Raw genomic sequence first — 72,089 nt, forward strand, 5'->3', positions numbered from 1 at the left:
TGCACCTCGACTCTTATAACTGCCATCTGGTTTCTGTACAAATTGTAAATAGTCTTACGCTCCCTGTATTTTACCCCTGCTACCTTCAGAATTTGAAAGAGAGTATTCTAGTTAACATTGACAAAAGCTTTCTCTAAGTCTACAAATGCTAGAAACGTAGGTTTGCCTTTTCTTAATCTTTCTTCTGAGATAAGTCGTAAGGTTAGTATTGCCTCACGTGTTCCAACATTTCTGCGGAATCCAAACTGATCTTCCCCGAGGTCCGCTTCTACCAGTTTTTCCATTCGTCTGTAAAGAATTCGCGTTAGTATTTTGCAGCTGTGACTTATTTTACTGATAGTTCGGTAATTTTCACATCTGTCAGCACCTGCTTTCTTTGGGACTGGAATTATTATATTCTTCTTGAAGTCTGAGGGTATTTCGCATGTCTGATACATCTTGCTCACTAGATGGTAGAGTTTTGTCAGGGCTGGCTCTCCCAAAGCTACCAGTATTTCTGATGGAGTGTTGTCTACTCCCGGGGCCTTGTTTCGACTCAGGTCTTTCAGTGCTCTGCCAAACTCTTCACGCAGTATCTTATCTCCCATTTCGTCTTCATCTATATTCTCTTCCATTTCCATAATATTGTCCTCAAGTACATCGCCCTTGTATAAACCCTCTATATACTCCTTGCACCTTTCCGCCTTCCCTTCTTTGCTTAGAACTGGGTTGCCATCTGAGCTCTTGATATTCATACAAGTGGTTCTCTTCTCTCCAAAGGTCTCTTTAATTTTCCTGTAGGCAGTATCTATCTTACCCCTAGTGAGACAAGCCTCTACATCCTTACATTTGTCCTCTAGCCATCCCTGCTTAGCCATTTTGCACTTCCTGTCGATCTCATTTTTGAGACGTTTGTATTCCTTTTTGCCTGTTTCATTTACTGCATTTGTATATTTTCTTCTTTCATCAGTTAAATTCAATATTTCTTTTGTTACCCAAGGATTTCTATTAGCCCTCGTCTTTTTACCTACTTGATCCTCTGCTGTCTTCACTACTTCATCCCTCAGAGCTACCCATTCTTCTTCTACTGTATTTCTTTCCCCCATGCCTGTCAATTGTTCCCTTATGCTCTCCCTGAAACTCTCTACAACCTCTGGTTCTTTCAGTTTATCCAGGTCCCATCTCCTTAAATTATCACCTTTTTGTAGTTTCTTCAGTTTTAATCTACAGTTCATAACTAATAGATTGTGGTCAGAGTCCACATCTGCCCCTGGAAATATCTTACAATTTAAAACCTGATTCCTAAATCTCTGTCTTAGCATTATATAATCTATCTGATACCTTTTAGTATCTCCAGGATTCTTCCATGTATACAACCTTCTTTTATGCTTCTTGAACCAAGTATTAGCTATGATTAAGTTATGCTCTGTGCAAAATTCTACCAGGCGGCTTCCTCTTTGATTCCCCCCCCCCCCAATCCATATTCACTTACTATGTTTCCTTCTCTCCCTTTTCCTACTGACGAATTCCAGTCACCCATGACCCATCTTTCACAGTCTGCTACAATACAACGACTAATGCGAGAATAGAACGACACGTTGTATAGAATTGTTGCGGACGACAATACCTCAGGCGTGGGTGTTACCAAACCCTCCGACGAAAAATTCCAAAAGTACCTTTACTTTCTGACTTCCCCTCGTACAGTGCACTTAGGGTAAGGACACTTTACAAAAATCTATAAGGTGGTTGCCGATACGGTGGGGCTCAACCAACTTTTCGAAATTCGTTTTTCACGGTTGTGACGTAACAGATTTCCACAGGTATCACCTGTTTTGAGATTTGATGACATTAGAACTCGCAACATCAGAATTGCAGATACAAGTGGCAAGCTTCAGGCATTAAGAGAGATTTTTTTATTTCTTTGTGAGTGCATCCATAAACAATTACAGTTCTAATGACTACTAACTAACTATTGATGAAAGACTAGCAACTTTCCGTGGCAACTGCACATTTCGAGTATATATGTCATCGAAACTAGCAGTGTACAGAATAAAAATGTGGGTACGTGCAAACGCTAAAAATGTATATGCATGTAATATACAAATATATACAACCACAAAACACAAATAGAGAGAAGAAAATCAGGGGCAACGTTTTGTGTTCGATATTGCTGGACCATATTTTCGCTCTGGAAGGGGAATCACTACAGATAACGTTTTTACTTCCATACCGGTAGCTGAAAAGTTATTGGATCGCAACTTAAGTTGGAACTCTAAGAGGAAGCAAAAGAGAAATAACACAGGAAAATCTTTATTATCAGGATTCACAAAAATGATGACCATTGTCTGATACATTGCAAAGAAAGACAAGTGTGTTATTCTGCTTTCAACCCAACACGATGATGACTGATGAACTACAAAAAGAAAACAAGAGACCTACCATAATTGCTCACTATCGTGAGACTAAAGGGAAAGTAGATGTGAGGGATTTGATGACAAGACAATGCAGCTGTGTACGTAAAACAAATCGTGGGTAGCTAATGTTCATAGAAATGGTGGACATCGTGGATCACAGTTCATACATTATGTGGTCAAAAAAATATCCAGGCTGCCAGAAAGATTTCATAAGAAAGAGGAACTTGTTCTGAAGCTAACAAAACCGCACGTGGAAGAACTACCAAGAAATCCAACTGGACTACATACACAATTGTAAGATCTATTGAAGTTATTGGAATTGAAGTAAAGGCGACTAATCCTACTGAAGGTACCAAAGTGGAGGCTTCAGAATTACTGACAGGAAAAAAATGTGCATTGTGTCCGAGGGATGAAGAACGGAAAATTAGATTCATGTGTACAAAGTGCAAAAAACCAGTGTGCCTGTAAGTAGGCTGTTTCTGTTTTCTTATTGGCAACGTTACGTAGCGCTCTGTATGAAAATCACTGGCTGTGCTGTGTGCAGTCTGTGGCTAGTTTGCATTGTTGTCTGCCATTGTAGTGTTGGGCAGCTGGATGTGAACAGCGCGTAGCGTTGCGCAGTTGGAGGTGAGCCGACAGTAGTGGTGGATGTGGGGAGAGAGATGGCGGAGTTTTGAAATTTGTAAGACTGGATGTCAATTATGACTATTAAGGTAAATACATTGTTTGTTCTCTATTAAAATCTTTCATTTGCTAACTATGCCTATCAGTAGTTAGTGCCTTCTGTAGTTTGAATCTTTTATTTAGCTGGCAGTAGTGGCGCTCGCTGTATTGCAGTAGTTCGAGTAACGAAGATTTTTGGTGAGGTAAGTGATTTGTGAAAGGTATAGGTTAATGTTAGTCAGGGCCATTCTTTTGTAAGGGTTATTGAAAGTCAGATTGCGTTGCGCTAAAAATATTGTGTGTCAGTTTAAGCACAGTCATGTATAATTTTTCTAGGGGGAAGTTTCATGCCAAAGCCATAAAAGAGACACGATTGTGGCTAAACATTCTCAATATTTGGAGAAGTCATCTAAAAAGACTAAATTTGTTTGTTATTTAAAATTTTGATTTTATATTTTGTCAGCAAAGTGACTATACACTTAGAATCCCAAATTCTGTATGTTTGGACAGTAAAACACGTATGATTGCTTCAGATCTGTAATAAACCGTCAGTTTACATTAATAATTGACATTCTGAATTATTTTGTGACTGTATGACATGTAATATTAATTTTTTTACAGTGCTGACCTGGGATAATTACAAAAGTCATTGGATATCTCTTAATATGGTGTCGGATCTCCTTTTGCCTGGTATAGTGCAGCAACTCGACATGGCATGGGCCGCACAAGTCGTTGGAACTTCCCTGCAGAAATATTAAGCCAGACTGCCTTTATAGGGGTCCATAATAGCAGAAGTGTCTGTGGTACAGGATTTTGTGCACGAACTGTCCTCTCGATTACGTTCCATAGATGTTCGATGGCATTGATGTCGGGTGATCTAGGCGACCAAGTTATTCACTCTCATTGCCCAGAATGTTCTTCAAACCAGTCGCGAACAACTGTGGCCCGGCGACATGGCGCAAAATCATCCATAAAAATTCCATCGTTGTTTGGGAACATGCAGTCCACCAATGGGTGCCAATGGTCTCCAAGTAGCCGAACATAACCATTTCCAGTTAGTGATGGGTTCAATTGGACCAGAAGACCTAGTTCATTCCATGTAGACACAACCCACAGAATTATAGAGACACAACCAGCTTGCACAGTGCCTTGTTGACAACTTCGGTTCATCGCTTTATGGGGTCTGCGCCACATTCCAACCCCTCCATCAGCTCTTAGCAACTGAAATCAGGATTCATCTGACCAACCAACTGTTTTCCAGACATCAGGGAACAACCGATATGGTCACGAGCCGAGGAGAGGCGCTGCAGACGATATGGTGTGTCACCAAAGGCAGCCGCGTCGGTCATCTGCTGCCATAGCCCCCATTAAAGCCAAATTTCGCCGCATTGTCACGACGAGTACGTTCGTCGTACGTCCCACATTGCTTTCTGCGGTTATTTCGTGCAGTGTTTCTTATCTGTCAGCAGTGACAACTCTACGGAAACACCGCTACGCTCGGTTGTTAACTGAAGGCCGTCGGCCACTAAGTTGTCCGTGGTAAGAGGTAATGCCTGGAATTTGGCACACTCTTCTACGTCTAAATTTACATCCATACTCCGCAAACCACCTGACGGTGTGTGGCGGAGGGTACCTTGAGTACCTCTATCGGTTCTCCCTTCTATTCCAGTCTCGTATTGTTCGTGGAAAGAAGGATTGTCGGTATGCCTCTGTGTGAACTCTAATCTCTCTGCTTTTATCCTCATGGTCTCTTCGCGAGATATACGTAGGAGGGAGCAATATACTGTTTGACTTTCCGGTGAAGGTATGTTCTCGAAACTTCAACAAAAGCCCGCACCGAGCTACTGAGCGTCTCTCCTGCAGAGTCTTCCACTGGAGTTTATCTATCATCTCCGTAACGCTTTCGCGATTACTAAATGATCCTGTAACGAAGCGCGCTGCTCTCCGTTGGATCTTCTCTATCTCTTCTATCAACCCTATCTGGTACGGATCCCACACTGCTGAGCAGTATTCAAGCATTGGGCGAACAAGTGTACTGTAAGCTACTTCCTTTGTTTTCGGATTGCATTTCCTTAGAATTCTTCCAGTGAATCTCAGTCTGGCATCTGCTTTACCGACGATCAACAATTATGATTATTCCATTTTAAATTACTCCTAATGCCTACTCCCAGGTAATTTATGGAATTAACTGCTTCAAGTTGCTGACCTGCTATATTGTAGCTAAATGATAAAGGATCTTTCTTTCTATGTATTAGCAGCACATTACATTCTTCTACATTGAGATTCCATTGCCACTGAGGATCTCGGAATATTGAATTCACTAACGATTTCTGAAATGGAATGTTCCATGCGTTTATCCCTATCTACCACTCCGCGCTCAAAGTCTGTTAATATTCGTCTTGAGGCCATAATGACGCCGGAAGCCTTTTCACGTAAATCACCTAAGTAAAAATGACAGCTCCCGCAATGCACTGCCCTTTTATACCATCTACATCTACATCGACACTCCACTCTGCAGATCACACTTACGTGCCTGGCAGAGGGTTCATCGAACCACCTTCGCAATAATTCTCTATTATTCCAACCTCGTACAGCGCGCGGAAAATTCGAACACCTATATCTTTCGGTGCGAGCTCTGATTTCCCTTATTTTACTATGATGATCGTTTCTCCCTATGTAGGTCGGCGTCAACAAATTTTTATCACATTCGGAGGAGAAAGTTGGTGATTGAAATCCCGTGAGAAGGTTCTGCCGCAACGAAAACCGCCTTTGTCCTAATGATGCCAATCCCAAATCCTATATCATTTGAGTAACATCTACATCTACATCTACATACATACTCCGCAATCCGCCATACGGTGCGTGGCGGAGGGTACCTCGTACCACAACTAGCATCTTCTCTCCCCTGTTCCACTCCCAAACAGAACGAGGGAAAAATGACTGCCCATATGTCTCTGTACGGCCCCTAATCTCTCTTATCTTATCTTTGTGGTCTTTCCGCGAAATGTAAGTTGGCGGCAGTAAAATTGTTCTGCAGTCAGCCTCAAATGCTGGTTCTCTAAATTTTCCCAGCAGCGATTCACGAAAAGAACGCCTCCTTTCCTCTAGAGACTCCCACCCGAGTTCCTGAAGCATTTCCGTAACACTCGCGTGATGAACAAACCTACCAGTAACAAATCTAGCAGCCCGCCTCTGAATTGCTTCTCCCTCAATCCGACCTGATAGGGATCCCAAACGCTCAGGTAGTAGTCAAGAATAGGTCGTATTAGTGTTTTATAAGCGGTCTCCTTTACAGATGAACCACATCTTCCCAAAATTCTACCAATGAACCGAAGACGACTATCCGCCTTCCCCACAACTGCCATTACATGCTTGTCCCACTTAATATCGCTCTGCAGTGTTACGCCCAAATATTTAATCGACGTGACTGTGTCAAGCGCTACACTACTAATGGAGTATTCAAATATTACAGGTTCTTTTTCCTATTCATCTGCATCAATTTACATTTATCTATAGAGTTAGCTGCCATTCTTTACACCAATCACAAATCCTGTCCAAGTCATCTTGTATCCTCCTACAGTCACTCAACGACGACACGTTCCCGTACACCGCAGCATTATCAGCAAACAGCCGCACATTGCTATACACCCTATCCAAAAGATCATTTATGTAGATAGAAAACAACTCTCTGCCGTCTTCCGCGATAATACAAAACGTGCCGCTCGTCTTCGGACTTCCTCGATGTATTCTGTCAGTCTTATCTGATAAGGATCCCACAGGGCGCAGCAGTATTCTAAAAGAGTACGGCAAGCGTAGTGTAGGCAGTCTTTTAGTAGATCTGTTACATTTTCTATCAGTAAAACGCAGTCTTGGTTAGCCTTCCCCACAACATTTTCTGTGTGTTCCTTCCAATTTATGTTGTTCGTAATGGCATACCTTGTGTATGCAATACTCCCGGCATAACTTTTGTCACCTCCGTTTATATTACCCCCACTTGGTAACCGGAAGGTATAACGGGTGATCAAAAAGTCAGAGTAAATTTGAAAACTTAATAAACCACGGAATAATGTAGATAGAGAGGTAAAAATTGACACACATGCTTGGAATGACATGGGGTTTTATTAGAACCAAAATGCAGGATGGCGCTCCACCCCCTATTGCTAGACGCGTGAAAGATCTCTTGCGTGCGTCGTTTGGCGATGATCGTGTGCTCAGCCGCCACTTTCGTCTTGCTTGGCCTCCCAGGTCCCCAGACCTCAGTCCGTGCGATTATTGGCTTTGGGGTTACCTGAAGTCGCAAGTGTATCGTGATCGACCGACATCTCTAGGGGTGCTGAAAGACAACATCCGACGCCAATGCCTCACCATAACTCCGGACATGCTTTACAGTGCTGTTCACAATATTATTCCTCGACTACAACTGTTGTTGAGGAATGATGGTGGACATATTGAGCATTTCCTGTAAAGAACATCATCTTTGCTTTGTCTTACTTTGTTATGCTAATTATTGCTATTCTGATCAGATGAAGCGCCATCTGTCGGACATTTTTTGAACTTTTGTATTTTTTGGGATCTAATAAAACCCCATGTCATTCCAAGCATGTGTGTCAATTTGTAAGAAGAGTAGGTTGTTTGAGATTTGCTGATGACATGGTCCTTCTAGCCACAGGGGAAAAAGAATTACAGGATTTGGTGGACACCATTGCAAGTAACGGAAAAAAATATGGAATGACAATTAACACAAATAAAATAAAAGTACTGGCACTAGGAGGAAATAAGGAAATAAAAATTATGCTGAATGGAGAAATACAAGAACAGGTGCAAAATTTTAAGTATCTTGGAAGCAGGATAGACTCCGACTGGAAGTGCACCACAGAAATTAAAACATAGCAATGGCAAAAGAGGCGTTTTATAAGAAAAGGAGAATTTTCTGCAGCGGTCTGGACAGAGAACTCAGAAAGAGACTCATAAAATGTCTTCTATGGAGTGTCCTTCTATATGGCGCTGAAACATGGTCTATGAGGAAAAAAGACGAGAATGGCTGGAGGCTTTTGAGCTCTGGACATGGCGGAAGATGGAAAGAATAAGTTGGATGGACAGAGTAAAACATGAAGAGGTACTGAGAAGAGTGGGAGAGAAAAGACAGTTACTAGATGTAATAAAGAGAAGAAAAAGAAATTGGATTGGACATATATTAAGAAAGAATGACGGACTGATAAAAAAAGTTTTAGAAGGTTATGTAGAAGGGAAAAGGAAGCGAGGAAGGAAGAGATTCCAGATACTGGATGACATGATAGACGGTACAACATACAGCAGCCTTAAGAAGGAAGCAATGGATCGCAGAAAATGGAGACGCAAAGGACCTGCTAATATAGCAGATAACTGGTGATGATCTACATTATTCCGTGATTTATTTAGTTTTCAAATTTATACTGACTTTATGATCACTCGGAACCTCGGTAGCTCCAGTATTTTGAAAAAGCGCCACGTGTGGAGAAATTTAAGCGGTTTAGGGGCTGCCAGCTGCTAGCTGCCAAACTGCGACTACGTCAGCAGCCGCGCGCGGCAGGGCCTGTCCGCGCTAGGAGCGCCAGATGGCGCACCGCGCCGCGGCGCCGATGACGCGCACGTGGACGGCGCGCGGGCGCTTTCGCCCTGGCGGCGTCGGCCGGCGTCGCCTGCCAACGCGGTAAAAGTGCTTTTACTTTCCTCGGCTCTTTCTCCTCCCGCCGCGCGGGCCGTTTGATATAAAAGCTGGGGCCGGGCCCCAAGGCCACATCGCCCTCTTCGGCTCGCACCAGCACCTCTCCGCTCCCGCACCGCTCAGCAGCAGCCATGGTGTCCACCGCCCGCAAAGCCGCAGTCGCCGCTCTCGTAAGTGTTTCACGTTCCCTCACAGGTCGCCATATTTTTATACTTTTTTCTTGTGTATTTTTGTTTTGGACAGTTATCTGGGTACGATATTGCAGTGCCAGTATTATTCCAAATTATGATGCAGTGTTCCTTTCGACATAGAACCCAGTACGTTGTCCTTGATGGTGAGTCTTCATCGGAGGTGAGGTTATCATCTGGAGTGCCCCAGAGATGTTGTTGTTGTTGTGGTCTTCAGTCCTGTGACTGGTTTGATGCAGCTCTCCATGCTACTCTATCCTGTGCAAGCTTCTTCATCTCCCAGTACCTACTGCAGCCTACATCCTTCTGAATCTGCTTAGTGTATTGATCTCTTGGTCTCCCTCTACGATTTTTACCCTCCACGCTGCCCTCCAATGCTAAATTTGTGATCCCTTGATGCCTCAGAACATGCCCTACCAACCGATCCCTTCTTCTAGTCAAGTTGTGCCACAAGTTCATCTTCTCCCCAGTTCTATTCAATACCTTCTCATTAGTTATGTGATCTACCCATCTAATCTTCAGCATTCTGCTGCAGCAGCACATTTCGAAAGCTTCTACTCTCTTCTTGTCTAAACTATTTATCGTCCACGTTTCACTTCCGTACATGGCTACACTCCATACAAATACTTTCAGAAACGACTTCCTGACATTTAAATCTATACTCGATGTGAACTAATTTCTCTTCCTCAGAAACGCTTTCCTTGCCATTGCCAATCTACATTTTATATCCTCTCTACTTCGACCATCATCAGTTATTTTGCTCCCCAAATAGCAAAACTCCTTTACTACTTTAAGTGTCTCATTTCCTAATCTAATTCCCTCAGCATCACCCGAGTTAATTCGACTACATTCCATTATCCTCGTTTTGCTTTTGTTGATGTTCATCTTATATCCTCCTTTCAAGACACTGTCCATTCCGTTCAACTGCTCTTCCAAGTCCTTTGCTGTCTCTGACAGAATTACAATGTCATCGGCGAACCTCAAAGTTTTTACTTCTTCTCCATGAATTTTAATACCTACTCCGAATTTTTCTTTTGTTTCCTTCACTGCTTGCTCAATATACAGATTGAATAACATCGGGGAGAGGCTACAACCCTGTCTCACTCCTTTCCCAACCACTGCTTCCCTTTCATGTCCCTCGACTCTTATAACTGCCATCTGGTTTCTGTACAAATTGTAAATAGCCTTTCGCTCCCTGTATTTTACCCCTGCCACCTTCAGAATTTGAAAGAGAGTATTCCAATCAACATTGTCAAAAGTTTTCTCTAAGTCTACAAATGCTAGAAACGTAGGTTTGCCTTTCCTTAATCTTTCTTCTAAGATAAGTCGTAGGGTCAGTATTGCCTCACGTGTTCCAACATTTCTACGGAATCCAAACTGATCTTCCTCGAGGTCGGCTTCTATCAGTTTTTCCATTCGTCTGTAAAGAATTCGCGTTAGTATTTTGCAGCTGTGACTTATTAAACTGGTGTCTCTACATAAATGATGTTTTGGATAGGGTGGATAGCAATGTGCGGCTGTTTGCTGATGATGCTGTGGTCTACGGGAAGGTGTCGTCGTTGAGTGACTGTAGGAGCATGCAAGATGACTTGGACAGGATTTGTGATTGGTGTAAAGAATGGCAGCTAACTATAAATATAGATAAATGTAAATTAATGCAGATGAATAAGAAAGAGAATCCCGTAATGTTTGAATACTCCATTAGTAGTGTAGCGCTTGACACAGTCACGTCGATTAAATATTTGGGCGTAGCATTGCATAGCGATATGAAGTGGGACAAGCATGTAATGGCAGTAATGGCGGATACTCGTCTTCGGTTCATTGGTAGAATTTTGGGAAGATGTGGTTCACCTATAGATGCCTTTCCTGTCACCACCCGCTCTCCCTGAGATTCACTAAATGTAATCCATTAACAAAGGAAGTCCCTTACGAAACTCTCGCTTGAGCGAAACCTGAAAATTGCTCCACAATATGAGATCCGTATCAGATAGGACTGGTAGACGAATTAGAGAAAATCCAAAGAAGAGCAGCGCGTTTCGTTATAAGTTTACTTAGCAAGCTCGGGAGCGTCACGGCGATAGTCAGGGAACTCCAATGGCAGGGAGGCTCTCTGCATCACGGCGTACTTTATTTTTAAAGTTCCGAGCGCGTACATTCCTGAAGAGTAAACCAATATATTACTTCCCCGTAGGTATATCTCGCGAAAAGACATGAAGATAAAATGAGGAAGATTCAGAACTACATAGAGGCTTACCTGCTCCCTTGAATCGTTCGCGGCTGGGACAGGAAAGATGATGATGATAATAATGTTTGATTTGTGGGGCGCTCAACGCCCGTACAAAGCCCAATTTTCACACAATCCAATTTTTTCACATTCCAATCCAACCACTGTCACGAATGATGATGATGAGAACAACACAAACACCCAGTCCCCAGGCAGAGCAATTCCCCAACCCGGCCGGGAATCGAACCCGAGACACCGTGATCCCGAGGCAGAAACTCTAGCCAGGTAGGAAAGAGGAAAAGCGACAGTGGTATACGAAGTACTCCCAGCCATACACCATAAGGCGACTTTCGGAATGTAGATATAGCTGTAAATATGCAAGTGATTAGCATTTCACCTTAACCACATAGGACAGGTGGGAGTAGCACCATATACATTCTGTGCATATGGAAAGATCACGCAACGGGTTTCTCAGTCAGAAAATCGCTTTTGAATATTGGTTCTTGTGACAAAGTTGTGTTTCGTCCCTGGTGGGACTCTCCCAGTGCGGCAATGTAATTGCTGCTGTTCACATAAAGCAGTTTCATTAACAGTGCACACCATCTCTTCTGAGTAGCTATACTGTTCACTCAGATTATGACTTGTCAAATGACAGCGTAGATGTCATTCCGCCATGCAAACAGTGTACAGCGCCAGGTTTGCCAACATTGGAACTACACTCCTGGAAATGGAAAAAAGAACACATTGACACCGGTGTGTCAGACCCACCATACTTGCTCCGGACACTGCGAGAGGGCTGTACAAGCAATGATCACATGCACGGCACAGCGGACACACCAGGAACCGCGGTGTTGGCCGTCGAATGGCGCTAGCTGCGCAGCATTTGTGCACCACCGCCGTCAGTGTCAGCCAGTTTGCCGTGGCATACGGAGCTCCATCGCAGTCTTTAACACTGGTAGCATGCCGCGACAGTGTGGACGTGAACCGTATGTGCAGTTGACGGACTTTGAGCGAGGGCGTATAGTGGGCATGCGGGAGGCCGGGTGGACGTACCGCCGAATTGCTCAACACGTGGGGCGTGAGGTCTCCACAGTACATCGATGTTGTCGCTAGTGGTCGGCGGAAGGTGCACGTGCCCGTCGACCTGGGACCGGACCGCAGCGACGCACGGATGCACGCCAAGACCGTAGGATCCTACGCAGTGCCGTAGGGGACCGCACCGCCACTTCCCAGCAAATTAGGGACACTGTTGCTCCTGGGGTATCGGCGAGGACCATTCGCAACCGTCTCCATGAAGCTGGGCTACGGTCCCGCACACCGTTAGGCCGTCTTCCGCTCACGCCCCAACATCGTGCAGCCCCCCTCCAGTGGTGTCGCGACAGGCGTGAATGGAGGGACGAATGGAGACGTGTCGTCTTCAGCGATGAGAATCGCTTCTGCCTTGGTGCCAATGATGGTCGTATGCGTGTTTGGCGCCGTGCAGGTGAGCGCCACAATCAGGACTGCATACGACCGAGGCACACAGGGCCAACACCCGGCATTATGGTGTGGGGAGCGATCTCCTACACTGGCCGTACACCACTGGTGATCGTCGAGGGGACACTGAATAGTGCACGGTACATCCAAACCGTCATCGAACCCATCGTTCTACCATTCCTAGACCGGCAAGGGAACCTGCTGTTCCAACAGGACAATGCACGTCCGCATGTATCCCGTGCCACCCAACGTGCTCTAGAAGGTGTACGTCAACTACCCTGGCCAGCAAGATCTCCGGATCTGTCCCCCATTGAGCATGTTTGGGACTGGATGAAGCGTCGTCTCACACGGTCTGCACGTCCAGCACGAACGCTGGTCCAACTGAGGCGCCAGGTGGAAATGGCATGGCAAGCCGTTCCACAGGACTACATCCAGCATCTCTACGATCGTCTCCATGGGAGAATAGCAGCCTGCATTGCTGCGAAAGGTGGATATACACTGTACTAGTGCCGACATTGTGCATGCTCTGTTGCCTGTGTCTATGTGCCTGTGGTTCTGTCAGTGTGATCATGTGATGTATCTGACCCCAGGAATGTGTCAATAAAGTTTCCCCTTCCTGGGACAATGAATTCACGGTGTTCTTATTTCAATTTCCAGGAGTGTAATTTGTTTTCCAGCGTAAATCTGTTCCGCATTAACGCATGAGCAAATCTAGCAAGATTCGCTCCCATACGACAATTATAGCGGGCTGTGGACCCCAGTGAGCAGCAGTACTGTAATTGTAACCACCCAGTAGCTCCAGGGTTTCTGAAGAGGAGTGCACATAAACTACAAGACATACAGAAAATAGTCACAAACAAGTGGATAGAACGTCTCCGCAAGTTTTTAACCAACAAGTGATAAATACGGACACGATTTGTGATGTGACAAAGATCAGCAGTACAGGCAGAAGAGCATGTGTGTACAATTCACTGACGCCGCTGCTGCCGGGAAGTAGCAACGAGAGAAGCCCGCTTTGGAAATCTGTTCACTGGGTTGCCTACCTGCAGGCGCGAACTTTGAAAATACCTGTTCTTCCTCGCCTATCCCAACTGGTGCACTCTAACTACACCACGTCGAGAATTGCGAATCGAAACATGGACACATGCTCTATCCACTGATATTTCTCATTTTTCTCTGGCTAGTACTTCTCGCGCAGTCGTTTTCCGAAACCTCGGAGGTACTTTTCGTTGTGGGTAAGCCTTGCCCCTACCCTTCCGTCAACCACCATGGCACTCGAGGGAAGCAGTCACGTAATATTAGAGGACAGCCTTCCTGCAGACAGACGCAACTCGAACAGATCCGTCCGGCCACCAGACGGCGTCCCAGGCGCCGACAGAGGTTCCTGGCACCGTGGATCCATTCTCCTCTGTGGGCCACATGACAATATTGTAGTGCCTATTGCACCCTAGCGCCCGAACTGTGCTTAGACTGGCGCTCGAGCCACGACGAGGAGTCACTCCGAGTGAGGTTCTTGAGCCAGGCGCCGTATGCTGCCGCATTACATCAATCGGGAACTCACTTTGGCGCCACCGCTATGTTTCATGCCAGTCATCAGCTAGTGATCACTTATCTTCGTTTCTACCCTGGACCTGACTGTGTTTAATCGTACTGGAACTTTGAAACTGAAATATCCATCTGGGATTTTAACTCATGCTGTCTAAAATTGTCCAGATCTTTAGTTTGGAATGTCCCGTCAAGACTTGGACTGTAGCTAGCACGGTGCGTTGTGCATTTACTATTTAGAGATACACCGAATCGCCAAAGAAACTTGTATAGGCATGCGTATTCAAATAAACAGGCAAAATACGGCGCTGCGGTCAGCAATGCCTACATAAGACAACAAGAGTCTGGCGAAGTTGTTAGATACGTTACTGCTGCTACAATGGCAGGTTATCAAGACTTAAGTGACTTTGTACTTGGTGTTATAGTCAGCGCACAAGAAGATGGGACACAGCATCTCCGAGGTAGAAGTGAAATGGGGATTTTCCCGTACGACTATTTCACGAGTGTACCGTGAATATCAGGTATCAGGTAAAACATCAGATCTCCGACTTCGATACGGCCAGAATAAGATCATGATAGAACAGGACCAACGACGACTGAAGAGAATCGTTCAGTGTGACAGACGTGCAACCCTTCCGCAAAATGCTGCAGATTTCAATGCTGGGCAATCAACAAGTGTCAGCGTGCGAAGCATTCGACGAAACATCATCGGCCCGCTCGGGTAGCCTTGATGACTGCGCGACACAAAGATTTACGCCTCACCTAGACACGTCAACACCGACATTGGACTGTTGATAGCGGGAAACGTGTTGCCTGGTCGGACGAGTCTCGTTTCAAAATGTATCGTGCAGATGGACGTGTACGGATATGGAGAGAAACTCATGAATCTGTAGATCCACCGTGTCAGCAGGGGACCGTTCAAGCTGCTGGAGGCTTTATAATGGAGTGGGGCGTGTGCAGTTGGAGTGTTATGGGAGCCCTGATACTTCTAGATACGACTCTGACTGGTGACACGTACGTAAGCATCATGTCTGATGACCTGCATCCATTCATGTCCATTGTGCATTCCGACGTACTGGGGCATTTTCCAGCAGGAAAATGCGACGCCCAGAATTGCTACAGAGTGGCTCCAGGAACACCCTTCTGAGTTTAAACACTTCCGCTGGCCACCAAACTCTCCAGACATGAACATAATTGAGCATGTCTGGGATGCCTTGCAACTTTCTGTTAGAAGAGATCTCTACCCCGCCGTACTCTTACGGATTCATAGACAGTCCCGCAGGATTCGTGGTGGTCAGTTCCATCCACCACTACTTCAGGCATTAGTCGAGTCCATGCCAAGTCGTGTTGCGGCACTTCTGCGTGCTCCCGGGGCCCTACACGATATTAGGCTGGGGTACCAGTTACTTAGGATCTTCAGTGTACTTCATGCTGTGGGTAAGCCTTGCCCCTACCCATCCGGCAACCACCGTAACACTCGAGGGAAGCAGCCACATTACTATTAGGGGCCAACCTCCCTGCAGACAGACGCAAGACAATCACGATTCGTCCGCCCACCAGACAGCATCCCAGTCGCCGATAGAGGTTCCTGGCACTATGGACCTCTTCTCGTCTGTGGACCACGTGACAGAAGTAGTGCCTATTGTTTTCTGGCGCCCGAACTGTATTTAGGCTGGCGCTCGAGCCACGACGAGCAGTTCGCTCCGAGTGTGCTTTTTGGGCCACGGGCAGAATGCTGTCGCATTACATCAATCAGGAACTCACTTTGGGGCCGCTGCAATGAGGGCGCCGTGTTCCATGTCAGTGATCAGCTAGTGTACTTGTAAGATTTCTTGTCTTCGTTTAATCGTATTGGAACTTTGAAACTGAAATATCCTTCTGGGATTTTAACTCGTGCAGTGTCTAATAGTACAAAACTATAATTCGCACTGTCCCGTCAAGACTTGAACTGTAACTAGCACGGTGCATTGTGCATTTACTGTTTGGTGATATTTTCTTGCAGTGTTTCTTTTCTTTCAAAAGGCCTTCTGCATTCAGGCGATATTGATGTTCATTCGTTCTCCAAAGAAGCGATTGTTATCATTCAGACCTTTGGCCTTGCTAATAATTTTGCTATTATTTCAATACTTCGGAAGAGACTTTCTTTTGAATCCATAAACAGGATTCAATTGTCATCGTCAAGACCAGAAAACCAGGCATATGGATAATCTACATCTACATCCATCTACATCCATACTCCGCAAGCCACCTGACGGTGTGTGGCGGAGGATACTTTGAGTATCTCTATCGGTTCTCCCTTCTATCACAGTCTCGTATTCTTCGTGGAAAGAAAGATTGTCGGTATGCCTCTGTGTGGGCTCTAATCTCCCTGATTTTATCCTCATGGCCTCTTCGCGAGATATACGTAGGAGGGGGCAATATACTGCTTGACTCCTCGGTGAAGGTATGTTCTCGAAACTTCAACAGAAGCCCGTACCGAGCTACTGAGAGTCTCTCTTGCAGAGTCTTCCACTGGGGTTTACCTGTCATGTCCGTAACGCTTTCGAGATTACTAAATGATCCTGTAAGGAGGCGCGCTGCTCTCCATTGGATCTTCTCTATTCTATCAACCCTATCTGGTTCGGATCCCACACCGGTGAGCAGTATTCAAGCAGTGGGCGAACAAGTGTGCTGTAGCCTACTTCCTTTGTTTTCGGATTGCATTTCCTTAGGATTCTTCCAATGAATCTCAGTGTGGCATCCGCTTTACCGACGATTAATTTTATATGGTCATTCGATTTTAAATCACTCCTAATGCGTACTCCCAGACAATTTATGGAATTAACTGCTTCCAGTTGCTGACCTGCTATATTGTAGCTAAATGATAAAGGATCTTTCTTTCTATGTATTCGCAGCACATTATACTTGTCTACATTGAGATTCGATTGCCATTACCTGCACAATGCGTCTATTCGTTGCAGATCCTCCTGCATTTCAGTACAATTTTCCATTGTTACAACCTCTCGATATACCACAGCATCATCCGCAAAAAGCCTCAGTGAACTTCCGGTGTTATCGACAAGGTATTTATGTATATTGTGAATAGCAACGGTCCTACGACACTCCCCTGCGGCACACCTGAAATCACTCTTACTTCGGGAGACTTCTCTCCATTGAGAATGACATGCTGCGTTCTGTGGTCTACGAACTCTTCAGTCCAATCGCACAATTGGACTGATAGTCCATATGCTCTTACTTTGTTCATTAAACGACTGTGGGGAACTATATGTACGCAGATGTAAATGTTGACGCCTTCATTACACGTGGTCCCAGGTGTCTCTGCCACTGCTTTGGGTAACATTTGTAATTACCATGCGATGATCTTGCGCGCGCGCGCGCGCGCGCGTGTGTGTGTGTATGTCTTTTGAGACTGTATGCTCCTATGATCATGAAAGAAATGGAATTTCCGAAGTTTCCAAACGTCGCCATCAGTGATTTGACCTACATGCAACACATCACCACATTTCCCATGTGGTGATCCTTTATGCATGTTCGAGACGGGTGTTACGAGTAATCAACGAAAACCCACGGGGGGAAAAAGGGGGCAAAATTAGTTGGTTACTGTCGAGTTGCAATTTACAATTTCTTTATTGATTACCTCAGCCATTAAAAATCATTTCTTTATCATTTGACCAGGAACAGATCCAAACAAACTAGTAGGCGTGAGTGCCTTTTCAAAACAATTTACTTTACAGTTAACGGCCAAGCCATTTTACTCAAAACCGACTTTGATAAAACATTTGATAACAAATCAAAATTTTCCAAGTAATGAAATTAAAAACTTTACTTCGCCGTTAATAGCCAAGCCATTTTACTTAAAACAGACTTTGATAAAGCATTTAATAAGAAAATTAAAACTTTCCAAGTAATGAAACTAAAAAACTACCAATTTGCATACAATTTCGCTACCGAACATGTAGGGAGCCAACCTCTTTTAAACTTTGGCACAACAATATATTAAATTACAAGGCTCGCTAGCAGGCAGAACTAGCATTTTCAAAGGATGCCAAGTACATTAAAACAATCAAAGTAAAGATACAGTCATTCACTTTATACAATAACTAACAATTTTAAAGCCACGTAGTTTTAAAAACCCACCAATGAAAGGTAAACTTAACCTTTTTAAACAGTGGTCAAAAACAGAGTAAAATACAACCATTTAACATTTTACAATAAGTAACAACTTTAATACCATGTCCTGCCACCAAAATGTCCTGGGATAGAAATAATTAACCGACCGGGTGTAAGGGCGGCCACAATTGCCTCCCGAAGGATGCTCAGGCTAGAAGCGGGCTAACAGACCCACAACGCCTCACATTCAGCAATCACGTCGACCTCACGCGAGGCTAGGGGAGGAGAAGGAATCTAATCAGGAACCATAATCCCTGCCCAAAAATACACTTCCTCCCAGGCAGTGCTAATAAGAAGCCAAAAGATCACTATCTACACTCCTGGAAATGGAAAAAAGAACACATTGACACCGGTGTCAGACCCACCATACTTGCTCCGGACACTGCGAGAGGGCTGTACAAGCAATGATCACACGCACGGCACAGCGGACACACCAGGAACCGCGGTGTTGGCCGTCGAATGGCGCTAGCTGCGCAGCATTTGTGCACCGCCGCCGTCAGTGTCAGCCAGTTTGCCGTGGCATACGGAGCTCCATCGCAGCCTTTAACACTGGTAGCATGCCGCGACAGCGTGGACGTGAACCGTATGTGCAGTTGACGGACTTTGAGCGAGGGCGTACAGTGGGCATGCGGGAGGCCGGGTGGACGTACCGCCGAATTGCTCAACACGTGGGGCGTGAGGTCTCCACAGTACATCGATGTTGTCGCCAGTGGTCGGCGGAAGGTGCACGTGCCCGTCAACCTGGGACCGGACCGCAGCGACGCACGGATGCACGCCAAGACCGTAGGATCCTACGCAGTGCCGTAGGGGACCGCACCACCACTTCCCAGCAAATTAGGGACACTGTTGCTCCTGGGGTATCGGCGAGGACCATTCGCAACCGTCTCCATGAAGCTGGGCTACGGTCCCGCACACCGTTAGGCCGTCTTCCGCTCACGCCCCAACATCGTGCAGCCCGCCTCCAGTGGTGTCGCGACAGGCGTGAATGGAGGGACGAATGGAGACGTGTCGTCTTCAGCGATGAGAGTCGCTTCTGCCTTGGTGCCAATGATGGTCGTATGCGTGTTTGGCGCCGTGCAGGTGAGCGCCACAATCAGGACTGCATACGACCGAGGCACACAGGGCCAACACCCGGCATCATGGTGTGGGGAGCGATCTCCTACACTGGCCGTACACCACTGGTGATCGTCGAGGGGACACTGAATAGTGCACGGTACATCCAAACCGTCATCGAACCCATCGTTCTACCATTCCTAGACCGGCAAGGGAACTTGCTGTTCCAACAGGACAATGCACGTCCGCATGTATCCCGTGCCACCCAACGTGCTCTAGAAGGTGTAAGTCAACTACCCTGGCCAGCACGATCTCCGGATCTGTCCCCCATTGAGCATGTTTGGGACTGGATGAAGCGTCGTCTCACGCGGTCTGCACGTCCAGCACGAACGCTGGTCCAACTGAGGCGCCAGGTGGAAATGGCATGGCAAGCCGTTCCACAGGACTACATCCAGCATCTCTACGATCGTCTCCATGGGAGAATAGCAGCCTGCATTGCTGCGAAAGGTGGATATACACTGTACTAGTGCCGACATTGTGCATGCTCTGTTGCCTGTGTCTATGTGCCTGTGGTTCTGTCAGTGTGATCATGTGATGTATCTGACCCCAGGAATGTGTCAATAAAGTTTCCCCTTCCTGGGACAATGAATTCACGGTGTTCTTATTTCAATTTCCAGGAGTGTATAATTACACCGGCGACAGAGACAGAAAATCTGAACGCAGGAGGCCACAAGGCAGAAGAAATGTAATCTTAAACAATAATCACTGCCAAAAAATACACTTCCTACCGGGTAGTACTAATAAGAAGCGGAAAAGATCATTTTCTATAAATACACCGGCGACAGGGACAGGAAAGCCGAACGCAGGAGGCCACAAGGCGGAAAAGACGCTGGTTGCACAAACCAAAATTCTTCATTTAACATCTAAGCCTTTAACCAACTTAAATTGCAGTTTATCAGAGAAACAGCAGGTGAACTCCGATGCAAAGGTTCCTCACATCCGACAGTGTCCACGTCGCCAGCGTACCCAACTGGGCAGTCACGCAGCCACGCACTCTGTCACCGGATCCCTCGTCTTCTCTGCACCCACGGTGGCGAAATACCACTCCTCCGGTTAGGCGAGTTACTAGTCCCTCATTCTTAGTAGTCCATCATTCCCGCCTCCAGACGGAAAATTTAAAGACATCCGTTGCCGCTCCCACCAAGTAGTGACTCGGAACCACAGCCGTGGCCCCCCGGGCGCTCACAACAAGAGCTTACAGCCTTGTCCCCTCAACCCGTCCCATTCGTCTCCCAACGCCAGGACAGACCACGAGGCTTCTCCGAACAACAGCCAACTCTCCACCGCCACGCCACGCCGCCATCTCCTCGTACGACATTCTCTAATTCCTGATTTTAAAAACCGACCGACTGACTCGTCACCGCTAGGCAACCACCCGGCCATCCCCCCAAAGATCTTATTCCCTTACACAAGGCTAACAGGAAGCAACGACTCGAAGATCGATAAGACCAGACACGCCGCCAGAATCGTACGCAGCATAACGATAAATATGAAAGAATCAATTAACGATGAAATGGAAGGATTCAGAACAATGTTTACAGCGCGATATACAGGGTGTTACAAAAAGGTACGGCCAAACTTTCAGGAAACATTCCTCACACACAAATAAAGAAAAGATATTATGTGGACATGTGTCTGGAAACGCTTAATTTCCATGTTAGAGCTCATTTTAGTTTCGTCAGTATGTACTGCAATTCCTCGATTCACCGCCAGTTGGCCCAATTGAAGGAAGGTAATGTGGACTTCGGTGCTTGTGTTGACATGCGACTCATTGCTCTACAGTACTAGCATCAAGCACATCAGTACGTAGCATCAACAGGTTAGTGTTCATCACGAACGTGGTTTTGCAGTCAGTGCAATGTTTACAAATGCGGAGTTGGCAGATGCCCATTTGATGTATTGATTAGCACGGGGCAATAGCCGTGTCGCCGTACGTTTGTATCGAGACAGATTTCCAGAACGAAAGTGTCCCGACAGGAAGACGTTCGAAGTAATTGATCGGCGTCTTAGGGAGCACGGAACATTCCAGCCTATGACTCGCGACTGGGGAAGACCTAGAATGACGAGGACACCTGCAATGGACGAGGCAATTCTTCGTGCAGTTGACGATAACCCTAATGTCAGCATCAGAGAAGTTACTGCTGTACAAGGTAACGTTGACCACGTCACATTATGGAGAGTGCTATGGGAGAACCAGTTGTTTCCGTACCGTGTACAGCGTGTGCAGGCACTATAAGCAGCTGATTGGCCTCCACGGGTACACTTCTGCGAATGGTTCATTCAACAATGTGTCAATCCTCATTTCAGTGCAAATGTTCTCTTTACGGATGAGGCTTCATTCCACCGTGATCAAATTGTAAATTTTCACAATCAACATGTGTGGGCTGACGAGAATCCGCACGCAATTGTGCAATCACGTCATCAACACAGATTTTCTGTGAACGTTTGGGCAGGCATTGTTGGTGATATCTTGATTGGGCCCCATGTTCTTCCACCTACGCTCAATGGAGCACGTTATCACGATTTCATACGGTATACTCTGCCTGTGCTGCTAGAACATGTGCCTTTACAAGTACGACACAACATGTGGTTCATGCACGATGGAGCTCCTGCACATTTCAGTCGAAGTGTTCGTACGCTTCTCAACAACACATTCAGTGACCGATGGATTGGTAGAGGCGGACCAATTCCGTGGCCTCCACGCTCTCCTGACCTCAACCCTTTCGACTTTCATTCATGGGGGCTTTTGAAAGCTCTTGTCTACGCAACCCCGGTACCAAATGTAGAGACTCTTCGTGCTCGTCTTGTGGACGGCTGTGATACAATACGCCATTCTCCAGGGCTGCATCAGCGCATCAGGGATTCCATGCGACGGAAGGTGGATGCACGTACCCTCGCTAACGGGGGACATTTTGAACATTTCCTGTAACAAAGTGTTTGAAGTCACGCTGGTACGTTCTGTTGCTGTGTGTTTCCATTCCATGATTAATATGATTTGAAGAGAAGTAATAAAATGAGCTCTAACATGGAAAGTAAGCGTTTCCGGACACATGTCCACATAACATATTTTCTTTCTTTGTGTGTGAGGAATGTTTCCTGAATGTTTAGCCGTACCTTTTTGTAAAACCCTGTATGTTGAGAGCCGACACACGGTTCAAAGTGTGCTTGTGTGTGTGTGTGTGTGTGTGTTCCATGCTTCCATAGTGCTGTGATTCTGTGACAAGTGGGGACTCCCCCTTTTGCAGATGTCGCTGTCCGTGCTGCTGGCCACGTGCGACGCGCAGCTGCAGTTCCGCGACTCCAAGCCGAAGAGGGGCATCGCCTCCCTGGGCTACGGACTACCAGGTCAGTAGAGATGCCACGGTCTACCTCTACAGTTTGACGCCCTCACTTTTTCACATCACCTAAATTGCCGATTCTTTGATGCATCGGGATGTGCACTAACAACTGATTCCTTATTTTAGCCTTCTATTTCGTGACTTCCTTTTTCCCCAGCTTTATTCAGTACCTCCTCGTTGCATAGAAGCCATTTCTTCAGAATTATTGACATCCTTGGGAGAGTTAACCGGTTTGCTAGATATATAAGACAGACGAAATACCCTCAGACTTGAGGAAGAGTTTAACAGTTCCAGTGCTAAAGAAGACAATGTGTGAATACTATTGTGGCATTAGTTTTATGATTCATGGTTGTAAAATACTGACGCGTGTTACACAGAAAAATGGAGAAACTGATAGAGGCCGATCTAGGGGAACATCATTTTGTATTCTGGAGAAATGTAGGACAACGTGAGACAATATTGAACCTACGACTTTTCTCAGAAGATGGGTTCTCGCCCCTGGTAGCTGAGTGGTCAGTGCGACGGAATGTCATGTCTAACGGCCCGGGTTCGATTCCCGGCTGGGTCGGAGATTTTATCCGCTCAGGGACTGGGTATTGTGTTGTCCTTATCATCATCATTTCCTCCCCATCGATACGCAAGTCGCCGAAGTGGTGTCAACTCGAAGGACCCGACGGGAGGCCCTAGCTACACGACATTTGAATTTCCATCTTAGAAGATAGATTGCAGAAAGGCAAACTTACAATTACGGCATTTGTAGATCTAGAGAGTTTTTCCACAATATGGACTGAAGTCCAACCCTTGAAATTTTAAAGGTAACAGGGATACAACACAGGGACCAAAAGGTATTTACTTCTTGTAAAGAAACCGGACTGCAATTATAAGAGCCGATTGTCTAGGAAGGGAAGCAGTGACTGAGAAGGGATCGAGTCAGGGTTGTAGTCTATCCCGGATCTTATTCAGTCTGCGGATCGAGCCAGCTGTGGACGAAGCCATAGAGAAATTTCAAAAGGAAATTAAAGTTCAGAAAGAAGAAATAAAAACTTTCAGGTTTTTCGATGACATATTTTTGTCAGGGACGGCTAACGATTTCGAAGACAGTTGAACAGAATGGATAGTGTCTTGAAATAGGGTTATAAAATGAACAGCGATAAAAGTAAAACGAAGACAGTGGAATGACGTCTCATTAAGTCAGACGATGGTGAGGGAATTACATTACGAAATGATACTTTAAAAATAATAGGTGAGTTTTGTTCTTAGGGCAGCAAGATTACTGACGTTGGTCGTAATAGGGAAGAAGTAAAATGTAGACCGGCAACAGCAAGAAAAATATTTCTGAAAAAGAGACACTGGTGAACACCTAATATAAATTTAAGTGTTAGGAAGTCGTTTCTGAAGATATTGTCTGGAGTGTAGTCTTGCATGGAAATAAAACATGGACAATATACATTTCAATAAGAAGAGAATAGAAGACTTGGAAACGTGATATTATAGAGGAGTGCTAAAGATTAGATGGATAGATCGAGCGGCAACTGAGTAGGTACTGAATCCAGTTGGGTAGAAAACAAATTTATGGCATAGCTTGACTAAAAGAAGGACCAGTTGATAAGACCTACCCTGAGGCATCAAGCAACTGTCAGTTTGGTAAAGGACGTGTGTGTGTGCGTGTCTGTGAGGATGGGTGGTGAAAATTGTAAAGATCAAGGCTTCAACACAGTAAGCTAGTCGAAATGGATGTGTATGTTGCGTTAGTTTTGCGGAGATGAAGAGGCTTGCATAGAACAGAGTAGCATGGAAAGCTCTATCAAATCCGTCGTCGGATTAAAGACCACATCAATTCAATTCCCTCCTTAGTTATTCGACCTACCATTCTAATTGTGTGTATTATTCTGGGGCGCCACATTTCAGAAGCTTCATTCTTGTCTGTGCTGTTAATTCTACAAGACTGCAGCCCTAACAAATCCTTTCAGAAAAGACTTCCTAGAGACACTAAAATTATATTGGATGTTAAAAGATCTCTCTTTCTCAGAGAAGCTTTTCTTGCTATAGCCAATCTGCAGTTTACATCGTCTATACTTTGTCTGTCGTCAGTTATTTTACTGTCCAAGTAGCAAAACACAATTAATACTTACAATGTCTCACTTACTAATCTCATTCCCGCAGCATCGCTTCACTTAAGAGGTCCTGGACTTCATGAGGGCCCTCAAATTGGACATTTTTTATTTAGAAAATTTCTGTTTCTAAAGATACACAACTAATGTATATTATCTCTCATTTTCGGACATAAATGCCTTTGTAAAGCAAACGCGGGGACTGAATGCCTAGCTGCCATACTACTGTCAAATGCAAAGCCTTGCCTATAATGTCTCGTTATTTAATTCTGCCGCCGCTATTTCCATACCAATTCGTTTGTATAATAGCCTTGAAAAACATATCGACTGTACTATGTGAGCAGGGATTAGTTGTGCTCGATCTTTCTGCCGATACAAGTAGATTACTTGAGTTTGCCTGTATTTTTCGCGTAAATTAGTGTTGAAAACTTGTTGTTGCGACTAAGTATTTTGACAACTTTACATCGTAAAATGCCAGGCACGAAGAAGTTTCATTGCAGTCGTAAATTTTCCGGTAGTCAACACGAGCGCGTTGTTGGAAATCGTAAAATTACGAAATTGTTACGCCGCAGCGAAGTGAGATTAGGCCTAAAAGTTCTGCTGAAAGCATAGAAAAGGAGGCGTAATAACAAAGAAAAGAAGGAAAACTAAAGAAGATGAAAAGGACACTTACAATCAGCAAGATAATGGAGCTGGAATGTTTTGACACGTTTTCATTGAGAAAAAAATTACATGGAAATCTAACTTTCAGTTTTCCATAATCAACAGTATTGCATCATTACCTCATCCAATAATAAGGCTAAAAAATTGCATGAATAATAATATTTAGACAATGACACACATTACTCAAGAATGTATTAAATATTTTAAGCTGGAGCATGTCATATGTTCTTAAATAGTTAGGAGAAAACATTGACGTCTAAAAAAATGTTTTTTAAAAAATATACAAACAACAAATTGGTAAATTTTCCTAGTTTACTACTTCGACAAGTTAATAATCAAAAGAATAAAATTTGCTTTGACTTCTTATTTTAAATAGCGTGAAAGTACATGTACCTAAAATAACAATGACACGTAGTTCAGTGCGCACGATAAAAATCAATATTTACTCCACAGGGGAGTGTAGTAGGACCGTTGGTATTCACAATATAGATAAATGACCTTGTGGATAACATCGGAAGTTCACTGAGGCTTTTTGCAGATGATGCTGTGGTATATCGAGAGGTTGTAACAATGGAAAATTGTACTGAAATGCAGGAGGATCAGCAGCGAATTGACGCATGGTGCAGGGAATGGCCATTGAATCTCAATGTAGACAAGTGTAATGTGCTGCGAATACAAAGAAAGAAAGATCCTTTATCATTTAGCTACAATGTAGCAGGTCAGCAACTGGAAGCAGTTAATTCCCTAAATTATATGGGAGTACACATTAGGAGTAATTTAAAATGGAATGATCATATAAAGTTGATCGTCGGTAAAGCAGATGTCAGACTGAGATTCATTGCATGAACCCTAAGGAAATGCAATCCGAGAACAAAGGAAGTAGGTTACAGTACACTTGTTCGCGCCCACTGCTTGAGTACTGCTCAGCAGTGTGGGATCCGTACCAGATAGGGTTGATAGAAGAGACAGAGAAGATCCAACGGAGAGCAGCGCGTCTCGTTACAGGACGAAAGCGTTACGGAGATGACAGGTAAACCCCAGTGGAAGACTCTGCAGGAGAGACGCTCAGTAGCTCGGTACGGGCTTTTGTTGAAGTTTCGAGAACATACCTTCACCGAGGAGTCAAGCAGAATGTTGTTCCCTCCCACGTATATCTCGCGAAGAGACCATGAGGATAAAATCAGAGAGATTAGAGCCCCCACAGAGGCATACCGACTATCCTTCTTTCCACGAACAATACGAGACTGGAATAGAAGGGAGAACCGATAGAGGTACTCAAGGTACCCTCCGCCACACACCGTCAGGTGGCTTGCGGAGTATGGATGTAGATGTAGATGCAGCCGTGTTGTGATTATGTGGTGCTACTTTCCCAGATTTGGTCCCAAAATACCTTTCAACAACGATTGCTGATTATGTTTTAGTGTATTCTATGACACAGTGAGCTTTTCCTATTGTGGGTGCCACCATTTTGAACACTAACGCCAGTTGCGAGTTATCATTGTTTCATTGTAGCCAATCTGAAATGTAGCAGTTAACATTTCAGTCTATACGTATATAGGGTGCTCGGAAATTCCCATTACAAACTTCTGGGGATTGTAGAGGGGAGTGAGTACATAATATTGCGAATAGGAACCCATGTCCGGAAATGTACGGTTTCAATTCAGATGTGTAACGCCTCCATGTCTGCTAACGGAAAGAGAAAAGTCTCAGAGTTTTTCGACCTGGTATACAGTACAGTAGACAGAATATCGTGTACTAAGTTAGATAGACATTTGATGTCACTCAATGTCTGCCTTCCTCCTGTAGAGACAGAAGAAGATTTGCTGGCACGAGTACTGTCCCCTTGACTAGAAACTGATGAGACACCAGGTGGGATGGAAAGTGTATACCAGAACATCGTGTATACCAGAACATCCTTCGTAGGTGTGTCTGTAACAATGTTAGAGGTCGCCACGTCTAGTCATTGTAGTAATGGATCAGTACTGTTCTGTACATACAGTACACTGGGTCCTTTTTTGTTCTGGAATAATGTAAACATGTAATGTTTAAATGTTAATACAAACAAATGTATTTATGTGAAAATGGATGTTTCGTTACCTAATAATTGTATTGCGTCTGGCTTAATTCAGTTTCTCAAGTGAAATGGATGAGTTAAATATCTGATCTGGAACTGTCAAAGCGGAAACGGTACCGAACCGTGGTGCTACTCAATTCTTTAGAAAATCAAAAATTACGATCTCACCACAGTTAAATAAAAGAAATAGGAAGCCCAGGGTCACTAGTGATGGACAAGCTTGTGATTGTTTTACAATTTTAATTTGACTCAAAATAGATTTTATTATAAACTTCAATTCGGACCTTTGCCCTCTTACTGATGCAATGTACAAATCTTCACTTTAATTGACTTACATAAACACGAATAAGAATCATATTTTGCGTCCGCAACCAAAATCGTAGATAGTAGGCACGGTGAAATGATGAATCATAAACAATCGTTCTTGTTTAACCGTATCTCAAAAGTCTAGCAACACTATACACTTCCAACCCAAAGTTACACAGCCACAAAATACCACCACTTCATTAAAAAAACAAAGATCTTAGTGCTTAATAAAACTAAACTGCCCACATAAAGGTCCAGAGTGAAACACGCTTGTACTAAAAATGCAAAGTGGGTCAACCAAGGTCGCAAAACTGGCACACAGGAAAAATAACAAGTTGCGCGTTCATTAAAGATACACAAATGATTAACATAAGTGTTAAATAAGAATGGCTAGTAATAACTCAACCAGTAAAATGACTTACAGAAACGCTAATATTAACAAAGTGGCCTCGCTTAACTAACGGACATAATGACACAGAATGATCCCCAAATTGCACTCAACTTTAGAGAACAGCGTTAAGCCCCACAGCAGTATATGGAAGCAAGAACGCTACGGGCGGCAGGCAATACGAGCGTCCACTCCCCACGGCTTGTGCACAGGCTCACTAGCAGGCGGTATATACAGGGTGTTTCAAAAATGACCGGTATATTTGAAACGGAAATAAAAACTAAACGAGCAGCGATAGAAATACACCGTTTGTTGCAATATGCTTGGGACAACAGTACATTTTCAGGCAGACAAACTTTCGAAATTACAGTAGTTACAATTTTCAACAACAGATGGCGCTGCGGTCTGGGAAACTCTATAGTACGATATTTTCCACATATCCACCATGCGTAGCAATAATATGGCGTAGTCTCTGAATGAAGTTACCCGAAACCTTTGACAACGTGTCTGGCGGAATGGCTTCACATGCAGATGAGATGTACTGCTTCAGCTGTTCAATTGTTTCTGGATTCTGGCGGTACACCTGGTCTTTCAAGTGTCCCCACAGAAAGAAGTCACAGGGGTTCATGTCTGGCGAATAGGGAGGCCAATCCACGCCGCCTCCTGTATGTTTCGGATAGCCCAAAGCAATCACACGATCGTCGAAATATTCATTCAGTAAATTAAAGACGTCGGCTGTGCGATGTGGCCGGGCACCATCTTGCATAAACCACGAGGTGTTCGCAGTGTCGTCTAAGGCAGTTTGTACCGCCACAAATTCACGAAGAATGTCCAGATAGCGTGATGCAGTAATCGTTTCGGATCTGAAAAATCGGCCAATGATTCCTTTGGAACAAATGGCGGCCCAGACCAGTACTTTTTGAGGATGCAGGGACGATGGGACTGCAACATGGGGCTTTTCGGTTCCCCATATGCGCCAGTTCTGTTTATTGACGAAGCCGTCCAGGTAAAAATAAGCTTCGTCAGTAAACCAAATGCTGCCCACATGCATATCGCCGTCATCAATCCTGTGCACTATATCGTTAGCGAATGTCTCTCGTGCAGCAATGGTAGCGTCGCTGAGGGGTTGCCGCGTTTGAATTTTGTATGGATAGAGGTGTAAACTCTGGCGCATGAGACGATACGTGGACGTTGGCGTCATTTGGACCGCAGCTGCAACACGGCGAACGGAAACCCGAGGCCGCTGTTGGATCACCTGCAGCACTAGCTGCGCGTTGCCCTCTGTGGTTGCCGTACGCGGTCGCCCTACCTTTCCAGCACGTTCATCCGTCACGTTCCCAGTCCGTTGAAATTTTTCAAACAGATCCTTTATTGTATCGCTTTTCGGTCCTTTGGTTACATTAAACCTCCGTTGAAAACTTCGTCTTGTTGCAACAACACTGTGTTCTAGGCGGTGGAATTCCAACACCAGAAAAATCCTCTGTTCTAAGGAATAAACCATGTTGTCTACAGCACACTTGCACGTTGTGAACAGCACACGCTTACAGCAGAAAGACGACGTACAGAATGGCGCACCCACAGACTGCGTTGTCTTCTATATCTTTCACATCACTTGCAGCGCCATCTGTTGTTGAAAATTGTAACTACTGTAATTTCGAAAGTTTGTCCGCCTGAAAATGTACTGTTGTCCCAAGCATATTGCAACAAACGGTGTATTTCTATTGCTGCTCGTTTAGTTTTTATTGCCGTTTCAAATATACCGGTCATTTTTGAAACACGCTGTATAATAAGCATGACCCCAAATTCTTATGGAGCAATACTCTAACATTACCCGTCTCCCAGTAAAGTAGCAGGAAATTTACGAGATCACTTCCAGTTGCCTTAAGGCACTTTCAACATTAAATAAACATACCAAATCCTGCCGTGACGAATGATTAAACCATTAACTCTACGGCTGCCAGGCGCGTACATAACCGCAACCAGTCCCAAAGCGGTCAATATGTCCTAAAACAAGTTAAAATTTGCATGAAAACCACTTAAAACACACACTCCACAGATGATGAGAAACGAAATGAGGAACATCAGCCTCCTTAAAATAGCTACTGTGGAACCAAGTTCAGAACCATCTCCGGCAGCTACCCGTGCCACAATAAGTTTCAACAATCTTCTTAGTTAAACACAGAATAAAAGTCATACGTAACTTGGAGCTTGCAAATGACGAGCTGGGAGACGACGAACCCACCATAGTTCTGCACGTCAAGGCGCCTGATGATCAGCACCGTACATCCGACGCGACAAAAGACAAGGGCGGCGAGCACGGCGAGGCCCATGCACCACACAAGTTGGCTCGTAGAACGCCGAACGGAGACTGCCTCGTCACACGTTTACCCGGAAAACTGCTGGTGGGAGGGGGGGGGGGGCAGATAACAGGACAGACGAATATCGATATCAGCGATGCAAGTAGAACACCCTACCGCCAGTCGCCATGGCTCAGGTACCTTTCCAGACATGAGTTCCTATTCAAAATATTATGTACTCACTCCGCTCTACTCGTCCTAGAAATCCGTAATGGAAATTTCCGAACACACTGTATTTCTTAAGCAAAGTGATTGCTGTAGTCGCACGAATACTTTTTTTTTTGCGCTATTCATTTTGTGTCACCCTGTATATACCGGGTGATCAAAAAGTCAGTATAAATTTGGAAACTGAATAAATCACGGAATAATGTAGATAGAGAGGTACAAATTGGCGCACATGCTTGGAATGACATGGGGTTTTATTGGAACAAAAAAAAAAGAAAATACAAAATTTCAAAAACTGTCCGACAGATGGCGCTTCATCTGATCAGAATAGCAATAATTAGCATAACAAAGTAAGACAAAGCAAAGATGATGTTCTTTACAGGAACTGCTCAATATGTCCACCATCATTCCTCAACAATAGCTGTAGTCGAGGAATAATGTTGTGAACAGCACTGTAAAGCATGTCCGGAGTTACGGCGAGGCATTGGCGTCGGATGTTGTCTTTCGGCATCCCTAGAGATGTCAGTCGATCACGATACACTTGCGACTTCAGGTAACCCCAAAGCCAATAATCGCACGGACTGAGGTCTGGGGACCTGGGAGGCCAAGTATGACGAAAGTGGTGGCTGAGCACACGATCTTCACCAAACGATGCGCGCAAGAGATCTTTTACGCGTCTAGCAATATGGGGTGGAGCGCCATCCTGCATTTTGGTTCTAATAAAACCCCATGTCATTCCAAGCATGTGTGTCAATTTTTACCTCCCTATGTACATTATTCCATGGTTTATTAAGTTTTCAAATTTATACTGACTTTTTGATCACCTGGTATGTTCTTTGTCCAAAAGACGTGGATCACACGTCAATCCTCGGTCTCGGCCGAGCACTGACTGTACTCATCACATTAACTGCGATCTGTCTGAGCCCATCCTCGTCAAGTGAAGGAGGCAGTACAGCGAGGCGCGAGTATAAGCTTAATGTAGAGTTGTCTCTCTGCAGGCGTGGCTGTACCAGCAGCGGGCTCCCTGGTGGCGCCGTACAACTACTTCTTCAGGAGCCAGCCGGCGCACTACGCCGCGGCAGCGCCGCTTTCCCTGGCCGGCCACTACGCGGCAGCACCTGCGGCGTCGGCCTACGCCGCCCCCGCGCCCGCCTACGCCGCCCCCGCAGCCGCCTACGCCGCCCCCGCAGCCGCCTACGCCGCCCCCCACGCCGCATACGCCGCCGCGCCGGCCGCCTACTCCGCCGCCCCCGCAGCCTACGCCGCCTCCCCAGTCGGACCCTACGCGGCGGCCCCAGCTGCCTTCGCCTCCCCTGCGGCAGCGGCCTACGCTAAGCCGGCTGCCACGGGATACGGCTACCTGGGCTGAAGACTGGCTGCCGACTGCTCCAGCCGCCGTAGCGGAGTATCTTCCTCTCCGAGTTCCTCGTGTCGTCTCAGCTTAATCTGTCTTCTTTTTTTATAACTGCAATATTTATTGTACCTCAGTCATCACACCGTCCCAGAAGGGCTCTGGTTGCTTGTTGTACTTTAATAAAAACTTTATATATAATACCAAATACAATTTTTTAATTTTGTTACTAATACTGCAAACTCTACTGACCCTACGACTTATCTTAGAAAATACATTCCTGGAAATTGAAATAAGAACACCGTGAATTCATTGTCCCAGGAAGGGGAAACTTTATTGACACATTCCTGGGGTCAGATACATCACATGATCACACTGACAGAATCACAGGCACATAGACACAGGCAACAGAGCATGCACAATGTCGGCACTAGTACAGTGTATATCCACCTTTCGCAGCAATGCAGGCTGCTATTCTCCCATGGAGACGATCGTAGAGATGCTGGATGTAGTCCTGTGGAACGGCTTGCCATGCCATTTCCACCTCGCGCCTCAGTTGGACCAGCGTTTGTGCTGGACGTGCAGACCGAGTGAGACGACGCTTCATCCAGTCCCAAACATGCTCAATGGGGGACAGATCCGGAGATCTTGCTGGCCAGGGTAGTTGACTTACACCTTCTAGAGCACGTTGGGTGGCACGGGATACATGCAGACGTGCATTGTCCTGTTGGGACAGCAAGTTCCCTTGCCGGTCTAGGAATGGTAGAACGATGGGTTCGATGACGGTTTGGATGTACCGTGCACTATTCAGTGTCCCCTCGACGATCACCAGTGGTGTACGGCCAGTGTAGGGGATCGCTCCCCACACCATGATGCCGGGTGTTGGCCCTGTGTGCCTCGGTCGTATGCAGTCCTGATTGTGGCGCTCACCTGCACGGCGCCAAACACGCATACGACCATCATTGGCACCAAGGCAGAAGCGACTCTCATCGCTTAAGACGACACGTCTCCATTCGTCCCTCCATTCACGCCTGTCGCGACACCACTGGAGGCGGGCTGCACGATGTTGGGGCGTGAGCGGAAGACGGCCTAACGGTGTGCGGGACCGTAGCCCAGCTTCACGGAGACGGTTGCGAATGGTCCTCGCCGATACCCCAGGAGCAACAGTGTCCCTAATTTGCTGGGAAGTGGCGGTGCGGTCCCCTACGGCACTGCGTAGGATCCTACAGTCTTGGCGTGCATCCGTGCGTCGCTGCGGTCCGGTCCCAGGTCGACGGGCACGTGCACATTCCGCCGACCACTGGCGACAACATCGATGTACTGTGGAGACCTCACGCCCCACGTGTTGAGCATTTCGGCGGTACGTCCACCCGGCCTCCCGCATGCCCACTATACGCCCTCGCTCAAAGTCCGTCAACTGCACATACGGTTCACGTCCACGCTGTCGCGGCATGCTACCAGTGTTAAAGACTGCGATGGAGCTCCGTATGCCACGGCAAACTGGCTGACACTGACGGCGGCGGTGCACAAATGCTGCGCAGCTAGCGCCATTCGACGGCCAACACCGCGGTTCCTGGTGTGTCCGCTGTGCCGTGCGTGTGATCATTGCTTGTACAGCCCTCTCGCAGTGTCCGGAGCAAGTATGGTGGGTCTGACACACCGGTGTCAATGTGTTCTTTTTTCCATTTCCAGGAGTGTAGATTAACGAAAGGTAAACTTACGTTTCTAGCATTTCCAGTCAACGTTGTCAAAAGCTTTTGACAACGTTGACTGGAATGCTCTCTTTAAGCTTTTGACAACGTTGACTGTGTAAGTAGGCTGTTTAGGTTTTTATGTTCGTAACGTCACTTAGCGCTCTGTATGAAAATCAATGGCTGTGCTGTGTGCAGTCTGTGGCTGTTTGGCATTGTTGGAATATTCGCCATTGTAGTGTTAGGCAGTTGGATGTGACCAGCGCGTAGCGTTGCGCAGTTGGAGGTGAGCCGCCAGTAGTGGTGGATGTGGGGAGAGAGATAGCGGAGTTTTGAGAGCGGATGACCTGGATGTGTGTCCATCAGACACACTAAATTTGTAAGACTGGATGTCACGAACTGATATATGTATTATGACTTTTGAACACTATTAAGGTAAATACATTGTTTGTTCTCTATCAAAATCTTTCATTTGCTAACTATGCCTATCACTAGTTAGTGACTTCAGTAGTCAGAATCTTTTATTTAGCTGGCATTATATTGGTGCTCGCTGTATAGGTGTAGTTCGAGTACTGAAGATTTTTGTGAGGTAAGTGATTCGTGAAAGGTATAGGTTATTGTTAGTCAGGGATTTTTGAAAGTCAGATTGCGTTGCGCTAAAAATATTGTGTGTCAGTTTAGTGTTGATCAGAATAAGTAAACAGCGAAATGTCTGCGTACGTTCAGTTCTGCTCAGCTGTTTGAAAATCAAATAATGTAAGAGGTTTATCAGCACAGTCACTCATAAATTTTTCTAAGGGGACGTTTCAACTGGAATACTCTCAAATTCTGGAGGTGGCAGGGGTAAAATAAAGGGAGCGAAAGGCTATTTACAATTTGTACAGAAACCAGATGGCAATTTTTTAAGTTAAAATACAGAAAGTAAGTACGTTTGAACATTTTATTTCGGTTCTTCCAATGTGATGCATGTACCTTTGTGAACTTCTCATTTCTGAGAACGCATGCTGTTACAGCGTGATTACCTGTAAATACCACATTAATGTAATAAATGCTCAAAATGATGTCCGTAAACGTCAATGCATTTGGCAATACGTGTAACGACATTCCTCTCAACAGTGAGTAGTTCGCCTTCCGTAATGTTCGCACATGCATTGACAATGCGCTGACGCATTTTGTCAGGCGTTGTCGGTGGATCACGATAGCAAATATCCTTCAACTTTCCCACAGAAAGAAATCAGGGGACGTCAGATCCTGTGAACGTGTGGGCCATGATATGCTGCTTCAACGACCAATCCACCTGTCAAAAAATGGTTCAAATGGCTCTGAGTACTATGGGACTTAACAGCTGTGGTCATCAGTCCCCTAGAACTTAGAACTACTTTAACCTAACTAACCTAAGGACATCACACACATCCATGCCCGAGGCAGGATTCGAACCTGCGACCGTAGCGGTCACGCGGTTCCAGACTGAAGCGCCTAGAACCGCACGGCCACAGCGGCCGGCCCACCTGTCATGAAATATGCTATTCAATACCGCTTCAACCGCACGCGAGCTATGTGCCAGATATCCATCATGTTGGAAGTACATCGCCATTCTGTCATGCAGTGAAACATCTTAAGGTAACATCGGTAAAACATTACGTAGGAAATCAGCAAACATTGCACCATTATATTGCCATCGATAAAACGGGGGCCAATTATCCTTCCTCCCATAATGCCGCACCATACATTAACCCGCCAAGGTCGCTGATGTTCCACTTGTCGCAGCCATCGTGGATTTTCCATTGCCCAATAGTGCATATTATGCTGGTTTACGTTACCGCTGTTGGTGAATGACGCTTCGTCGCTAAACAGAACGCGTGCAAAAAATGTCATCGTCCCGTAATTTATCATGTGCCCAGTTGCACAACAGTACACGACGTTCAAAGTCGTCGCCATGCAATTCCTGGTGCATAGAAATATGGTACGGGTGCAATCGATGTTGATGAAGCATTCTCAACACCGACGTTTTTGAGATTCCCGATTCTCGCGCAATTTATCTGCTACTGATGTGCGGATTAGCCGAGACTGCAGCTAAAACCTACTTGGGCATCATCATTTGTTGCAGGTTGTGGTTGACGTTTCACATGTGGTTGAACACTTCCTGTTTCCTTACACAACGTAACTATCCGGCGAACGGTCCAGGATACCGAGCAGCATACATAGCACAGGCCCGTTGGGCATTTTGATCACAGTAGCCATACATCAACACGATATCGACCCTTTCCGCAATTGGTAAACGGTCCATTTTAACACGGGTAATGTATCACGAAGCAAATACCGTCCGCACTGGCGGAATGTTACGTGATACCACGTACTTATACGTATGTGACTATTAAAGCTCCATCTATCACAAAGCAAAAAAAGTGGTCCAACTAAAACATTCATATTTCTTTACGTACTACACGAATATGTAATAAAAATGGGGGTTCTTATTTAAAAAAAAACGCAGTTGATATCCGTCTGATCTATGGCAGCGCCATCTAGCAGGCCAACCATAGCGCCATCTGGTTTCCGGCTTCGAGCTAGACGAGTTTCGTTCTTTGTAGTTTTTTCGTTTGACGCTTATTTCGTGAGATATTTGGCCCGGTCACTATCAATGGACCACCCTGTATATTGACTGCCCTTTACCCGTGTCCTACTAATGAGCTGGTCGGCTGCTTTATATATGACAAAGCCTGTGAGATCATTCTACTTCATATCTCTTTAAATTGTTACACCACGTTTTTGTAATGGTAGACTGGTTCCTTCCACCTCCCCTCTCTTTGCCCCCTTCTCTCCCCTGAGTCCTTTTACATTTCCCTCCTCTGCCTCCTCTCATTCCGTCTCGCGTCTGCCCTTCTCCCCCTTTATTAGTCCTGTCCCTCCTTGGTTCCCCCCCCCCCCTTTTCGTTTTTTCCTCTCCTCCCTCCTTGTTTTTCCCCCTACTCCAGGTTCCCCCCCCCCCCCCCCATCTGCCTTGGATCGGGAGTGCCATCTTTGTGCCGCCTTTTTCTTGCAGTGTTTTACAGTGTGCTTTTCCAGTGCGTTCTCCGTGTTGTGTCTCTTGGGAAGTGTAGCGAACAGCCATCATACTGTTCCTGGGTGTGCTTTTTTTTTTATCACTTGCAAACAGAAACCAGACTGTCGCCATGTTTTTTAATTGTGTGTCTATTATGTTACTTGTCTGATTCCTGTGTATTTTATCAACATTGCCAACCCCTTTTGCTTTCTTACCTTTCCGCATTTTTACGCCATTTTCCACTTTAAATCACCATTTTATCGCCTGTTTTTCCTTGTTTCTTTCTTCTTCCTTTTTTAAACAAAAGTCTGTAGGCTGTGGAGCAGCGTAGTAAGCTGCTGCCAGCCCGCCCCCTTCGGTGGGGAATTGAAAATCAATAAAGAAAAAAAAAACTGGTTCCAGCTATGACTCATTGATATTGTAATCATAGGATACTTCGTTTTGTCGTTTTGTGAAAAGCTTGATTTTACCTTTCTGAGTACTAAAAGTAATCTGGCAAATTTTCACCACTTCGAAAACATTCCAATGCTTGGCAGAATGTTCGTGCAGCTTTTCTCAGGCAGATAACAACATGAGCTGAAGAAACTGCAAAAAGGTGGGAATTTAATGAGATGGGACCTGGATAAACTGAAAGAACCAGAGGTTTTACAGAGTTGCAGGGAGAGCATAAGGGAACAATTGACAGGAATGGGGGAAAGAAATACAGTAGAAGAAGAATGGGTAGCTTTGAGGGATGAAGTAGTGAAGGCAGCAGAGGATCAAGTAGGTAAAAAGACGAGGTCTAGTAGAAATACTTGGGTAACAGAAGAAATATTGAATTTAATTGATGAAAGGAGAAAATATAAAAATGCAGTAAATGAAGCAGGCAAAAAGGAATACAAACGTCTCAAAAATGAGATCGACAGGAAGTGCAAAATGGCTAAGCAGGGATGGCTAGAGGACAAATGTAAGGATGTAGAGGCTTATCTCACTAGGGGTAAGATAGATACTGCCTACAGGAAAATTAAAGAGACCTTTGGAGAGAAGAGAACCACTTGTATGAATATCAAGAGCTCAGATGCAAACCCAGTTCTAAGCAAGGAAGGGAAAGCAGAAAGGTGGAAGGAGTATATAGAGGGTCTATACACGGGCGATGTACTTGAGGACAATATTATGAAAATGGAAGAGGATGTAGATGAAGATGAAATGGGAGATACGATACTACGTGAAGAGTTTGACAGAGCACTGAAAGACCTGAGTCGAAACAAGGCCCCGGGAGTAGACAACATTCCATTAGAACTACTGACGGCCTTGGGAGAGCCAGTCCTGAGAAAACTCTACCATCTGGTGAGCAAGATGTATGAAACAGGCGAAATACCCTCAGACTTCAAGAAGAATATAATAATTCCAATCCCAAAGAAAGCAGGTGTTGACAGATGTGAAAATTACCGAACCATCAGTTTAATAAGTCACAGCTGCAAAATACTAACACGAATTCTTTACAGACGAATGGAAAAACTAATAGAAGCCAACCTCGGGGAAGATCAGTTTGGATTCCGTAGAAACACTGGAACACGTGAGGCAATACTGACCTTACGACTTATCTTAGAAGAAAGATTAAGGAAAGGCAAACCTACGTTTCTAGCTTTTGTAGGCTTAGAGAAAGCTTTTGACAATGTTGACTGGAATACTCTCTTTCAAATTCTAAAGGTGGCAGGGGTAAAATACAGGGAGCGAAAGGCTATTTACAATTTGTACAGAAACCAGATGGCAGTTATAAGAGTCGAGGGACATGAAAGGGAAGCAGTGGTTGGGAAGGGAGTAAGACAGGGTTTTAGCCTCTCCCCGATGTTATTCAATCTGTATATTGAGCAAGCAGTAAAGGAAACAAAAGAAAAATTCGGAGTAGGTATTAAAATCCATGGAGAAGAAATAAAAACTTTGAGGTTCGCCGATGACATTGTAATTCTGTCAGAGACAGCAAAGGACTTGGAAGAGCAGCTGAACGGAATGGACAGTGTCTTGAAAGGAGGATATAAGATGAACATCAACAAAAGCAAAACGAGGATAATGGAATGTAGTCGAATTAAGTCGGGTGATGCTGATGGAATTAGATTAGGAAATGAGACACTTAAAGTAGTAAAGGATTTTTGCTATTTGGGGAGCAAAATAACTGATGATGGTCGAAGTAGAGAGGATATAAAATGTAGACTGGCAATGGCAAGGAAAGCGTTTCTGAAGAAGAGAAATTTGTTAACATCGAGTATAGATTTAAGTGTCAGGAAGTCATTTCTGAAAGTATTTGTATGGAGTGTAGCCATGTATGGAAGTGAAACATGGACGATAAATAGTTTGGACAAGAAGAGAATAGAAGCTTTCGAAATGTGGTGCTACAGAAGAACGCTGAAGATTAGATGGGTAGATCACATAACTAATGAGGAAGTACTGAATAGGATTGGGGAGAAGAGAAGTTTGTTGCACAACTTGACCAGAAGACGGGATCGGTTGGTAGGACATGTTCTGAGGCATCAAGGGATCACCAATTTAGCATTGGAGGGCAGCGTGGAGGGTAAAAAAAGTAGAGGGAGACCAAGAGATGAAAACACTAAGCAGATTCAGAAGGATGTAGGTTGCAGTAGGTACTGGGAGATGAAGAAGCTTGCACAGGATAGAGTAGCATGGAGAGCTGCATCAAACCAGTCTCAGGACTGAAGACCACAACAAGAACAACTGTGAAACGTCGCAGGCCACTATTAATGTTGCTGGCCGGTGTGGCCGAGCGGTCCTAGGCGCTTGAGTCTGGAACCGCGCGCTACCGCTACGGTCTCAGTTTCGAATCCTGCCTCGGGCATGGATGTGTGTGATGTCCTTAGGTTAGTTAGGTTTAAGTAGTTCTAAGTTCTAGTGGACTGATGACCACAGCAGTTAAGTCCCATAGTGCTCACAGCCATTTTTTGAACTATTAATGTTATTTGCCAAGTCATTGCTACACAACACGCACAGGAAGACTCTCAACTTACCTCCCTGGAGTACAAATGAGGTTATACCTACATTTGTCGGTAACTTTCTGAGTAAATTAACAAGCTGCGTTCTCCGTATTAAGAAACCCACAGTCCAGTACAAATTACGCTTAACACTACCACTTGTTTCAGAAGTACTCTCCTTATGCCTTACGAAGTACAGTGTTATTCATAAGCACTGGGTGGTTATAATTAAAATGCAGCTGCTCATAGAGGTTCAATTTGGGTTGTAATTATTGTATGACAGTTAATATTGTAATAAGTTAATGCGAAACTGATTTACGCTGGAAAAAAGATTAGTTCCAATTTTGGCCACCAGTTACAGATCTGACTCGATGAATGCAAGAAAGACGTATAGAAATTTTTCCACGTCTAATGGACTAGGGACGGGGCGTGAACAGAAAAGGTCAAGAAGTCAGAGAGGCATAATGTTGATTTTGTTATTAACTGCCGCTTACTAAATTTGTTCAATACGATCACCGGAGATGTCGACGAGGTGTATATCGTCTCTGTCTTTGGTATTAAAGTGTTTTGATTTTAATTTAAGATGTGGTCGGTGTTGTTTGGAAAAAGGTAAGGGATATTTAAAATTCTGTAGGGGGTCGCTTATATTCTGCACGCTCGTAAATGCGGCTTTCGTGTACGCCAACGGCAAAGTTGCTAGCAGGCAAAAATGGGTATTAACTGTTGCGGAGAGAGAGAGGCGGTATAAGCACCTACATAGGCTCAAATGGTTCAAATAGATCTGAGCACTATGGGACTTAACATCTGAGGTCATCAGTCTCCTAGAACTTGGAACTACTTAAACATAACTAACCTAAGGACATCACACACATCCACGTCCGTGGCAGGATTCAAACCTGCGGCCGCAGCGGTCACGCGGTTCCAGACTGAAGCGCCTAGAACCGCTCGGCCACTACGGCCGGCCCACCTACGTAGGGAAAGGATCTGCACTCACGATAAATAATTTCATTTATAGCGCATTGGCTTCAGTGGTTGAGCATTTATTTAACAGAAATAAATTTAATAGCAAACTCAAAGATATCGTGAAGAAGACCTACGCCTTGTTGCCTGCTGCATTTAAATTTATTTAGTATGAATTTTTCAAATATTAATGTTTGAAAATTGTTATCAGTATTCAAAGTATTTATTATGTTAACTTGGGGGTGAAGCACTTTTGTAATATTTCAACTACATTCCACGTAATGGCCGTCTGTGCACCATTAAGACAAAAGAAAGCCAGATGGGCAATCTTCTGGAAAACTCACTTTAAATAATTATTTTTGCTGAAATATTTCCACAGGAAGGAAGAGGTTTTGAATGAACACAGGAAAAATTCGCTTTTTACCATATATTGTAACAAAAAATACGTTAGCAATACTTAGTGCGTCATTACAGCTCAGCGACTTAATTGAACAGCAGAGCCAGAAGTCTTATTACATCTTTGAACCAAGTACTTTTAACATTAATGAGATAGAACTTCCATGATTACAAAGAATGTCTTTGCATTGTATAGTTATTCTTCGATACTAAAATACGTATTTTATTAACATTTTAACACAAGATATTTGGTATTAACGACTTTTAGGTTTTATAATTATCTGTCAAATTACCTACGGTTTTTATCGACAGAAATAGACTCAGTTTTGTACTTTCTTTATACTTCACATTTACACGCCTAGTATAGGTTTAGTTTAATTTTTATAGGGTTTTCCAGGAGAAGTCACGGATGCTGCATCCATAAAACGACGTGAGCAACAGGTGCTCGCACCAGTTCCGTTGGAATCTGAGCAACGTCTTCTTATATACTAGCCTCCAAATCAGGTAGAGTCCAAACGTGTCCATGGTTAACGCTTTCTATTTATTCCCAGGCCAAAAGTCACATGGATTCAGGTCACGTGATCTTGCAGGCCAGGCATCTGGAAAATCTCTGGAGATAACACGTTCGTGGAAGAGTAGATTAAGCAGATCTTTCACTGGGCGAGCAACGTGAGGCGTTGCCCCATCTCTCATGAAAACAGTGGTTTCCACACAGTTGCGCTCTTCCAAAGCGGTACTAACATGCTTTTCAAGGAGGTCTCCATAACGTGCAAACTTCACGGTACACCTGACAGACCCTCCGGATGTATTCTCTTCAAAGAAGAACGGTCCGAGAATAAAGGTGCTTGTGAATCCAAACCACACAGTCACATACAACGAGTGCAAACACTCTTCGTCCACAGCAGGCGGTTCAACAGTGCCCCAAATGTGGCAGTTCTGTGTTCAGTGCAGGGTGTAGTGTAAAATGTATCTCGTCCCATATAATAACGCCCGACCATATGTCATTAACTTCGATCAGAGCCAGAAAGCGAAGAGTAAATTCAGAATGTTGCTGCGGATCATGAGAATTCATTTGCGCCGTTTGGATCTCGTACGGGTACCAGCGTAAAACAGACGGCAGAACTTTCTGTGGTGTTGTCATGGGATGGACAATTCTCGTGACACTGCACTAGCGCAGGCGCTGTGCGGGGCAAGTGCTACATGGTCTGTTATAGCAGCAGCAGCCTCGTCGATAACTTCCAGCGTGATAGGACGCCTTCCTCTTATACGAGGATAATCCCAAAAGTAAGGTCTCCTATTTTTTTATAAGTACGTAGACCTGTTTATTTCTACAATGATTGACATCAGTTTACAGGTTGAACATTTAGCTATTTTTCGACATAATCACCATTTCTGTCGATGCGTTTTTGTAGACGCTGTGGCAGTTTTTATATGGCCATGTCATACCAGCTCACCGCCATGCTGTTCAAAAAGTTATGAACCTCTTCTTTCAGCTCGTCATCGGAGCTGAATCGCTGGGACCACAATTAAATGCTGACAGGTACTGCGAGACTCTGTAAAAACTCAAACGGGCAATTCAGAACTGGAGAAGAGGAATGTTGAGCAAGATCGTACACATTCTCCTTGATAACGCTCGCCCACACATCGCTCGGCAAACCGTTGCTCTCCTGCAACAGTTTCAGTGGAACACAATCACCCACCCACCCTATAGTCCTGACTTGGCGCCCAGTGACTGTCACCTGTTCCCTTGGTTAAAAGAACATTTGGCCGGAAAGCGATTCAGCTCCGACGACGAGGTGAAAGAAGAGGTTCATAACTTTCTGAACAGCATGGCAGCGAGCTGGTATGAAATGGACATACAAAAACTGCCACGGCGTCCACAAAAATGCATCGACAGAAGTGGTGATTATGTCGAAAAATAGCTAAATGTTCAAGCTGTAAACTTATGTAAACCATTGTAGAAATAATCAGGTCTATGTACTTATGAAAAAATAGGAGACCTTACTTTTGGGATTACCGTCGTAGGTGCCACACCGAGTTCACACATGTTTTCTAAGTTCTCTATCCTCTTCTTTAAACCATTTAATAGCGTCGGGCCTCTCCTCTTCTGCCGGCGATCCTCTCTCGATGCAGCGTTATAACTCCTGCAGTTCACGTGAAACTGTTTCACAAACAGCGCACGGTCTCCCTTCTCAGCAGCCATACTGTTCCCTCATGTTATGGAAAAACTGGTAGAAGCCGACCTCGGGGAAGATCAGTTTGGATTCCGTAGAAATACTGGAACACGTGAGGCAATACTGACCTTACGACTTATCTTAGAAGAAAGATTAAGGAAAGGCAAACCTACGTTTCTAGCATTTGTAGACTTAGAGAAAGCTTTTGACAATGCTGACTGGAATACTCTCTTTCAAATTCTAAAGGTGGCAGGGGTAAAATACAGGGAGCGAAAGGCTATTTACAATTTGTACAGAAACCAGATGGCAGTTATAAGAGTCGAGGGACATGAAAGGGAAGCAGTGGTTGGGAAGGGAGGAAGACAGGGTTGTAGCCTCTCCCCGATGTTATTCAATCTGTATATTGAGCAAGCAGTAAAGGAAACAAAAGAAAAATTCGGAGTAGGTATTAAAATCCATGGAGAAGAAATAAAAACTTTGAGGTCCGCCCATGACATTGTAATTCTGTCAGAGACAGCAAAGGACTTGGAAGAGCAGTTGAACGGAATGGACGGTGTCTTGAAGGGAGGATATAAGATGAACATCAACAAAAGCAAAACGAGGATAATGGAATGTAGTCGAATTAAGTCGGGTGATGTTGAGGGTATTAGATTAGGAAATGAGACACTTAAAGTAGTAAAGGAGTTTTGCTATTTGGGGAGCAAAATAACCGATGATGGTCGAAGTAGAGAGGATATAAAATGTAGACTGGCAATGGCAAGGAAAGCGTTTCTGAAGAAGAGAAATTTGTTAACATCGAGTATAGATTTAAGTGTCAGGAAGTCGTTTCTGAAAGTACTTGTATGGAGTGTAGCCATGTATGGAAGTGAAACATGGACGATAAATAGTTTGGACAAGAAGAGAATAGAAGCTTTCGAAATGTGGTGCTACAGAAGAATGCTGAAGATTAGATGGGTAGATCACATAACTAATGAGGAGGTACTGAATAGGATTGGGGAGAAGAGGAGTTTGTGGCACAACTTGACCAGAAGAAGGGATCGGTTGGTAGGACATGTTCTGAGGCATCAAGGGATCACCAATTTAGTATTGGAGGGCAGCGTGGAGGGTAAAAATCGTAGGGGGAGACCAAGAGATGCATACACTAAGCAGATTCAGAAGGATGTAGGTTGCAGTAGGTACTGGGAGATGAAGAAGCTTGCACAGGATAGAGTAGCATGGAGAGCTGCATCAAACCAGTCTCAGGACTGAAGACCACAACAACAACAACATGGCTTGTCAAATGGAAGCGTGGATGTCATACTGTCACACAAACTATACAGCAACAGGTTCGCACCTGGTGACCAAATCTGGAGCTAGTATTTTATCCAGCGTAAATCGGATCCGCATTAACGCATTAGCATGACTACCAAGTTTCTCTGCCATACGATAATTACAGCCCTCATTGGACCTCCATCAGTGGCTACATTTTAACTAGAACATACGGCACTTCCATTAATAAGCGTTAGTGTGTTAGTGAGTGAAATATCTTTCGGAGCCGGCCGGGGTGGCCGTGCGGTTTTAGGCGCTACAATCTGGAACCGCGTGACCGCTACGTTCGCAGGTTCGAATCCTGCCTCGGGCATGGATGTGTGTGATGTCCTTAGGTTAGTTAGGTTTAAGTAGTTCTAAGTTCTAGGGGACTGATAACCTTAGAAGTTAAGTCCCATAGTACTCAGAGCCATTTGAACCGTTTTTATCTTTCGGAAACCAGTAAATACTGCGTCTACCCAACTATGTTATCTATGGCTTCCAGTACGTTACGTGAGAAAAGACAGGTTTGATTTCACTTGATCCATGTTCTCGAAATCATTGCTGGTTGCAAAAGGAGGAGGTAATTTTGTTCCAGGTACTTCATTACGTTTGAGCTCAGAGCTCAGAGACTGCAACAAACAGATGTCAAGCATTTCCGTCATAAGCTTTGTGAACGACTTCTGCTATATATCTTGTAGGTGGGTGTGACTTGTTCGTTCTTGAAACTATTGGACACAGTGTTGTTAAGGGATCTGCCGTACATTACGACTAAATGAGGCGCTATCTCAGCTGCAAGTTCTGATAGGTATTGCTTGGAGCTCTGGAGCTTTGTATAACTCTAGCAATTTCAGCTGGTTCTCGAGGCCACTGACTCCAGGATAGGAGAAGGTCTCTGAATTAAGAAAACATTATTAGACATTTGTTATTAAAATATGACGATTGATTGCAATTTGGTGTTGTATTGCAGATTATTTAAAAGTCAGGTGTGGTTGGCTCACGACGTGCGCTCTTGCACACACAAAAAATATTAAGCATCAGAGTGAGAAGAGGAAGCAACATATACTTGCGTGGCTCCCTTTCCCGTTTAGAAAGTGCCGCGGACCATTGTGGAACAGCGAGGCTATGTGCGAGTGATGTGCGATCTGAGAAGTGAAGTTTGCTAAGAAATTCCCGGATGTCACTCGCACTGAAAATGTACCTAAGGGCCAGTTTAAAACTGAGTTTGAAGAATATTACAAGGGGGGAAAACAAGTTGTATGTTAACGTCGGCCTCGACTGTTCTATCCACACAATGATACGTCGGACACGGTTGGCTCTGTAAAGAGAACTTGGCACATAGAAAGTAAATGATTAAGGTTGTCCAACTACCAAAGCAAACACAAATTTAGAGTAATTGACACTAGAATTACGAGCTTGGATTTAAAACACATATAACTCGTTAACAGTTACGTCAATCACAATGACAGAGCCTGAGTGGTTTGTTATGTCCATAAAAGTTTATAAATCACGTAGAAATGTCCATTCATTAACCATTCTGTGTTTTTCACACACACTAGTCTCACATGCAATAAAACAACAGTATTTATCAATAAATTTAAACAAATTACAAACCTTAGAATGACGCCTATGTAGTGGTGCGTCCGTATTATACAGAAGATAAAAGGAGAGTGATATCGTCCGGCAGTGGACGATGGGTTGCGCGCTTGTTTTTTGTAATATTTAAATGTTTTTATATGCGCGCTGAATTAGTCTATAATTTCTTTTGCGCGTCAGTAGCGCTGGATTCATTTCTCCTTGTAAATCGTAAAAATACATCATTACAATGCGTAGTTAAATATTATACATTGGCAAATAAATGGCTCTGGGCCTCTTCAGTTACTCAAATAAGTGTTTTATGTGACGAGATGTGGAGGTGGCAAAATACAACATCTCATCGCCTCCTGTGTGGAGAACGAGAACTCCTACTGGAGTCTCGTGGTCCACACGCAATTCCAGTTATGTTGTAGTTGCACACAGTAGGTACATTCTTGTAAATTGTCAAAAGCACACTCTTAAATTAATTAACATAACATATACATCATAATATCCATAATATTTATCAAATCAGTGCATAGAAATGTTTATGCCTTGAACTTAAAGTCCATTGTCTTCGCACTATTATGCTTCAATTCATTGTGGTCGGTGCCACGGACATTTATGTTCGCCAGTTAATGGACAGGTGGTGACCTTCATTCCTTGAAAAATAGTTGTACAACACATTGATCTAGCTTTCATATTCTCAAATTTAATAAATTCAGTCCTGCTGAAAAGAGAGCAACTTATAATCTACCACGGAAATCAAAGGTAGACTGCTTATACACCCATCATTGTCTGTACATTTGTACGTCGTTTTAGTTAGTTCAGGGGTTTGGTCTCTTTTGTAGTTTTTTACGTGAGAATTGCACGGCATTTGCTTGTTGTTGTTGTTGTTGTTGTTGTTGTGGTCTTCAGTCCTGAGACTGGTTTGATGCAGCTCTCCATACTACTCTATCCTGTGCAAGCTTCTTCATCTCCCAGTACCTACTGCAACCTACATCCTTCTGAATCTGCTTAGTGTATGCATCTCTTGGTCTCCCCCTACGATTTTTACCCTCCACGCTGCCCTCCAATACTAAATTGGTGATCCCTTGATGCCTCAGAACATGTGCTACCAACCGATCCCTTCTTCTACTCAAGTTGTGCCACAAACTTCTCTTCTCCCCAATCCTATTCAATACTTCCTCATTAGTTACGTGATCTACCGATCTAGTCTTCAGCATTCTTCTGTAGCACCACATTTCGAAAGCTTATATTCTCTTTTTGTCCAAACTATTTATCGTCCATGTTTCACTTCCATACATGGCTACACTCCATACAAATACTTTCTGAAATGACTTCCTGATACTTAAATCTATACTCGATGTTAACAAATTTCTCTTCTAGAGAAACGCTTTCCTTGCCATTGCCAGTCTACATTTTATATCCTTTCTACTTCGACCATCATCAGTTATTTTGCTCCCCAAATAGCAAAACTCCTTTACTACTTTAAGTGTCTCATTTCCTAATCTAATTCCCGCAGCATCACCAGACTTAATTCAACTACATTCCATTATCCTCGTTTTGTTTTTGTTGATGTTCATCTTATATCCTCCTTTCAAGGCACTATCCATTCAATTCAACTGCTCTTCAATTCCTTTGCTGTCTCTGACAGAATTACAATGTCATCGGCGAACCTCAAAGTTTTTATTTCTTCTCCATGGATTTTAATACCTACTCCGAATTTTTCTTTTCTTCATTTACTGCTTGCTCAATATACAGATTGAATAACATCGGGGAGAGGCTACAGCCCTGTCTCACTCCCTTCCCAACCACTGCTTCCCTTTCATGCCCCTCGACTCGTATAACTGCCATCTGGTTTTCGTACAAATTGTAAATAGCCTTTCGCTCCCTGTATTTTACCCCTGCCTCCTTCAGAATTTGAAAGAGAGTATTCCAGTCAACATTGTCAAAAGCTTTCTCTAAGTCTACAAATGCTAGAAACATAGGTTTGCCCTTCCGTCATCTAGAGGGTCAGTATTGCCTCACGTGTTCCAACATAAGCATTTGCTTATCGCTTAAATATACACTAATAAACTGTCATGTTGCACACGAACACAAAACACTTTGACGTTCTTCGCTATGGGTTGTCGATGGTAATTTGTGGCCTTGTCCCACCGCGTCTTGACATGGTTTGGTGGTCAAGACAAGGACGTTGCGAAGCTGGAGTCTCATCATGTTAAATGTTCGTCCATGTAGATAAATGTCCGTGACGTGTGTTCGTCTTGATGCATTTTTTTCATCATGAAACAATAAAGAAAAACTGAGTTAAGTTCTGCTTAACACTAAGCTTGTATCACTAATAGGGTAAGATCAGATTTACAAAGCTAGCGTGAGTACCCGCTCACTTCATTTATACACTGTTCAGTAATATCTTATTTTCGCTCCGAAATGACTATACCACTGTTCGTGTTTAGTGTACACTCGGTACTTGACATAAGTCCTTAGTTTGGATGCATTTACTTTTATACAGGTCTCTATACTCGGGGAAATGTCCATGTACATATTTTGAATTGCCGCTGGGCACGTGGCCGTTAAAGTCAGTCAGCTAGCATTGTCAGAGGCGACCCATTCTACTGTTGCCCTAACTTGCCTAGCCTTTCGCACGCAGTGCAATGAGTGCATGTTTGGTGGTTGTCGCTGGTACACGCGGGTTAGCTAAGCTGCCTTCGAAATATTGTCTTTTCGCTGATAACTCGTTACTTGACTGCATCTTGAGTGTGTTCGACGCATCTGCAAAGATCACTACAGGGCGAACTTCACTTTGTGGTCCTTGGATCGTTGCTGTGATTCGTCGTCTGCAAGCTGCAAGACTCGCCTGCAGGTAAGTACATTTAAAAGTTTCAGCATGCAAGCTGGAGTGAAAATTGTAGCACTGGTTATAATTTTCACTGCCTAACATGTCTTGTGATGTTTTGTGTTAATCGGTGACTATACACTTGAACTTAGTCACTTCTGATTCACATGAGTAAACCACAAGTTTATAATTTTTCCACTTGTTGGTTCATATGAGCATTGCAATTGCCCCTTTTTTCGTTTGTTTACGAAGAAAAATTGGTACTAGTCACAATGCTTGCACAACCACTAGTATGCACAGATTATTTACAAGTCAGTTCTTGTGGTGTCAGAGTAGGCCTAATTTTAATTTTGAATTCTGTCTCAAAGATACCCTTTCAAATTAAAGGGTTTTTTACAGATTTCTATTATTTTCTTGTTTATGATTTCTAAACGATTTACTTTCATTGATTGTGCGTTAGAGAAAATTGTGTGCCAACAGATAAACTGCTGACTCGCAACAGCGCGCACGTGACTTTATCCAACTGGAACTGTCACGGCATTCGGATTTTCAATTTCATGTGTTCAGTCGTTAAAAATAATACAGAAGAAAAATGACCAGTCACGTCGTACGTTGCCTTTTTTTCTTCGCGCCGGCCAAGGTGGCCGAGCGGTTCTAGGCGCTTCAGTCTGGAACCGCGAGACCGCTACGGTCGCAGGTACGAACCCTGCCTCGGGCATGGATGTGTGTGATGTCCTTGGGTTAGTTAGATTTAAGTAGTTCTAAGTTCTAGGGGACTGATGACCTCAGATGTTAAGTCCCATAGTGCTCAGAGCCATTTGAACCATTTTTTTTCGCGGGAAAACAGATGCTTACTTTGAATGGGAATAGGATAGGTAGGAATATATGTATATATATATATATATATATATATATATATATATATATATATATATATATATATATATAGAAGAAAATGTTAAAGTTCCTTGAAATCCTTAAGACAAAAAAAAAAAAAATTTCGGTGACACTTCTGCCACATCAAAAGTATTAATGAAATCAAATTACTTCTAAATTGATCTCTAACACTATTCTCTATCTGTTTGCATTTTATTTACAATGTCTATATCCGGTTAGCCTCCTCGTGGGTGGTGGTATTTACATTTGGCTTCTAATAAGGTAGAACAGTACCGATTAAAATTCGTAGACGCACGATCACTCCTTTGTATTGGTTGCACACTACCTGATAAATAGCAAAAGATTTTGCTCTTCGTTCTTGTAATGCTTCAGTATTCTAGTAGCGTGATAATATCTTTAATTGTGGAATCTTTCTTCTGTGCGGCTGGTCCCGGCGGAGGTTCGAGTCCTCCCTCGGGCATGGGTGTGTTTGTTTGTCCTTAGGATAAAATGGTTCAAATGGCTCTGAGCACTATGGGACTTAACTTCTGAGGTCATCAGTCCCCTAGAACTTAGAACTACTTAAACCTAACTAACCTAAGGACATCACACACATCCATGCTCGAGGCAGGATTCGAACCTGCGAACGTAGCGGTCGCGCGGTTCCAGACTGGAGCGCCTAGAACCGCTCGGCCACTCCGGCCGGCTGTCCTTAGGATAATTTAGGTTAAGTAGTGTGTAAGCTTATGGACTGACGACCTTAGCAGTTAAGTCCCATAAGATTTCACACACATTTGAACATTTTTTGAAGCTTTCTTTTTGAATACGCGTGGTCGCATTATCCCGTCTTCCTGCGCTGTGTAGTATTCGTTTCGCGCGGCGATCTGTAAATACACTCCTGGAAATGGAAAAAAGAACACATTGACACCGGTGTGTCAGACCCACCATACTTGCTCCGGACACTGCGAGAGGGCTGTACAAGCAATGATCACACGCACGGCACAGCGGACACACCAGGAACCGCGGTGTTGGCCGTCGAATGGCGCTAGCTGCGCAGCATTTGTGCACCGCCGCCGTCAGTGTCAGCCAGTTTGCCGTGGCATACGGAGCTCCATCGCAGTCTTTAACACTGGTAGCATGCCGCGACAGCGTGGACGTGAACCGTATGTGCAGTTGACGGACTTTGAGCGAGGGCGTATAGTGGGCATGCGGGAGGCCAGGTGGACGTACCGCCGAATTGCTCAACACGTGGGGCGTGAGGTCTCCACTGTACATCGATGTTGTCGCCAGTGGTCGGCGGAAGCACGTGCCCGTCGACCTGGGACCGGACCGCAGCGACGCACGGATGCACGCCAAGACCGTAGGATCCTACGCAGTGCCGTAGGGGACCGCACCGCCACTTCCCAGCAAATTAGGGACACTGTTGCTCCTGGGGTATCGGCGAGGACCATTCGCAACCGTCTCCATGAAGCTGGGCTACGGTCCCGCACACCGTTAGGCCGTCTTCCGCTCACGCCCCAACATCGTGCAGCCCGCCTCCAGTGGTGTCGCGACAGGCGTGAATGGAGGGACGAATGGAGGCGTGTCGTCTTCAGCGATGAGAGTCGCTTCTGCCTTGGTGCCAATGATGGTCGTATGCGTGTTTGGCGCCGTGCAGGTGAGCGCCACAATCAGGACTGCATACGACCGAGGCACACAGGGCCATCACCCGGCATCATGGTGTGGGGAGCGATCTCCTACACTGGCCGTACACCACTGGTGATCGTCGAGGGGACACTGAATAGTGCACGGTACATCCAAACCGTCATCGACCCCATCGTTCTACCATTCCTAGACCGGCAAGGGAACTTGCTGTTCCAACAGGACAATGCACGTCCGCATGTATCCCGTGCCACCCAACGTGCTCTAGAAGGTGTAAGTCAACTACCCTGGCCAGCAAGATCTCCGGATCTGTCCCCCATTGAGCATGTTTGGGACTGGATGAAGCGTCGTCTCACGCGGTCTGCACGTCCGGCACGAACGCTGGTCCAACTGAGGCGCCAGGTGGAAATGGCATGGCAAGCCGTTCCACAGGACTACATCCAGCATCTCTACGATCGTCTCCATGGGAGAATAGCAGCCTGCATTGCTGCGAAAGGTGGATATACACTGTACTAGTGCCGACATTGTGCATGCTCTGTTGCCTGTGTCTATGTGCCTGTGGTTCTGTCAGTGTGATCATGTGATGTATCTGACCCCAGGAATGTGTCAATAAAGTTTCCCCTTCCTGGGACAATGAATTCACGGTGTTCTTATTTCAATTTCCAGGAGTGTATTTAAGCGGGCCGTGTCAAGGCCCAAATGTCGGATAAATTCTGTGCATGTTTGCCACAGGGTCACGTCGTATGTTGCCTTGTTTTTCTTCTTACTCAGGGTGTATACGACCCGGGACAACCGGGAGATCCGGGGAAAACCCGGGAATTTTTTCATCCGGGAGAAAACCGGGAAAAACCCGCGAATTGCTTAGAACTCCAGGATTTTTTCATTGTTTTAGTTTTCAGTTAAATTTTTGTGATTTTAACTGGTAAGAACCAATAACAAAGGATATTAATGTATCCCGCTACTGCAGAATAATACTGCAGCAACAAACATGAAGGAGAGAAAAAAATGAAGATAAAAATTAAGTTGCAAAGGAAATGCGCCGCGTACAACAAAACACAGTGTTCATACAAGCGTCTGCCAACAACAAAGTGTGTCAAGGGCTTTAGGAAGACTATGCAATGCTTTATAACAACAAATTGCCTCCGATGAGCGTGACGTGACAACTGTTTCAATTAGATTCTTTGGAGCAGTTGCGGGCGGGCTTTTGTGCAGGCGCAGATGGGTCGCATATGAGTCGTAACTTCTCCCGCTTCTGGTTACAGAAGTGTGGCTGGGCGCCACTACCTAATATTACCCCGGTTCGGAAATATAGTATATCCGGGGCTGATCCACAGAACAGTCTGAGCTGAGGTGGGGAGCGTCCACGTGACGTGTGCTTCCGTTCAGTGATTTTGTTGTTTCCTCTTCGTTTATTGCTCTCGCGTTAAATGATAACAAAACGGATATTTGTGGCCGGGAACTATCAAATGAATTAAAATACGTTCGAATATTACGGAAGGTAAAATATGGTATTAGTTTCAGATTTTATTTCCACCTTTCTGACAGTCAAGCATTAATCGCCTTGCAGAACAATGAAGTTATTTCTGTCGGTTTGCTAAAGAGATTTGGCTTTTATTAATCTTTTCTGCTGAGGCAGTCAATGTATTTGAAACGAAGTGTTTAATTTCACACAATTGGCTAGTTTCAACTGTGTGCTGCATTTCAAGAACACGAATGCATTATGCCGTAATAAAGAACCAAACATGAAGTAATACAGCACTGGTACTCCAAGAAAATTTATATAAGGATCTGGTCATACGAATGTGCGCTTTAAGCCGAATTATGCATTTTAGTATGGTTCACGAAATTCCGATGCTCTTGAAGTAACCTCTGATGTCTTGTTTCTTTTATGACATAATGTAAGATCTTTTAACGTTTTACACGTACGAACATACGGGCTCCCTGCGTCATCGTAGCTGCGCAAGCGCTGTGACGCCTGTTACCTGACGCTCTCTTGCAACTGCCGAAACGAACCTAACAGGTCGCGGGAAAATATTGCGAATGATGGTTTGAAAAGCGTTACATTCAAAGCAAGTTTCCTTTAACGCAAGATGAACAATGTGCGAGAATGTACGACGAATTTCTTAAATCACAAAGCGTTTGACTCTCATTTAAATATCAACTCTTTGTGATTTCGAGCCCAGCAAATCAGACATTTACGTCGCTATTAAAAATTTTACTGGCACATTTGTGTGATGTATCTTAAAGTGTAACATGTGCAAAAAAGATCAACATTATATATGAAAGCTTAGCTTCTCTTCCAGCTTATTGATCTTAAGAAACACAATGTTATGTGTGAATGCTATGTATATTAACTTAAACCATTAACTTTTTTTATTTGTGTGTTCGCGCTACTTAATTTTTATTTGTGTGTTCGCGCTACTTAAGAGTGATCTTGCTATTGGCTAACTACATCACGCGTCCTATGCTGTCATCAGCTGGCGAGATCACGTGACATGAGCTGTGACTGGCTTACAAAAGCGCATCGCAATCTCTATTTCAATGGAAAGTGACATGCGGTGTTTGGTGGACTTCAAATTTATACCTTCGTAATACGAAAATATGCAGCGTACATGTTGCTGCACATCAAAGGTCTTTCAAAACGTGTCCCCCCCCCCCCCTCGGTGTTTCATTTTCTAGTGCCGGAAAATGCTGTGTCTGTGTATAAAACCATTAACATTCAAAGGTTCGATGAGTTTTACAGTGCTGAGCAAGAGTATACTGTCAATTAACACGGAAAAAGTGTATTTTCACCCGGGAGAAAGTGCATTCTTAACTGGGAAAAATCCGGGAATTTTTTTTCCTTGTCCACTTACTGTTCAGTCCACGTGGTTCATTATCTCAATCGTGTATCTGTAGTTACATGCGGAGGTTACGAATAATTGTTCTCTCTCCATCGTGTCACGCTGTCTGTTTCTCGGATAAAATTATCTTCGTCTTAAATCTAACAAAATTCACCATGTAGAATGTCGGAAGTCGGCTCACCCGGCTATGTCCTTCCTTTGTATTCAGATAAAATCTCAATATAAATCGGCATCCATGTCCATCAATCGCGTAGGGCTTCATCTTCTAAATAACTAACTTAAAACTAATCCGATAATTTCTCCTGTAAATCTGGTCGGCGACTTTCTTTAGTAATTTTCTTCTTTCCTCTTCTGTGTGCGGCAGTGTCTTAACTCGTGGATCCATTCTTTTCCTTGTCTTTCAGCGATCTTTTTGTAGATGTGATCGGCAAAATCTTCCTCAACGGTCATTGTTATTACCCCGGCTCGAAGCATACTTCTTAATGTCCCGGACACGGGATCGGCTATCAGATAGCAACCAATGTGTGGTAGACGGTACAGTAATGAAGGTTTGTAATGCGTCCTCACTAATACTTGTTCCTTAAGTTTGTAGTCTTCCACTTTCCCGAACTTCTTATCGTGTGCTCTATTTCTTATATTCGCATGAACAGTAAGTGAAATCATGGCTTGTCTGAGTTTTTCAAGTTTTTCTTCGTCAATCTGAATTTTAGATATCGGATCGATCCACCCGTTGCGTTCCCTTTGCTTCGACATTAGTTCTGCTGGCGTGTAAACGGGTGACATGTGGGGTAGGTTGTTGACTATCTGCTCGAACGGGGTTACAAATTCCACCCATTGTGTTTGGTGTGTCGGAATATGTGTGTGGATGAATCGGTTGAATTCCTTAAATACGCGTTCCGTCAAGTTTGACTGTGGTCTGAATTTCGAAATCAAAATTTGCTTGAAGTTGTTCCTTGCGAGTAAACCTCTCCATTGTTTGCCGATAAAGTTCGAGGCGTTGTCCGAAAGTGTGGCATCCGGTTTGCCGAAACGTGGGAAGTAATCCTGCTCTATTCTTCTTATAATCGGCGGCGCGTTGTCGACTTCGTTGCGTACAGACGTATATGTTTTGTAAACAGATCTAGAAGTGTCACAAGGTATTTCACACCTCCTCTTCCTGTCGGAAATGGTCCAGCTTACTATCTGCCCTGGTTTCTGGCTCAATATGAGGCTTAATGGCAAAGTATTTGACAGATTAAATGGCTTGGCTTCCTGGCATACTAGACAACTTCGTAGGGGTTTGTGTATCTTTCCATGCTAATTAGGAACACATCGATATTTTCTTCTCGCATTTTTCGGGACCAAAGTGTCCCCAAGACAGGTGGGTATACCACAACAAATGTTCCACATAGGCATGGGGTATGCACACGAACCATCTTCCTGTTTCTGTCGTTCGAGGAAATAATACTCCTTCATGCAATTTATAAAATTTCTCTAACCGATGTTGAGCATTTAACGTAAGTATTCCCTTTACTTTATTCCATTTCCTATCGGCGTGTTGCAAGGTCTTCATTTGTCTGCATAGATGTAGGTAGTAGTTTCGGTGAATCCACGGGTCTTTCCTTACCAATATCTGTCCGCTGCAATTGTTCCTCGATTTCACAATTTTTGGGCATTCCGTCCGGCATGCGTGATAGGGCGTCAAGTATGACGTTTTCCTTTCCTTTAATGTAGACAATTTCAAATTGGTATTCCTGTAGGAAAAGGCATCACCTTGTTAACCTTGGGTGTAGTAATTTACAAGAAAGGAGAAAGCTGAGGGCTTGGTGATCGGAATAGACTTTTATTTTTCGGCCATAAATGTAACAACTGAATCTCCGAAATGCCCATACGACGGCTAGACCTTCCGTTACTGAGGAGTTTCGCTCACACTCGTCAATACGCGACTCGCGAAACTAATAATTCTGATTTTCTTCCCTCCGTTTACTTCTTCTTCCTGGAAGAGACAAGCTCCTGACCTAGACCCTGAAAGGAAGCGTCGCAAGATATACAGAAGTCTTCATCTAAATTTGGATGGCTCAAGATATCACTAGAGTAATGCTTCTTTCATCTCTGAAAACTCGTTGATACACGTCCGTCCAATTCCACGGAACGTTCTTTTTCAACAGGTTGTGTAATGACAGATGGTTAAGACATTGTCCGGATGGAAAACGTCGAAAGAATTACACCATTCCGATGAACCCTTTAAGTTGGCGTTTTGTTATGGGTACAGGAAAGTTTTCTGTAGCTGAAAGTTTCTTGGGATCCAGTCGAATTCCTTCTGAAGATATAATGTGGCCTAAAAATTCGAGCTCTTTTTTCCCGAATTTTGACTTCCTGAGGTTGGCAGTGAACCTTCTGAATACCTTCTGTGGATGTGTTTTTCCCATGAAGCGGTGGCAATTAGCAAGTCATCGACGTACACCGTCACTTCGTCTAAAATTTCTGGTCCCAGAACGTGATCCAAAGCCGCAATAAAGATTCCGGAACACATTCAAACCAAACGGAACTACTTTGAACTGATACGACCAGCCGGCGAAAATAAATGCAGTGTACTTCCTCGATTGTTGTGACAGGCGAACCTGCCAGTAGCTACTTCTTACATCAATGCTAGACACATACCTTACACCTCTAAATTTCTGTAATTGCTCTTCGAGCTGTTCAGACCTTGTGCAAACCGGTGGTATTATTTTATTAATGTTGTGAGCGTCCAGTACCAACCTGACGCTGCTATCTTCCTTTAAAACAGAAACTAAGGGGCTGAATAGGGTGAATCAATAATGAATCAATGATGTTCCACTTGATCATTTTTCTTATTTCGTCTCTGGCGGCTGCATTCTTGGATTTCAGAACCGCATAGGTGGTCTTGCAGTACGTGTCATGAGGAATGGCCTTCATGTCGAACTCAAAGCCACTTATTATCCCTAGCTTGGTAGAAAATACGCGTGAATATCTCAGTAAAAGATGGAATAAGCCTTGCTATTGGGCGTCTTTTAGTTCACGTGATTCCATGGTTTTCTGGATTATTTCTTCTTGAGCCGGTATTTGCTCGTCTTCGTCACAACCGGCAATGGTTCAAATGGCTCTGAGCACTATGGGACTCAACTGCTGAGGTCATTAGTCCCCTAGAACTTAGAACTAGTTAAACCTAACTAACCTAAGGACATCACAAACATCCATGCCCGAGGCAGGATTCGAACCTGCGACGTAGCGGTCTTGCGGTTCCAGACTGCAGCGCCTTTAACCGCACGGCCACTTCGGCCGGCACAATCGGCAATGTGTTGGCTGAAATGCAACAGGTGATTATTGCGTACTTTACCCTTCCTGTAGTCAGCGCATCAAAACATGACATTGTCGACCTGCTACTCTTATCTTGTCACGCGAAAGTTGAACCTTAATTGCTTTCTCATTGACTGTTAACTTGCATGTACCACTATAAATATCAATTACTGCTCTTGTCTTGTGGAGAAACTCCATACCGAGTATGCAAGGAACGGATAGATTTTTCACAACTAAAAACACACAAGCGATTGTCACTGATTCTATTCGGACTGGTATTTGGGTTTGAAAGTTTACTCTTTGAATCATGGAACCGACAGCACCAGTGACTGTACAACCTTGAACAGGTAAAGTGGGTACTTTGATTAATGCAGATACTTTTCTGAAAACACACTACGACATTGCATTCACGTTCGCACCAGTATCAATAATCATAATAATGAGTAAATCAGCGATATATATCTGCACAGAAGCTTGTGCTCGACCTTCCCGTAAGTCTCCTGTTGGTGTAGTCAACTTTTATCCGATTAATTCTTCACGTATATCTGAGTTCTGATCATAGCGTATGAGATTGACATGAAGTCGCCCTGTGCATTCCGCAGCCAACCCACGGTAGCTGCTTCTAGTTTTCCGCTTTCATTTGGGCTGAGCTACTACCGTTTGATGTAGCGCTCGTGCTATTGTCTTCAGCTATCGTCACGGTATGGAGTGGATACCACGTTCCTATTGGTACGAATTCCGGTTGGTTGGTAACATTAAAAGTTCGGCGGCGGACTGATATGGGTGCAGAATATGGGCGGATTGTATGTTCCACGCGGCTTCTGATTTTGTTTAAACAGCTGCTGATTATTTGGATTCGTTGCTTGCTGTGATGGCGCATTTTGTTGGTATTACATGACTTGGTTGTGCTGCTGAAAATTATTGTTCCCCACCGTAGTTGTTACGTTGGTGCCGGCCGCTGTGGCCGAGCGGTTCTAGGCGTTTCAGTCCGGAACCGCGCGCCTACACGATCGCAGGTTCGAATTCTGCCTCGGGCACGGATGTGTGTCATGTCCTTGGGTTGGGTTTAAGTAGTTTCTAAGTCTAGGGGACTGATGACGTCAGATGTTAGTCCCGTAGTGCTTAGAGCCATTTGAACCATTTGTTACGTTGGTAACCGTTGCCGTATCTATTTCGTTTGAAGCCATTGCCATAGTTTTTGTGATTGTCATTATAAATGGGGCTGTGTCTGTAATTATCGTTACGTCTATTCCGCTGGTTTCCATTCCTATAGTTGCCGCTATTCTATCCGTCGCTTGGCTGCCAGTTCGCGTTTCCCTGTTGGCTACCCAGACTGTTTCCGCTCGCGCTGCCGTGGTTGTTGGCGGCCGATGCGCTTGCCGTGTGATATCAGTAATTGTTGTTGTCCTGAACACGCGCGTCTTCATGGATGAGGTCTAAACTGTCCAACACGGATAAGAACACCTCCTGGTCGTCATCTGGAACGTTTACCAATTTTTCCCTTATCGATAAAGGCAATTTCGACTTGGGAATCATTATTACATCTGTAGTGGTGATTGGTGTATCCCAATAGCGAATCTTAGACTCCCAAATTTGGTGTGAAAAGGTTCGGGATTATACACTTGTTTCCAAAGTCTCTACTGTATTCCTGTGCTCCAAAACCTATGCAAAAATTGGTGTTCGAATTCGGCATAGGTATGACATCTATCGAGCGTCTCTGTTCCCCATAACGCATTTTCTCCTTGAATGAATCCGATAACAAACTGTATGCGTTGGCAGTCTGACCAAATTTCTGGGAATACGCCAGAAAATCCTTTTAAAAATACTTCAGGGTGAATGTTTCTTTTCTCTGGTATGAATGTTTGAAAGACTGTTTCAATACGCTCTCTTCTTTCAATACAGTCGCGAGCGATTTGTTCCGGTTGTAAAGGTTGGCAGTCCTGCTTCGGTACTGATCGTGCGGAAGCTAGTTTGCTGGTGGTCGAAATATTCCGGCGAGTTATTTACTGTTGGTGATACACTTTGGTATTCGCTCTGCGCGTCATTGTTTTGGAGATCATCGAAGCGGTGTTGCATTGTCTCAATTTGACCGTCAAGTCTGCGTTTCCTCTCTGGTGAATCTCTCATGAAGACACGTCGGCCGGCCGGGTTAGCCGAGCGGTTCTAGGCGCTACAGTGTGGAACCGCACGACCGCTAAGGTCGCAGGTTCGAATCCTGCCTCGGGCATGGATTTGTATGATGTCCTTAGGTTAGTTAGGTGTAAGTTCTAGGGGACTGATGACCTCAGAAGTTAAGTACCATAGTGCTCAGAGCCATTTGAACCATTTATTCAAGAGAAAGACCTACACAAATTGAACAAGTCAATAACGCTTTGGTCCACCTCTGGACCTTATGCAAGTAGTTATTCGGCTTTGCACTGACTGATACTTGTTGGATGCCCTCCTGAGGGATACCGTGTTAAATTCTGTCCAGTTGGCGCGTTTGGTCGACAGAATCTCGATCTGGCTGGAGGGCGCTGCCTGTAATGCTCCAAGCGTCCTGAATTGGGGAGATATCCGGCGACGCTGATGGCCAAGGCAGCGCCAAGACAGCCAAAAGTGTCCTGGTATGAAAAGAAATAACATCCCAGACCATCATTCCTCGTTGTTCGACCTTATGGCGGGTGACCGTGAGTTTGGTATCCCATCGCGTCTGCAGACACGCATTTGGACTGTAATCTCATTTACTGGAGTAGAACTGTCTTCAGTGATGAATCACGGTTCGAATTGAGCCCCGAGAACTAGCAAAGACGTATGAAATTTTATATTCTCAGTACACTCTTGACACTGTGGATCTCGGAATACAGAATTCCCTAATGATTTCAGTTATGGAATGTTCCGTGTGTCCAACTCTAGCCATTTTGGTAGCCTCCATTGTTTTGTTTACCGTATTGTTCCCCACCGTAGTTGTTACGTTGGTGCCGCCGCTGTGGCGGAGCGGTTCTAGGCGCTTCAGTCCGGAACCGCGCGCCTGCAGTCGCAGATTCGAATCGTGCCTCGGGCATGGATGTGTGTGATGTCCTTAGGTTAGTTAGGTTTAAGTAGTTCTAAGTTCTAGGGGCCTGATGACCTCAGAAGTCCCATAGTGCTCAGAGCCATTTGAACTATTTTTTTGAAGACACGTCGAACCTGCCCTAACTCGCTACAGACTGTGTCTCCTGTAGTTCACGGAGCAGCTAAGACTTCTAATGTGGCTGATTTTAGGCGTCTTTGAGCTCGTTTGTTACCTTGTCGGAAATTTCTCTGTCTTTGGTCTCCACCCAATCTTCGTATATCTTATTCAGTTCTGTGGTGTACGTGTCTAACCCACGCGTTATTTTACTTTCAGTATTCAACTTAGACATGTCATCTGACAGTTCCGTCATTTTATTGCCTATTTTCTCGATATTGCCTTAAAGTTTGTTAACGTTTCCAAACACTTCTTCGTACTTTTTCAGCGTCTTCTCCGCCTCAGACTGGCAAGCGGTTATTTGAAGCTGGAGTTGGTCGGCCATTGATTTCATGCCATTTTCCAACTTCACAATTTGGCCTGTTACCGTGGAAATTCGCTCACGTAAGTCGGTTTTAACCGCGTCTACTTCATGTTTGAGACCTTCGTTTAGTTCGTCCTTTACCGAATCTATCTTGCTTTCCACTGTACCAAATTTGGTTTTCATAGTACCCTTTACCAAGTCGATTTCTGCCGTTACTGTAACTATTTGTGATCAGAGTTTACCAATATCCGCTTTTAATTCGGCCTTCAAATTATTATTCATTGAGTCAAGTTTAGTTTGTACATGCCTTATTTCTGCTTTTAAGTCTGCCTTCAAGTCGGTTCTTAAATCTGTCTCCAAGTTACGTGCCATAGAATCAAATTTAGCCTAGTTTCCATGTCCGATTTTAAATTGGAAAATAGCAAGTCTTGTTTCTCGTCCCGCTCCTTCTCTTCGCGTTGCCTTCTCATCACGTTCGCGTTTTGCTCTCTGTTTTTACTCTTCCCGTTCGCGTTTATCTCTCTGCCACATTTCAATACATATGTCAAGTTTATCCAATCGACTCCTCTGCCACGTTTGTCCGAGTCTTAGCTCACGCTCGTCGGCCTCAATATTCGACACGCCTTGCCAGGACTCCGGGCGATTAGAAATTACACGCGAGCGGAGCTGGTATGTACCCGCGATTGTTTAGGAAAGTTCATCTGCGGAATTATCCACTCGCGCTTGTCCTCCGTCATGTTTGCAACCAAAGATTTCGTGATAGAACCACAGATTATATTTTTAGATGCACTACTGTACTGCCCACACGGAGTCTCTATCTTTGAGTTACTAAAACAGTCAACTGTCACTGGCGGCAATGAAAATTGAATAGCACAGCCGGCCGCTGTGGACGAGCGGTTCTAGGCGCTCCAGTCCGGAGCCGCGCTGGTGCTACGGTCGCAGGTTCGAATCCTGCCTCGGGCATAGATGTGTCTGATGTCCTTTGGTTAGTTGGGTTTAAGTACTTCTACGTCTAGGGGACTGCTGACTTCATTCGTGCTTCGAGCTGTTTCAGCCTTTGAATAGCACCACACGAAAGAGGCAACATGGATTCCACTGAATGTAAACAATTGAAGACAACGCTGCTGTCGGTCACCAACGCTGTATTTCCACCATCTTGGATTTGTTACGGTATATTGATAATTTTTACTTATGGACCGTCTGACAGCAGCTGAATAAAACACAATTTTAGTGCCATACGCGTTTCGCCTTTGTTTTCTGCAAGGCATCGTCAGTGGCAGGATGCGCGGACAATTTCTTACATATTACGATCCTGCTGCATTTTTGGTGTTGTTCTTCTTCTTATGAATGCCAATTTGCGGTTTTCTCCCACATTCCCCAGCACTATGAACTGAACGCTTGTTTGCAAGAGCGCCACGCATTCAAACAAGCGTTCAGTTCATAGTGCTGTGGAATGTGGGAAAAAACCGCAAATTGGCATTGATAAAAAGTAGAACAGCACCAAAAATGCAACAGGAGCGTAATATGTAAGAAATTGTCCGCGCATCCTGCCACTGATGATGCCTTGCAGAAAACAAAGGCGAAATGCGTATGGCACTGAAATTGTGTTTTATTCAGTTGCTGTCAGACGGTCCACAAGTAAAAATTATCAATATACCGCAATATTACACGCAACTGAGGAAGACAGGGGTACAAAAAATCTTGGACTTGAATGACAAGAATGACAACAAGAGAACATGTACAGACAATTATAGTAAAACAATAAAAATTTTGCACTTCTTTAACGAAATTGACTTTAAAAATTGCAAAGAAACGTTTCTGAGATAACTAATCTGAACGAATTTACGAAATGAAGCAGGGTTTGGCGGGAAAGCTGGATTTTAAACGAGCACTTGAATGTCAGAAAATACACTACGGAAGCGGGGTTTTCGCAAACACAAAGGATTCTTTCTACTCACTTTCCGTTGTCTTGAAACAGCGACTTTGAACTGCAATTACAACCTCCAATTGTATTTTACCGTTCTGTTGGTAGTCACCAGAATATTTTCCACGTCCGTATTTTCCAGAAAATTTCCGTCTCCGGTCTCACATGAAATTAAAAACAAGAGTATTAGCTATGATTTTGATTCGAGTCCCTGTTCGGGCGCCACATCTGATGAAAGAAAACATTATTGAATATTTGTTATTAAAATATGATTGATTGCAGTTTGGTGTTGTAATGCAGAGTGTTAGTCAGATGTGGTTGGCTCACGACGTGGCGCTCTTGCACACGCAAAAAATTATTAAGCATCAGATTGGGAAGGGGAAGCAACACGTGGTTTCCTTTCCCGTTTAGAAAGTGCCGCGGGCCATTATGGAGCAGCGACGCTTTGTGCGAGCGATGTGCGATTTGAGAAGTGAAGTTAGCTAAGAAATTCCCGGACGTCACTCGCACTGAAAATGTGCCTAAGGGGCAGTTTAAAACTGAGTTTGAACAATATTGCAAGGGGGGAATACACGTAGGATATTAACGTCGGCCTCGACTGTTCCGTCCACACAATGGCACGTCGGACACTGTTGGCTCTGTAAAGAAAACTTGGCTCATAGAAAGTAAATGATTAAGGTTATCCAATACCAAAGCAAACACAAATTTAGAGTAATTGACACTAGAATTACGAGCTTGGATTTAAAACAAATATAACTCGTTAACACTTACGTTATTGTTATTGACAGATCCTGAGTCGATCGTTACGTCCATAAAAGTTTATAAATCACGTAGAAATGTCCATTCATTAACCATTCTGTGATTTTCACACATACTAGTCTCACATGCAACCAAATAACAGTATTTCTCAATAGATTTCAACAAATTACAAATCTTGTAATGACGCCTGTTAATGGTGTGTCCGTATTATACAGAAAATAAAAACAGAGTGGATATCAAAGGCAGTGTACGATGGGTTGCGCGCTTGTTTTTTTGTGATATTCAAATGTCTCCAGAGTTTGTCATTAATATCGATGTTTTTACATGCGCGCTGAATTAGTCTATAATTCCTTTGGCGCGTCAGTAGCGCTGGATTCATTTCTCTTTGTAAATCGTCAAAATACATCATTACAATGTGGAGTTAAATAGTATACATTGGCAAATAAATGGCTCTTGGCCTCTTTCATTACTCAAATCAATGTTTTATGTGACGAGATGTGGCGGTGTGAAAATACGTCTCAGGTCGAAATATCAGAAGTGGTCTAAATATGGGCTAGGAGGCGTGGGGCACAGAATGTGCTGCCACCTGGCCGTGGCGCACGTAAGTCTGTCCCCATCCACCTCAGGTTGTGTGAATTCATATTGTTTGGCTGCAGTGAGATTTTGCCCATGAAAACCTCGATTTTGTGGACTGCACTTTATCGACAAGTATGTGCTTAACCATTTTATTTAGAATTTGACTTATCTCTGCATGTGATTCGTTCGAGGAACTGTATTACTGATACGCTAAATTACCTGTTTCCCAGTTTTCATTGTTCTGTCCGGATTTCTTGACGACTGTTAGGGCCATTTTGCAGGAGGCACAGTGTGGTCCAAATATGGGCTGCCATGAAAGGTCTAATTATGGGCTAGCCCATACTTGTACCAGTTTATATTCCTATCTTTTTAGTTGAAAACTACTCAAGATTTGTTTTTAAGGATGCCACGCAACATGCGACACCAAGCCGAAGAGCCGGCCGGTGTGGCTGAGCGGTTCTAGGCGCTTCAGTCTGGAACCGCGCGACCTCTACGGTTCCAGGCTCGAATCCTGCCTCGAGCATGGATGTGTGTGATGTCCTTAGGTTAGTTAGGTTTAAGTACTAAGTTCTAGGGGACTCTGAGGTCATCAGTCCCATAGTGCTCGCAGCCACCAAGCCGAAGGCAAAAGGAATACTTGGAACCCTTTGAAGAGGTATGAAGCCATAATTGTGGCGCGGGTGAAGAAACTGGGAACTCTTATGGCTGCGAAATTGTGTGTTGTCCTTCGGTCTAAGTATGAAAACAGATCTTACTCCAACTGCCACTGCCAGTGCTGAGCAGAGAGTTTTAGCAGAGAGGAATGGCATTAACGGGCGTTTCACCACTAACGCATTCATCTCGCCTATCGATCGACCCTCAGCCAGGATCGTCTCATAAGCAGAACACAGTACCTCTAATGGTAAACCCAGCAACAAATCCAGGTTATCCTATTCTCAGCCAGGAAAGGTTTCTGAATTTCCTCTGCTCATTCCTTTCTCATCCCATGCACACCCATAAACTTCTGTTAGACCTTTTGACATTTCCACACCCCCTAAAAGTGCAAAGAAAACAAGCGACAGAGGTCGTAAATCTGCAAAAGTTTCCTCGATTACAGGATCATCCTATAATGAAGCGCTCACACATTCCTAGGTCGGGTCACTTAAGAGGAAGAGACATCCAACTTTTCCTAATCAAAAATTAGAGCAGAAGAAAAACAAAAACAAAAATCTACGGAAGAAAAAGAAAGTAGACCTCTCTTCGTCTGATGAACTATCTAATGAAGATGATCCTATCCTAGACGACGAGGAAAGTGACTTCGAGCTTTCTGAAGACCTCACGTCTTCTGGGTCTGGCCGCGCGGGGTAGCCGTGTGGTCTTGGGCGCCTTATCACGGTTCGCGCGGCTGCCCCCGTCGGAGGTTCGAATCCTCCCTCGGGCATGTGTGTGTGGGGGGGGGGGGCGGTGGTTAAGCTCGATTAAGTAGTGTGTAAACCTAGGGACCGATGACTTCAGCAGTTTGGTTCCATAGTCCTTACCACAAATTTCCAAATTTCTTCTGGGACAGATGTATCGCGCATGTTCTGCGACAGCCGATATTTAGTTGACGTCAACGGAGAAATTTGGATTCAGTGTATCCAGCGCCGTATGTGAGCCATACTGAAAGTATAGGGATGGTCACTGGAGTTTACGTTTGTGATTATTGCAAATAAACTTGCCCTTCAGACTTCTTACATATTTTTCCTTCATGTTAAAGGTAGCCCATATCTGGAAACAAGAAAAAACTGTCGTTTTTGCATTGGCTTTTTAAATATATTACTTAAAATAAGTAGAATGTTTTTAATTGTTTAATCCTCCACAACTCTGAAGGGCACATGTTATTGTAACATCGCAGGTTTTCTTCAGTTATTTCATCATTTACTGTGTAAATCCTTAGCTAGCCTATATTTGGACCTTCTCATCTATCTATTTCATTTGTTTCTCTGGTATTTGCAGTAGTGTGAGAATAAAAATAATTAAAATAGCCGGGAAGTACACCTCCTTTTCTTTTTAGAGGTATTTACTAACTGACTTCAGTATTCTTGCTTTTGCTTTGTTACCCTTAATTTCACTTCCGGTGTCATCCATGAGTGTCCGGATAGCAGCATTGCTGCTAGCGACTTCCTTTACGTATGACCAGAATTAGAGATCATTCGGTAAGATGCTGCTACGGTGGACATTGGAGGCTTTATACATTGCAATTTTGACAGGTAATCCGTTTCATTCAGGATCTCTCTATCTATAATCCTACGCTTTTTTGTATCTATTGTTAGCAGCCCCAAGAGGAAGTCTTGTTTTATTGGTGCTCCAAATTCTTCGTTATTTAAACATGTACCTCTACATTTATACTCCGCTAGCCACCCAACAGTGTGTGGCGGAGGGCACTTTACGTGCCACTGTCATTACCTCCCTTTCCTGTTCCAGGCGCGTATGGTTCGCGGGAAGAACGACTGCCGGAAAGCCTTCGTGCGCGCTCGAATCTCTCTAATTTTACATTCGTGATCTCCTCGGGAGGTATAAGTAGGGGGAAGCCATATATTCGATACCTCATCCAGAAACGCACCCTCTCGAAACCTGGACAGCAAGCTACACCGCGATGCAGAGCGCCTCTCTTGCAGAGTCTGCCACTTGAGTTTGCTAGACATCTCCGTAACGCTAATCACGCTTACCAAATAACCCTGTGACGAAACGCGCCGCTCTTCTTTGGATCTTCTCTATCTCCTCTGTCAACCTGACCTGGTACGGATCCCACACTGATGAGCAATACTCTAGGTCGAACGAGTGCTTTGTAAGCCACCTCTTTGTTGATGGACTGCATTTTCTAAGGACTCTCCCAATGAATCTCAACCTGGCACCCTCCTTACCAACAATTAATTTTATATGATCATTCCACTTCAAATCGTTCCGCACGCATACTCCCAGATATTTTACAGAAGTAACTGCTACCAGTGTTTGTTCCGCTATCATATAATCATACAATAAAGGATCCTTCTTTCTGTGTATTCGCAATACATTACATTTGTCTATGTTAAGGGTCAGTTGCCATTCCCTGCACCAAGTGCCTATCTGCTGCAGATTTTCCTGCACTTCGCTGCAATTTTCTAATGCTGCAACTTCTCTATATACTACAGCATACCGCGAAAAGCCGCATGGAACTTCTGACAGTATCTACTAGGTCATTTATATATATTGTGAAAAGCAATGGTTCCATAACACTCCCCTGTGGCACGCCAGAGGTTACCTTAACGTCTGTAGACGTCTCTCCATTGAGAACAACATGCTGTGTTCTGTTTGCTAAAAACTCTTCAATCCAGCCACACAGCTGGTCTGATATTCCGTAGGCTCTTACTCTGTTTATCAGGTGACAGTGCGGAACTATATCGAACGCCTTCCGGAAGTCAAGGAAAATGGCATCTACCTGGGAGCCCGTATCTAATATTTTCTGTGTCTCATGAACAAATAAAGCGAGTTGGGTCTCACACGATCGTTGTTTCCGGAATCCATGTTGATTCCTACAGAGTAGATTCTGGGTTTCCAGAAATGACATGATACGCGAGCAAAAAACATGTTCTAAAATTCTACAACAGATCGATGTCAGAGATATAGGTCTATAGTTTTGCGCATCTGCTCGACGACCCTTCTTGAAGACTGGGACTACCTGTGCTCTTTTCGAATCATTTGGAACCTTCCGTTCCTCTAGAGACTTGCGGTACACGGCTGTTAGAAGGGGGGCAAGTTCTTTCGCGTACTCGGTGTAGAATCGAATTGTTATCCCGTCAGGTCCAGTGGATTTTCCTGTGTTGAGTGATTTCAGTTGCTTTTCTATTCCTTGGACACTTATTTCGATGTCTGCCATTTTTTCGTTTGTGCGAGGATTTAGAGAAGGAACTGCAGTGAGGTCTTCGTTTCAATGCCATCATCATTCCAGAGTGTCTGGATATGCTGTTTCGAGTCACTTACTGATTTAACGTAAGACCAGAACTTCCTAGGATTTAAACTGTGATAAACCGATGCTGCAGAACGTGTCACGAACTTAGGCAAGTAAAGAAACCGTGAGTTTCGCATGTTTATTTATTTATACACTGAACCGCCAAAGAAACTGGTATAGGAATGTGTGTTCAAGCACAGACATATGTAAACAGGCAGAACACGGCGCTGCGGTCAGCAACGCCTATGTAAGACAAGAAGTGTCTTGTGCAGTTGTTAGATAGGTTACTGCTACTAGAATGCCAGGTTATCAAGGTTTAAGTGAGTTTGAACGTGGCGTTATAGTCGGCGCACAAGTGATAGGATGCGGAATCTCCGAGGTAACGGTGAAGTGGAGATTTTCCTGTACCACCATTTCACGAGTGTAGCGTGAATACCAGGCGTCGGGTAAAACATCAAATCTCCTACATCACTGCGGCCGAAAAAAGACCCTGCAAGAAAGGGATCAACGACGACTGAAGAGAATCGTTCAACGAACAGAAGTGCAGCCCTTCCGCAAATTGCTGCAGATTTCAATGCTGGGCCATCAACAAGTGTCAGCGTGCGAACCATTCACAGAAACATCATCGATATGGGCTTTTGGAGTCGAAGACCCACTACTGTACCCTTGATGACTGCACCACACAAAGCTTTACGCCTCACCTGGGCACGTTTACTCCGTCATTGGACTGTTGATGACTGGAAACATGTTGCCTGGTCGGACGAATCTCGGTTCAAAATGTATCGAGCGGATGAACGTGTACGGGTATGGAGACAACCTCATGAATCTATGGACTCTGGATGTCAGCAGGGGACTGTTGAAGCTGGTGGAGACTGTAATGATGTCGGGCGTGTGTAGTTAGTGGTATGGGAAAACTGATACATCCACATATTTCTCTGACAGGTGACACAACGTAAGGATTCTCTCTGATCATCTGCATCCATTCATGTCCATTGTGCATTTCCGCATAACAATGTTACACCCAACACGTCCAGAATTGCGGCTCCAGGAACACAGTTCCGAATTTAAACACTTCTGCTGGTACCAAACTCTCCAGTCATGGACATTATCAAGCATATGTGGGATGCCTTGCAACGTGCTGTTCAGAAGATATCACCACCTCCTCGTATTCTCCAGGATTTATAGATAGCCCTGCAGGATTCTTGGCACTACATCAGACATTACTCGAGCCCTTGCCACGTCGTGTTGCGGCACTTCTCCGTGCTCACGGGGGCCTTACACTATATTAGACAGCTGCACCAGTTTCTTTGGCTCTTCAGTGTAGAAGCCGACTTCCGAATTTTCCTTTGAATGACACCATGTGTGCCAGGTACGTCCGAATCTAAATTCCAGAATATGAAATGAAAGTGGCTTTACAGTTGTTACATATTGTTTGAAATTCAGTTATTTTAAGTTTGGAGATTCTACATACACCCAAGAGAGTCGATTTGCAATGGGTTCCTCTCTGCCTTATTGTCTTACTGTCGTCTACATGACACACTTCGAGCAGCGATATGTTGACCAATACCCAGAGCACAATGATTGGATTATTATGTGATTGCGACATGTAGAAGATGTATTTATGCTATACAGAGGTTTAAACAATGGGTGTAACGAGTTTGTACACTCTTTACTCTGCAGGATGAAATTCTATTGTAAATCGAACATAGTTTTTGTACATCTTCTATGGACTGTGCGGCTAGTCCCGGCGGTGGTTCGAGTCCTGCCTCGGGCATGGGTGTGTGTGTTTGACCTTAGAATAATTTAGGTTAAGTAGTTTGTAAGCTTAGGGACTAATGACCTTAGCAGTTAAGTCCCATAAGATTTCACACCCATTTGAACATTTTTTGTACATCTTCTGAACTCTTTGCAGTCGAACAGTGGTTAACTCCTTCTTATACTGTATCTGGATGTACGTGTAACTACAGAAGGCGCTGCTTCTTCCTGATGTTTTTCGGAAACCTACTACTACCAGTGCAACTATGCGTTAGTCCTATACTCATCCCATGAAGTACAAAAAGGCACCTTACAGGGCACTGTTACATCATTTACACAGCATACTGCTTTTTAAAAAAAAGAACCCCTTCAACGAGAATACCGCACTGTTTAGTATATAGCGACATCGAATGGTTACGATAGCGTTTTTGTGGAGATCAATAAAGAACTTCTCAGTAAGAGAAGGTCAGCTCGCTCTGTCCATTCGACGAACACTCTTGGTTCGGCCACATGATCAAAATAGCCTCAGGACAAGTTATCACAGAGTACCGTATTTCTGTAGTGTATCGGAATATGTTGGCAGAAAAAACATCCATCCAGCATTCTCTATTCCAAGGAATGTTGGTAGTAGACACAGGCATAATGAAAAAGTCGAATAGAATAAATAGAAGGGCTCTGGGGTTCATGAGATTGCTTGCAATGACTGCCCCCAGAAATATATAGGTCAGACTTGACGCAATTTTAACATACACGTTAAAGAACACCCAAATCTCGTCGGTCCCAAATAAGCTATCCCAGCTTATCTAAAAGGAACGGGTCACTCTATTTCCAACAAGGAAAAGAATTTGCGTAGTATATTTAAGGAAACTGAAGGAAATATTTTAATTGTTTTGGAATAAATACATATGGTTCAAATGGCTCTCAGCACTATGGGACTTAACATCTGAGGTTATCAGTCCTCTAGAACTTTGAACTACTTAAACCTAACTAACCTAAGGACATCACACACACCCATGCCCGAGGCAGGATTCGAACCTGCGACCGTAGCGGTCGCACGGTTCCAGACTGAAGCGCCTAGAACCGCTCGGCCACACCGGCCGGCAGTAAATACATATCATGTAGGCATTAAAGCGAGCCCGCGGTTCAATGTTGAGTGATCGGACTAAACTGACACACTACAGTATCCTATCGAATTTTTACTATCTGAAAATTGTCGCCGGTAGCTACTAAGATGATTTTCACGTTAAAATAGCAAACCATAACACATTACCTTCGGTAATTTGATAATATGAAGGTACAGATGTAAAGCAGATGTAATGTTGTTCCCAGCCTTCGGTTGTTTTCCTAGTTATGGTTTCCTCCTTGCAGCTGTTCGTGAGTTTACTTTGTTTTCCTCTTTGGCACCGTAGCCTCCGGCCTTCCAGTATATAGCTAGCCACCTCGGGCTGCTTATACCACATCGGCCTGTTGGCAATACGGCGGTTGTGTGCACATTACACGGGATTTTCACTTTTATTTCGTTGGTTTTATACGGCTGGTGTCTACTGGATCTTACAATATAACCTTCGATGAGTTGTCCGGTAAGCCATTTTTCAGATTCCTTTCATTCTCGACGTTTCGGTTCTATACTAGAGTATTATTTTTTGGATGATATTTCTCGTGTAGGCCCTGCTTACAGTACTTTCCCTTAACTTCAGTTAGTTTTTACACATTTTATCCCCGTTCGCAGTAGTGTACCATTCGTTATTTGCTTTTGCCCCCCCCTCCCCCCCTTCCCCCTCCCCCCCACACACACACACTTACTCA

At 44.3% G+C, this 72,089-nt stretch overlaps 1 protein-coding gene across 1 annotated transcript; it reads left to right on the top strand.

Moving 5' to 3' along the window:
- Positions 1 to 8,859: 8,859 nt before the first annotated feature.
- Positions 8,860 to 32,247, top strand: LOC126209952 (cuticle protein 16.5-like). The gene is made up of 3 exons (XM_049939067.1): positions 8,860 to 8,930; positions 22,722 to 22,821; positions 31,877 to 32,247. Exons 1-3 carry the CDS (start codon positions 8,892 to 8,894, stop codon positions 32,245 to 32,247), a joined length of 510 nt encoding a protein of 169 aa, XP_049795024.1. The 5' UTR covers positions 8,860 to 8,891.
- The last annotated feature ends 39,842 nt before the right edge of the window (positions 32,248 to 72,089 follow it).

The sequence above is a fragment of the Schistocerca nitens genome, chromosome 10, assembly GCF_023898315.1.
Source record: "Schistocerca nitens isolate TAMUIC-IGC-003100 chromosome 10, iqSchNite1.1, whole genome shotgun sequence".
In the NCBI taxonomy this organism is placed as follows: Eukaryota; Metazoa; Arthropoda; class Insecta; order Orthoptera; family Acrididae; genus Schistocerca; species Schistocerca nitens.

Coding starts and splice junctions, on each gene's coding strand:
- LOC126209952 (XM_049939067.1), top strand. CDS start 8,892: ATGGTGTCCACCGCCCGCAAAGCCGCAGTCGCCGCTCTC. Junction 8,931..22,721: donor AAGCCGCAGTCGCCGCTCTC/GTAAGTGTTTCA, acceptor CCCCTTTTGCAG/ATGTCGCTGTCCGTGCTGCT. Junction 22,822..31,876: donor CCTGGGCTACGGACTACCAG/GTCAGTAGAGAT, acceptor GTCTCTCTGCAG/GCGTGGCTGTACCAGCAGCG.